This window comes from Dipodomys merriami, unplaced genomic scaffold, assembly GCF_024711535.1.
Source record: "Dipodomys merriami isolate MVZ:Mamm:240054 unplaced genomic scaffold, mDipMer1.0.p SCAF_234, whole genome shotgun sequence".
Taxonomy (NCBI): domain Eukaryota; kingdom Metazoa; phylum Chordata; class Mammalia; order Rodentia; family Heteromyidae; genus Dipodomys; species Dipodomys merriami.
Window position 1 is genome coordinate 1,527,917 of NW_027203760.1, and position 72,089 is coordinate 1,600,005.

General features: G+C 39.9%; 2 pseudogenes; one reads left to right on the top strand and one right to left on the bottom strand.

Annotated features, from left to right (window-relative positions):
* Positions 1 to 18,281: 18,281 nt before the first annotated feature.
* On the bottom strand, positions 18,282 to 24,046 carry LOC138835375 (zinc finger protein 180-like; annotated as a pseudogene).
* Positions 24,047 to 59,214: 35,168 nt separating this feature from the next.
* LOC138835376 (zinc finger protein ZFP2-like) lies at positions 59,215 to 59,882 on the top strand (annotated as a pseudogene).
* The last annotated feature ends 12,207 nt before the right edge of the window (positions 59,883 to 72,089 follow it).

Below are 72,089 nucleotides of genomic sequence, written 5' to 3' on the forward strand. Positions count from 1 at the left end.
GTTGGGTAGGGGAGAAGGTCGCACAGCACCAAAGCACTCACCTAACCGGCTATGGGGATCAGCACAGCTCCTGCCTGCCCCACTACCACCATCTCCCTGGCCACGAGGTGCCATCGTCCTGTTGCTGGCAGTCCAGAGCCCACAGCCCCAGGTTGGGCAGAAAGACCATCTGACTTGGCCGACCCCCCAGCAGCCCTGCTGGCCCCGCAGCCCTTCTCCACGCCCACCACAAGACCCCCAGTTGCAGAAGCAGCAACTCACCAAACACAATCAGCTGCCACAACTCCCTAGCATTTCCGCATCTCCCGGGTTGTAAGCCAGAAGATAACACTGACTCATTGCCGGGTGGGGGGGATGTTTACCACTGCCAATAACAATGTTGGACACTGTGGAGCCATCAGATCCACGATTCTCTATTCTACAATTGCTAGACAACGCCTATATTTGTTGACCTCCGTCTTCTTTTGGAGTGTTTCAGTCTGTCCGGATGCCATCTGAGGGTCCGACCTCAGAGATACCCCCTCCAACACTGCAATCGTGTATCCCACTCCTCCACTGATCCCCTTCCAACCCGACGGAGAGAAAGCAGATTTGAGTTGTCCGGCCCTAAATGGTGCCCGCTACACCCTGGTGAGAGGCCTCTGTTTGGGCGTGGTTGAGTGCACTTCAGAATCCGATCCTGGCCCTCTTCGCTGCTGCTTACAAAATATGGTTGGGGGAGTCCTTGGGCTTTGCAGGTAGTGATTGACCCCTGCCATTCCCAGCCCCTGGAGTCTTGGACTCCCCACTCATCTTGGCAGGGCCCTGAGGACAACCAGACCTGACTTGACCCAGGGATCTCAGTGTCTTTTGGCATTCTTCCCTCCTCAGATCCTCAGCTGCTCCCACTGCCTTTCCTGGGACAGCCCATAGCCCTCCAGCTCCACCCAGAGCTGAGCTCCTTCCAGCACTAGAGTTTCCATCCGAAGAGCTGGCCACTCCCACTCTCTGCACAGATCTACCTGCGCCTGCAGACAACCTCCTCTACCACTAGCCCCAGAGTTATGAACTATCACCTATGTAGGAGTAGATGCCATATTGCTCCCTAGCCTGTGGGCAACATGGCCCCACTAATCAATCTCTTTACAACAATCCTTGTCCTGTATGTGCCTGCCTCTGCGTGGTCCCCTGGCATGGCCAGAATGGATTCTTTCAGTGTCCTGTGGGGTGAAATGAGGTCCACGCTGTAATTCCTGTGCAATTCTGCCCACAGGTCCTAGGTTTCCTAGGTTTCTTCGTGTAGAAGATATTAGATGTTTGGTGTGTTCACTCCAATACATAATCCAGACTACAGTCAGCACCCACCAGCCTGTGACACCTGTCTGCCATGCCTAACAAAGTGGTGGGGAGATAAAACAAGCCTATCTACAGGCCCCTTCTCACGCAGGTCCAGTCCCACACATATCCACTGAACACTCAGCACAGGCTGAGCCCTTCCTGAAACCTCAGATTCAGGGTTTGTCTCCATTCAGTCCTATTTGGCAAGCCATCAGCCGGCACCCATGTGTGCCAGACTCTGCCAGGCTTCAGGAAGATGTGCAGGCAGTACAAAACCCTGGGAGCTGAAATGGGGGGTGAGGACTGAAACATTAAACAAACGTGCAGTTACCCAAGACAGTGAAATGTGTGCATTACTGTGGTAAGGTCTCTGAAGAAAGGCTGAACCACAGAGAATCTGGGCTTGCTCCAGTACTCATTCCTGAAATGTTTCTTCGACACCCTCCTCTCTGGCATACTCCACAGTGCCCTCTGGATTCTCTGCCTCTCCAGCCCAACCACTGTTTCTGGTGAGTTACCAACCCCAGCCCTAGACAAGCATCCTGATGACTCTCACATTCCATTTCTTCTAGCTCCAGGCCAAACAGTAAGGGGTCAGTTTTTCTGACATCACAGCTTGGTCTTAACACCGATAACAAAACTTTGAAGGCTTGGGTCACCTTGGCTGACTCCACATTTCTGGGGATGAAATGCAAGAGTTAATCAAACTGGGCAGTAGTGCCTTTAATCTTAGCTACTCAGGATGCTGAGCAGCTAGTCCATGTAACACCCTCACAACACCTCTTCTCAGAACTGACCCTACCCACAAATTCCCATAGTCTATGTAATGTGACCTGTGACTGCCCATGTGACCCATGAGACTGCCACTAAAATGTTTAAATTCAGTCTATACCTGTCCATGGCTGCTGCCTCCATTTTTCCTTGGAGCAGCCCGGCAGGTCTGCCCACCCCCAATAAAGCTTTGAACTCATATTGGCTGTTCTCATGCACCTCTCATTTATTGCAAATTGGAGTCTCAGGCACTAATCTGACCTCAAACCTCCATCCTTAGTTCTCAGCCTTCTGAGTAGCTAATATTATAAGTGTGAGCCATGGTTACCCCGCAAATTTAGCTATTTTTGATACCTCATGGATGTGGAAACACAAATTATAGTTTTTTAGATCTAGTTTATTTCACTTGCAATATTTTATAGATTCATTCATGTTATTGAGTGGGTCAGAATGTCATTCCTTTCTAATATTCAATAATATTCCCTTGGATGAATATACCACATTTTGTTTATCCATCAGTGGACATTTGGGTTGTTTCTACGTTTTCACTATAGTGAATAATGTCGTCAATAACATTATATGTCTTTTATATTGATCAGACTGATGTTAACAGAGTAGCCAGAGTCATCCTTTCATATGAAACTCAGATGAACTTTGGGGACCACCTGTGGCTTTCCTTTACATTAACTATCCATAAGAATCCTTACAGTCTGTGAGGTCTATATGGTATGACCAACTTGCATCTGCTTTTTTCCTAGTTATGCTGATCTTGCTTTTTGTTAAATAAATAAATGTCCAACAAGTAAACAAATCAGGGACAGCCTTTTCAATTTTTTTTGTTGTTGTTGTTGGTCGTGGGTCCTGAACTCTGGGACTGGGTGCTGTCCCTGAGCTCTTCAGCTCAAGGCTAGCGCTCTACCACTTGAGCCACAACTCTACTTCCAGCTTTTTCTGCTTATGTGGTGTTGAGGAATTGAACCCAGGGTCTCATGCATGCAAGGCAAGCACTCTACCACTGAGCAAGCTTCCCAGCCCCATGCAAATTTGCTCTTTTAGTCTTGTTTTTTTTTGGGGGGGTGTCCAGTCGTGGGGTCTGAACTCTGGGCCTGGGCACTGTCCCTCAGATCTTCAACTCAAGGTTAGCGCTCTACCACTTGAGCCACAGTGCCACTTCCGGCTTTTTCCTTTTTGCTTATGTGGTACTGAGGAATCGAACCCAGGGCCTCACGCATGCAAGGCAAGCGCTCTACCACTGAACCACCTTCCCAGCCCTTGGGGGTGATTTCTATTCCAAATGTTCACTGGATTTGAGTTGCAGATGATGTCCAGGAACTGCCAGGCTTGATTTTGAGTAAGTGACCAAGCCAGCTGGGCTTCCTTGGTTACTGAGCTGTAGCCTGTTGTTTGTCACTCAGGACTCTAGGTCAGCCCATGGGGAGGAAGAGCAGCGGTGGGCTTCCTGGCCCAATACATGACTCTACAGCATCCTCTCCTTGTCAGCCACAGAGCTATAGGCACTCTTGTCTGGTTCTGGTTTCATAGTTTGTTTCCAATCCTGGGGCTTTAACTCAGGTTCTGGCCTATCCTTGAGTGTTTCGTCCTCAAGCCTAGGGATCTACTACTTGAACTACAGCTCTACTTCCAGATTTTTAGTTGATCATTTGAAATAAAAAAATCTCAGACTTTCCTCTCAGAGCTGGCATTGAATGTTAATTCTCAGACCTCATCCTCCTGAGTAACCTAAGATTGCAGACATCAGTGACCACCACTGGCATCCAACTAATCCTAGCTTTGCTCCTCACTGGCAGAAAGACATTGGGAAAATTATTGAACTTCCTAGTCACTTGTTGGAATGTTGAAAATGATTTGTTTTTGTAATGCTGATCCTAGCTAGGGCTTGATGCTGTGCTTGTGTTTGTGTTTGTGTTTCTTTTGTCTTGTCAACTGTGGGTCTTTAACTCAGGGCCTAGGCACTATCCTTAAGCTTTTCTGTTCAAAGCTAGTTAGTGTTCTACCATTTAGAACCACAACTTCACTTCAGGGTTTGTGGTGGTTAACTGGAGATAAAACTCTCACTGACTATCCTACTCTGGTTGGCTTTGAATCCCAATCCTCAGATCTCAGCCTTCTTAGTAGCTAGAATTACAGGCATGAGCCACCACCACCATCAGCTCCTTGAGCTTTTTTAAAAATTAAAGTTAGTGCTCTACAATTTGAGCCACAGCTCCACTTCTTGGTGTTTGATAAGCCCCACGACTGACAAAACAGTCTCAGGGGCTTTCCTGCCTGGACCAGCTTCAAACCACAATCCTCTAACCTCCATTGCATGAGTAGCTGTGATTATAGGTATGAGCAACTGGCACCCAGTTTTTATGTTTCTTAAACCAAATTAAGTCACTTTCTAACCTCCAACCTTTAAGAACTTCTGTTTCAGAATAAAAGTTAAATTCCCCACCATAGCCTAATGGGCCTTACCTTAGCTAGTGGTTCTCAAACTCCTCTAGAGAGCTTGTTTGAAGCAGGAATATGTATGTGTATGTATACACATTCTCTAACCCCACTCACACTAAAGTGTTAAGCTTAAAAAATAAAGCTATTCTTTTTTTCTCATTGTTATATCTACAGTGTCTACAACTAATAAACACAATTGACATAAAAATAATGAACCCGGTACAAATATATGCATTATTTAAGTCCCTGAAGTCATAATGAATTTCCCAATTTTTTATTTAAAGCACGTAACTACATACACAAGAATTTAGCAACTCAACAAACTCCAATTAGAATAAACTCAGAAATCCACACTGTTGCATTGTAATTAAATTGTTGAAGACAGAGAACCTCCAGAGTCAAACACACAACTCATCATACACAAGAGATCCTCAATGAGATTATGACCAATTTTCCATCAGGAATGTAGGAGGACAGCAGACAGCAAGAGCAACAAAGTTAATGTGCTAAAAGTAAATATTGTCATCCAACCTTTCCAAAAGAAGAAAATTTGGACACCACTGGCTCATGTATGTAATTCTGGCTTCTCAGGAGGCTGATATCTGAGGATCACAGTTCAAGGCCAGACTGGACAGAAAAGTCCCCATGAGACACTTATCTTCAATTAACCACTCAAAAATCAAGTGGTAGAGCACTAGCTTTGACCACAAAGAGGCTCAGGGACAGTGTCCAGGCCCTGAGTTCAACTCCACACCTGAAAAAAATAAAAAAATAAAAAGAGAAAAACTTCCCTCAAAAATGAGAGCCTAGCTGAGTACCAATGGCTGGGTGCCTGTCATCCTAGCGACTCATTATTCTGAAATTTGAAGAGTATCTCCAATTAACCACCAAAACAAAACAAAATGAAAAGCCAGAGTAGAGCTATGGCTCAAGTGATAGAGGACAGGCCTTGAGGGAAAAATCTTAGAGATGTCATGTATGCCCTGAGTTCAAGTACCCGGAAAAGTCCCCTCTCTGGCCTGAATCTTTCCCAAAAGAAAAGCCAAATAAAAGCAAAAAGATAAAAAATTCAATATTAGTAGCTCTCTCAAACACACAAAAATTGAAATAATAGCAATGAAGTGGGCATGCTGGTAAATCTGAATAGGGCTTTACTCTTATAAAACAACAGCTATAAATGATAACTAGTTACATATTTTTGTTGTTGGTCATGAGGCTTGAAATCTGGGCTTGGGCACTGTCCCTGAGCTCTTCAGCTCAAGGCTAGTGCTCTACCACTTGAGCCACAGTGCCACTAAGACTTTTTTGGTGGTTTATTGAAGATATGAGTCTCATGGACTTTCTTTCATGGGCTGACTTTGAATCATGATCATCAGATTTCAGCCTCCTGAGTAGCTAGGATTATAGGCATGAGTCATTGTCCCCTGGCTAGTTACATATTGTTAAAAGAGAAGTTCTATGTTTCAAATGTAGTCTCTAGTTTTAAACTAGATCCCTCTCACTAGACAAAGGATCTACCACTTGAACCCACTCCCCTAGGCCTTGCCTTTCATTAATTTAGACTTACCAATCCACTGCCTCTTGCTTACAAATCAAGAACCATGTGATAAATTATTTTTCTCATAGATGGTATTAACTGCCAGTAACTCCTAGTGGAAGTGGATATTTCCACCACCAAGTGAAGTGGGAGAGAATAGAGAAAGGCCCAGTGACCCAGTGGTCCCAGTGCAGGGAATCCTGCATAAAAGGAGAGAAATGTACATGCAAATGATGGAAATCCACAGAAGGTAGAGAAAGGCAGCCTGCACCTGACTTCACCTCCTGACTTCCCTTCTCCCATCCATGGTTGAATCCTTCTTGGCCATATTTATCACTATGTATCCTTTCTTAGCAATACCTCCTGTACTTCAGTTATAGGTTTGAAGTTTCTCTTATTCTGAGAGTTTGTTTGTTTTGTGATTTCATCTTGTATATTCTTACAGCCTTTTATTTTTAATAAATCATTTCCTCAAGTGGTGTGCCAGAGATTTTGAGTTTTTTTTAATAAAATAGTATGACACCAAACATAAAGAATCAGGGTTTAATTTTTAATGTTGATATCACTCTGGAGTCTCTGGTAAGCTACAGTGTGCCTAAGACTTCATTGCGTTGCACCATGGGTTCACAGATTGTTGGACCAAGTACCAGGACCTACCCACAAGAAGACTGAGGTCTTTGCACTGGGATCCGGGTGCTAGTGTCTGTGCAGGAGCAGCTCCTAGGATCCCACAGCCCTGAAGAAGAAGAGAGGTGTTTGGCCACTGTCCTCATGGTTCCCAAAACACTGCCATGGTGGTGAACATAATCATCCCCCTTGACCCACCTGAAGTCAATAACAATAGTCCTCAAGGTCTAAGAGCTAGACCCTGGCTGTAATAGGCCCATTCTTCCTTGATGTCACTGAGTCCAGCTGGATTGGTCCATTTCCTCACTGATCTCACATGTCATTGTGAGGTCCCTGCAGTGGATCCAGAAGGAGGCAGTTTCTGTGCAGTGCTGAGAGACCTCCTTTGATGACTACTGGACTAAATTAGAGCTAGCTTGATACATTTTTAGCTTGGGAGGGAGGTTTTGTGTTTTGTGGGTTTGGAGATTTCTGTTATTTTGTGGTTTAGATTGTGCTACTTTCAGTTAAGACATGCCCCTACTGAATTGATTTAGCTGTTTTATTAAGATTTAAGACCCAACACATTGATTTTGCTAATTTTAATTATGATTTGCTACCTACTGTATTTATTTAGCTAAGTATAGTTAAGATTTACTATGCATCATATTTAATGAGCTAAGTTTACTTAAGGTTGATTCCCTGCCATCCCATCAAGAAAATGGAATCAAATGACAACAAATACACTACATTCTCCTCCAGGGAAGAGGAGATCCTTGCAAGCCAATACCATGTACAGCATGTACATTGTCTATGGCAGCTATGGGGAAGACAGAGTGGTAGCAGTGAAAATATTGGAGAGGGAAGACTACCCTATGCTGTGAAAAACGAGGTGGACATTGTTAAGGCTCTGAATCACCTCTACATGTACCTGATAATAGAAACAGCCACCAAGGGAAACCTGCTAATGTGGATCAGAGCATCATGCCACCTATTTAAGAATGAATCCAGGTTTCTGAAGCAGATGGCAACTCCTGTGCAGTACTTTCATCTGAATAGGATGGCATACATTGACCTAAACCCTGACAACATCCTACTGGATGAAAATGGCAATATTAAAGTCAGTGACTTTGGGTTAAGCCTGAGGCTTGCCAGAGGGCAGTTGCTCACAGAAATGTGTGGTGCCTACATATTCCATGCCCCTGAAATGTACCTGCAACAGGTTTCAAGGTGGATCTCTGGGGCCTAGTCACCAGCATGGTTTTTATGATTATAGTAAAATTCCCATTTAAAGGGATGACTTCCAACCAGCCATGTATACAAATTATACAGGGCGTATGATGTACCATATCACCTGACTGCAAAAGGACATAACATCCTTTCACAGCTGCTAATTGTAGACTCACAACAGAGGCCAGCTTCACACCAGGTAATGGTAGAGTTGTGGAATGCTGTCTGTGTCCAGGTGAGCCACTGTCCAACAAGTTAGATCCAACAATTGTCACCAGAATGTGATTCATGGGATCCAACAAACTTCAGACCTACACATTGCTACTACAGAGAACATTTGATGAAGTGATGGCCACTTACTTTCTGATAAAAGATATTTTAAAACAAGGTAGTGCCAGCCCTGTGAAAACTAAATCAATGCACCTGCAGTGTTTAACCATACCCAAATATCACAAACCTTCCCACTTACCTTGTAAAGAGGAGGTCAAGTTTAACATGACCATCTCAGTCTCTTCTGCCAATGAGCAGAGAGACATAGTGTCACCCTGCTTGCCTTTCCCCTCTGCTTCTTGCAGAGGAGCTCCATTCCCATCATCTCACACCATAATTTGGTGGCTGCCCTTTACTGCTTCTCCCTCCTGAAGAGCTATGAAGAGACAGCTGTAAAGCAAAAGCCCTGCCTTGTGCACAGCCCCAGGATGAGAACAGAGTCTGCAGTGTTAGCAAGAGGCAGGGCTGCAATGAGCCTGGAATAAAGCCTATGAGATATGTGGCCTGGTATGGAAGAGCTGCCAGAGAATGCTGCACAGAAAGTTCATACTACTGTGTTCCCAGCATGCCTAGCAAAGACTTATGGCTGCTCTTGCCTTAGGAAAAGAGATAAAACATCAGAGGAAAATGCCCTTCAATCTGAGCAGCCTAAGAATGATAGAAGAGACTCTAACTCAAAAAGAAAATGGGGCAAGAGGGAAGTGGTTAGCTTGATAGTCCCTGCTCTTCACAGATGGTGCTGCTGTCTGCAAACCAGGGAACAGAACAGTTGCAGGGAAGGCAGAGAAGAGCCCTGAAAGACATCAAAGCCATTCAGAGCCAGAAGCCCTTTCACTGAAGCATGAAGCTTCTCACACACCCATCTGGGTACAGCAAAATAATCCCAGCCCCAGGGGGGTTGTAAGAACTGGGGCATGCAAGAGAAATGAGCCTGAGCCTCTAAACACTTATAACCTATTAGAAGATGGCTCTAGTCACAAATTGTACTGCCTGAATACACTTAAAACTGACTTTTTCAGGAAAACAAAGTGAAAGTCTTTCAAAGATAAAACAGGAACAATCATTTTCATAAGGAAACAATTGAGGTCAAACTGTCTGTGGTTTCCTAGAAATGCTGTCCTCTAAAGACATGACATCCTGGGGCTGGGAAGGTGGCTCAGTGGTAGAGCGCTTGCCTTGCATGCTCGAGGCCCTGGTTTCGATTCCTCAGCACCACATAAGCAAAAAAGAAAAAAGCCGGAAGTGGCGCTGTGGCTCAAGTGGTAGAGTGCCAGCCTTGAGCTGAAGAGCTGAGGGACAGCACCCAGGCCCAGAGTTCAGGCCCCACGACCGGACCCCCCCCCCAAAAAAAAAAGAGATGATATCCTTAGCACACTTAGGATGAACAAGAATAGCTTAGAAGTGTTTATCTTCTCATTTTTGAACTAGCTAAATGACTTCAGCTTTTAAGCTTGAATTCTAATTTTCTTATTGTGTATAGACAAATCCCTATTCCCTTGGTTCAGAAATCTGTGGTATAAATCTGTGCATTTTATAAATCTATGAATCTATGAATACTATAACCTATAAGAACTTGTAAATTTATTCCCTTACTTATGCAACTGTAACCCTTCTGTATATCACTTTGACAATAAAATTAAAATAAAAAAATCTGAATTCTAGAAGCAATATTATAAGTATTATGTAACTCGGTTCTTAAAAAAACAAGTTTATTTGCAAGAGAGAGAGAGAGAGAGAGAGAGAGAGAAAGAGAGAGAAAGAAAGAAAGAAAGAAAGAAAGAAAGAAAGAAAGAAAGAAAGAAAGAAAGAAAGAAAGAAAGATAGAAAGAAAGAAAGAAAGAAAGAAAGAAAGAAAGAAAGAAAGAAAGAAAGAAAGAAAGAAAGAAAGAAAGAGAAAGAAAGAAGGAAAGAAAGAAAGAAAGAAAGGAAGGAAGGAAGGAAGGAAGGAAGGAAGGAAGGAAGGAAGGAAGGAAGGAAGGAAGGAAGAAAAAGAGAGAGAAAGAGAAACCAGATCAATTGCTGCTGGTGAAGATCTTGAATTTTGCACCTCCCCTCCTGTGAGAAAGAGACTCAAGACTGATTACCACTGCCTGAAGTCATGACCCCATCACCATGACTAGGACATAGCAAAAAGGAAATGACAAAAATCAAATAATGCACATTCTATCAGTTTCCTCAAGGTTGCACAGCCTAAGGGATCAGAGAATGAAGATGCATCTTAACATAGATTGTGAATTTTCAGTTCTAGACAAATGACCCCCCCCCCCGGCAGAAAGAAAAACTAAAGGTTTTTGTTGTTGATGGCAGTGGTGGTTTGGGTAAAATTTTGGTAATCCAGTTTGGTTTTACTTTGACCTTTTTTACTTTGTTCTTTTCTCCTTAAAAAAATTCTTAGTTTTTCCTTGAATCTTATGAAATAATTCTTTCAGTTCTTTTGTATTTTCCAAATATAGTTTTCATTTTAAAATATTTTTCCTCTCTCTATCCATGCCCACTCCATCTCTCTTGTCAATGAGCTTGAAATCAGGTCATGAACACTGTGGAGTGGACACTGTGTGATGGAGGGAAAGTAGCTTGGGTATTAGTATTAGCATTAGTTTGTGTGAGTTATGGACTGTGGCAGTGAATGTGTATCTACAAGGGAGATCAACTTCTGCTCTCTTGTCCTGAGGCAGCTAGTGAAGGTGAGACTTACTGAGCTCCAGGCTGGTGAGGAGGACCTGAGAAGGAAGATACCTGTCCTCAGCTGCCCTTGTCCCTTACTTGTTCTTTCACTCAGCTCAGTAATCAACAGAAATTTGTCACCATCCTCTAAGCCTCAGTTCAGTAGGACACAAGGCCTCTGTTAATTAGTTTTAACTGCTCATCAGGGATGATCAAAGAACAGTGAATTCTTGGAACAGACATAAAGTGGCAATTGGTTTGGGATGTTCTGAGTTCTGAGCCTTCTTGGGTGCCAAGTAGATCAATGGTCACAGGTGGGTCACCTACTGGTCAGGAAGGTTTCCTAGAGACCTTTGACTGAGAAGATGCTGAGAGAGGATTGTCACAAATAAGCACTCTCTCATGTTTTTCAGAGAAAGTCTATTTATAAGAAGTATCCTATTTTTGTTCAGGAATAGAAAGGTAGAGGCAGTAGGCACAGGTTCATGACTTGAACATTTCCCTGGCTCAGGCTGTCCCCTATATCTAGCATTATTATTCCCAGAGTCACCTTGTTGCAGAAAGATTTAAGACTAAGACTTGCTCTTGGTTCTGGATTCCATGACATCACGCAGAAGAATTAAGAGTTGGGGGAGCTCTGTATCCAGCACCCAATTAGATTCTTTTCTCATTACCATCACTCAGGAGTGTATTGAATCTGAGGAAGTGTTCAAAATCTCTTACTTTCAATTCTTTCTCTCATCTTTCCTCAGGGCTGTGTTGAAATCACAGGAAACAGTAGATGTTCTCTATGACTTGCAAATTATTTAATCACATAAAGAAAGTAGACTTAAGGCTCACCTGTCTTTCCCCATGGTTAACCAATTGGAACAACATAGACAACTCCAAACATGGATCTTTGCACAGAGTAATCTATACATTGTATAGATTCTATATTCGATTTGATTCCAGGACACCAAAACTCAATCCTTTGATTCCTGTCACTGTTGTTTCTGTCTGATGTGTTCTTTCTATGTGGACTCCTCTCAGTGAAGGTATTTGCCCACATAATCACTCTGTGCTGTTTAAGCACTTGCCACACTGGAAAATCTTCATGTTAGGTTAATTAGGTAGGTGATCAATGAGATCACCACATGTTATTCAGGCAAAGAGCAGTTTATTTCCGAACTTCTGGTTTCAGGACAGATTGGGGTTTCCAGGTGGCTAGAAATGGCCAAATCACCCCTGGGCCATGTCTTATCTAAGGTAGGGGTGAGGAGAAGGTGTGGCTAGGTGAGGGAAGTTGTGGTCAGGTGGGGGAAAGCTGTGGTGAGGTGGGAGAAGATGTGGCCACCTCAGATGTGGCTATGATCTCAGAGCCGAGGACCCTCCCACAGTCAGATGAGAGGAGTGATCAGGGGGCAGACCAATATGTGATCTCAGAGAAGGGGGAGACGACTGCTTCCAGGTATGCCAGTTATATAATTCACACAGGTACTGGTAGAAGATGTATAAGATGTCGGGGTGGGGGGTAGTCATCTGCATGGAGTCCTCCCTGGGTGTACCTTACACTGCTCAAGCCCACACTGACTCTCAGTCAATTTGACCAAAGGATTAAGACCACCAAAATCTTTTTTTGGGGGAGGGGTCCAGTTGTGGGGCCTGAGCTCTGGGCCTGGGTGCTGTCCCTCAGCTCTTCAGCTCAAGGCTAGCACTCTACCACTCGAGCCACAGCACCACTTCCTGCTTTTTTCTTTTTGCTTATGTGGTGCTGAGGAATTGAACCCAGGACTTCATGCATTCAAGGCAAGTGCTCTACCACTGAGCCACCTTTCCAGCCCAATAAGACCAAAATCTTGAACAGAGAGTCCTGACAAAATGGACCAATCTCTCATGCTTCTGCTAGTAGTTATTCTACTCTCAACTTCTGAGAGAAATTACTTCTGTTTTTGTTAGCTTCCATGTTTGTGTGAGATTGCTCAATTTGTTTCTGTACCAGGATATTTCACTTAATGTAATATCTTTCATTACCTTTCAACATCACACAAAGAAAAATGCGTTCCAGATGTTAGATATGCAAGCAATGCATAATGAAAACATGGAACATCATATTGTACTTCAAAATAACAGCAATATAATTTGTAATCAAATAAAATCTTTGAAAAAAATTATTACTAATTGTCACATTGTCACCTATTCTACACCCAATCTCTGTGAGAAGTTGGTTCTATTTTTCAAAGCTTCCATTTTTGTGTGAGATTGCTCAATAGTTTCTGCACATTGTAATTTAACAATATAGGATCTTCCATAGTCCTCCAAGAGATTGTAAATGACAGCCTTCTTCTCACCTCTGCTTTAATACTTCACACTTTAGTTTTCATTTGCACTTTGAAGGGAAAGCCAGGCACTGGTGGCTCATGTCTGTAACCCTAGCTTCTCAGAAGGATGAGAGCTGAGGATCGCAGTTCAAAGCCAGCCTGGACAGGAAAAGTCCATGAGACTCTAATCTCCAATTCACCACAAGAAAAGCAGAAGTGGCACTGTTGCTCAATTGGTAGAGCACTTTCCTTGAGCTGAAGAGTTGAGGGACAACACCCCTGGCCACTGTTCAAACCCCATGATGGACAAAAACAAACAAAAGAAATAAAATCTTGAGGGGCTAGGTAATACTCATTGCCTCTTGTCTTCTTGTTTTAAAAGATATATTTTATTTTTTATTCTGAATTACCTCTTAGAAAACTTTTGAACTCAAATGACAGTTTTCCTTAATGAAAGAATTACAATCACCAGCACTGTACCAAGCTTCTAGACTTAACATGTTTTTGTCTTTTTAAACACATATGCAATATTAGAATAGCATTGAAACCAAATCGCATCACACAGATAAACTTTTTAACCCTCTGTGTAAACCCTTTTTTTTATTTTTAATACATCCAAGGGGCAGTTCTAGTAATACCAGTCATATCACTCAATTTACCACCAGGTTTCCAGGGTCCATCTGCAAGGAAGAGAGGACAAAGGCCACTCACCCCTCCTATAGAATGGGCTAATTCCCATCTGCCTCTTTAGGGTTAGGTAAACTGCCTTTGTGCCAGCTTGCCCTCTTCTACCATGTGTGGACTTCCCCAGGCCTGGTTAAGCTTCACTTCTGCCTGTTCACCCCTCACCCTTAAAGATAAGTCTTCTATTGGCTCCTGCTGTTTTTCCCTCTCCTTTTTTTTTTTTTTTTTTGTTCTTGGCTGGAATACCCAAGCAGTTTTAGACAGACAGACAGGTAAAGTTCATAGTGGTGGTAAGCAAATCTTTACATTCAAATTATTAAGCAGCCAGGAAAGTGGCTCAGTGGTAGAGCGTTTGCCTTGCATGCATGAGGCTCTGGGTTCGATTCTTCAGCACCACATAAGCAAAAAGAAAAAAGCCGGAAGTGGCTCTGTGGCACAAGTGGTAGAGCGCTAACCTTGAGTTGAAGAGCTGAGGGACAGTGCCCAGGCCGAGAGTTCAGGCCCCATGACTGGACCCCCCCCAAAAAAAAAACCCAATAAATTATTAATACTTATCCCGGGATTTTAGCTATGAGAAATAAATCCCAAATTGCCAATGCCTTTTTTCTAAGACAGATAACTTGATTACAATGTAAACAGCCTTATGTTCAGGCCCCACGCCCGGACCCAAGAAAAATTAAAAAAAATACAAAAATAAATACTGAAATTGTTGAAGGCACAGCAAGAATGAGATGAAGCACTGAATGAAACCTCTTTTTCCCAGAGAGAAGATTTGTTCAGAACAGCCTACAGGGCCCACGCTTTTATTCTTACCTTTTATGGAGGCCAAGATGAGAGAATCACCTTTGAGGCCAGCTCTGGCACAAAAGGCCACCAAAAATCATGAAGTAGAGTTGTGGCACAAGTGGTATAGTGTTAGTGTTAGTTTAAAAAAAGATAAAATGTCAAGGATGTTATATCAGTTCCTGAATTGAAGACCTCATATTGGCACAAAAATATTTCTTCATGAAAGTGTGAAAGTAGAGCTCTTTATGGAAACAAACAGCTCTGGACTTCCCTAGAATGACTAGCTTATATAGGATCTGGAGTCTTGGTCTTGGTTTACTTATTAAGCACTTTCTGATGTAACAGACATTTTTTTTTCTAAATGCCTCCAGGATATGTTTAATTACATAACTATACAGTGGATATATCTAGGCTCTAGAAATTCTAATGTTAAGTCAACCCTTGTGTTTTTGTAAAAGAAGACAGTATATTTGTTGGAGGCCACAATTTGGAAGATGGAATACTGGAGTCTTTATTATACTGCTAGCAGTCTGCAAACAGCCTGTTGTAACAAAGACTTGCAGTCCACAAATACACTTAGCATGGAAACAGGACAGCAAGGGAAACAAGAATAAAAACAACACCAAGAAACCATTCAGCACCAAGAGAGTGCTGAATTGGGACACTATGATAACCAGAGACAAGCCAGGAGATAGGACTCAGGACATAATCACAGAGACATGTGGCATGGCATCTGGTGCCACTGATGGTCCAACCTAAATAGGGCCAGAACAGGGGCAGGTACACAGGATATTTCGAGTCCCAGGCATTGGACTAACAGAATGAGCAACATAATGCCCACCCTTGCTTCCAGGGATCCAGGTATATCCATCAGCTGTTAGGCAGATGAGAGATGGGGGTACTGACTTCCCCCAGCATGAAGACAAGTTGGCAGACCTTACCATCCACCATGTGGCCAATATAGCACCAGCCAGACCTGACCTCCTTACTTAATATTAACGATTTTATAAAATCACTTTATAAAATGTTAGAGCCTCTGTATCATTTTCTATACAGTTCAAGAACTTGCTTTATGTAAAAGCCATTTTTCTTGAGCTCCGCCCCTCAAAGAAAAATTCTCACATTCACCAAAAATTAAACATCTTTCTTTTGAACAGTTTATTACTTCCTTCTTCCTAATTGCCTCCTTTATTCTCTCCCTCTCTCACTTCCCCCCTTCCTCCCTCCCTTCCTCCCTTCCTTCTTCCTTCCCTCCCTCCTTTCCTTCCTTCCTTCTTTCCTTCCTTTCTTCCTTCCTTCCTTCCTTCCTTCCTTCCTTCCTTCCTTCCTTCCTTCCTTCCTTCCTTCCTTCCTTCCTTCTTTCCTTCCTTCCTTCCTTCCTTCCTCTCAGGGACTAGAAGTGATGCTGTAGCTCAAGTGGCAGATGGCTTTATTTTTTTTCTTAATTTCAATTTTTGTGAGAGATTGCTCAATATGTTTGTGTGCTTGGTTATTTCCACTAATGTCATATCTACTTTGTCCTTCTATGAGATAGCAAATGAAAGCCTTCTTCTCATCACAAAGAAATATATGTGTTCTGGGTATTGGATATATATTCATTGCACAAAAAAATATGGAACAGCACATTATATTTCAAAGAAAGTGCAATATAACTTGTAATCAGCCTCTAGAACATTGAGTAAATGCAGGCGCATCACATTGTACACACTGGTGTTTTATTATAGCTCACTCAGCAAACAACTAAATGGAACAAGAGTGAATCAATCACAAGTTGCTCATTACCAGTGATTAATTAAATAAAAAATCAAGCACTGAAGTCACTTTGGGGTTCTCCCTCAAGGCAAAATGCAGAGACTCTTGTCTTTATTTATCCACCATATTTTTGAAAACATGTATTTTATTATAAAGATACTGTACAGATTGGTTATACAGTTATATGAGGAAGGTCATGAATATATTTCCTATCAAGCATTGTTACCTCCTCAGAGGTATGTATGTATGTACTGCAATAAGGACTAATATCTTCCAACAGATCTTCCATTCAAAAAATGAACTGGAATAAGAAATTTGTAATATAATGCATGAATCACACATACAGAGGGAGAGTTAAGGGAGCAGTAGAAAAATGGTTGTTCTCATGTTTTTGCCTCCTACCATATCAGCCTTTTTTTTAGGGGGGATGGGGATTCAGTCGTGGGGCCTGGGCACTGTCCCTCAGCTCTTCAGCTCAAGGCTAGCGCTCTACCACTTGAGCCATAGTGCCACTTCCGGCTTTTTTTGTTTTGCTTATGCGGTGCTGGGAAATTTAACCCAGGGCCTCAGGCATACAAGGCAAGCGCTCTACCACTGAGCTACCTTCCCAGCCCCTCATAACAGTCTTTACTCAACTATTTTCCCCTAACCATGTTGGAGATGATCTGAATCCAGTCCCAAAGGGCCAGAGCTCATGTTTCTTAGAAGTTTATCAAATTACTCTGACAAGCATTCCTTAGTACAAAAGACAGAAGTTAATAATTTCAATCTCTGAATTATTTGTCGAGACTGGAAATAATTAATGCCCATCACTTGTTTCTACATGCTTTGAATAATATAGAAGGACACCATCCCCACTCAATACATTAAGAGGATGAGAAATGTTGGCTCAAAGAGAGCTGAAGAGTGAAGAATGGTTTCCCAGCACACCTAGCTTACCCCTGCCATGAAGGATTTCTCTGTATAATTTACAGAGGTTTTCTCACAAAGATTTTCCTACATTGGGCTTCTTTCCTGAGTGAATGTGTTAATAATTGCTGAAGGTTTGCTTCTGGTTGAAAGACTTCCTCTCATGTTTATATTTACAGAGATTCTGTCATGTGTCCATGTCTCTGATACCTGTAAAGATGTGACTTCTGGCAAATATGTTTTCTATACTCATAATTTCTCTCCTGTGTATGCTCTCACATATGACGAGGACTCACTTCTGATTGAAAATCATTTCACATATGTTCTATTCACTACTTTCTTTTCTCCTATGTGAGTCAGTTCTCTGATAAACACTGAGTTATTCCTTTCAGATCAAAGGATTTCCGTGTTAGTAATATTTTTAAGATTTCTCCCCTTGGATCCATGAATACTTAGTAAAGGACTTTTCACATTTGTTACCTTTGTATTTATTCACCTGTGTCTGTTCTCTGATTCTAACCAAGTTATGTCTTTTTCTGGAAACCCTTTCCACACATTTTTCCTACATATGATTTCTCTCCTCTTTGTGTGTCTGTGTGTTGTGTGTGTGTCTGTGTGTTTTCTGTGTCCTGTGATGAACACTGAGCTATGTCTTCTACTTGAAGGACTCCACATCTGCTATATCATAAAGATTCTATCCTGTATGGTTCCTGTGTTGCAATCTCAATTTTCTTACAGAAGAAAGACTTTCCTCATTTGGTACAATCCAGTTATTTCATTTGTGTGAGTCAACTTATGTGTGTTAAGCTGTGACCTACAGGTCTTTCCACACTGGTTGCATTCATAAGGTTTCTCTCCTTGTGTTCTGTGATGGATGTTAAGGTGTGACTTCCAGGTGAAACAATTTCCATGCCTGCTACATACATAATATTTCTCTCTGGTGGGTTTTTTCTAATGGACAGAAAGGTGTATGTTCTGGGTGAAAAACTTTCCAAAAAATTACATTCTTAAAATTTCTCCCTTGTGTGTGCTCTCTGGTGGACAGTAAGGTATAGCTTCTGGGTGAAAGACTTTCCACACATATGACATTCATAAGGTTTCTTTCTTGTGTGTGTTCTCTGATGGACAGTGAGGGTTGATCTTGACTGAAAGACTTTCCACACCTATTATATTCATAAGGTCTCTCTCCTGTGTGTGTTCTCTGGTGAAGTGTAAGGTTTCTGTTACAGGTGAAAGACTTTCCACACCTGCTACATTCATAAATTTCCCTCCTGTGTGTGTTCTCTGGTAGACAGTAAGCTAATGAAAGACTTCCCACATACGCTACATTCATAAGGTTTCTCTCCTGTGTGTGTTCTCTGGTGGACAGTAAGGTGTGACTTCTGGGTGAAAGACTTTCCACATATGTTACATTCATAAAGTTTCTTTCCTGTGTGTGTTCTCTGGTGTACAGTGAGGTTTGACTTCTAAGTAAAACATGTTCCACACATGTTACATTGATAAGGTTTATCCCCTATGTGTGTTCTCTGGTGGCCAGTAATCTGTGACTTCTGGGTGAATGACTTTTCACACATGTTACATTCAAAAGTTTTCTCTCTTGTGTGTGTTCTCTGGTGGACATTAAGGTATGCATTATGGGTGAAAGACTTTCCACATAGCTTACATTCATATACTTTCTCTCGTGTGTGTGTTCTCTGGTGGAGAGTAAGGTGGAGCTATTGGGTGAAAGACTTTCCACACATGTTACAGTCATAAGGTTTCTCTCCAGTGTGTGTTCTCTGGTGGATAGTAAGGTGTATCTTCAGGGTGAAAGACTTTACACACACATTACATTCATATGGTTTGTTTCCTGTGTAATTTCTCTGGTGGACAGTAAGGTGTTTCTTCCAGGTAAAAGACTTTCCACAAATGTTACATTCATAAAGTTTCTCTCCTGTGGGTGTTCTCTGAGCGACAGTAAGGTGTGTCATCTGGGCAAAAGACATTTCACATTGTGTATATTCTTCAACTACAGAAGACACACGAGGACCATATGCAGCACACATCTTACCAGGTTCACTGAAAACACTCATGTTCTGATATACCGTGACCTTTTCTGTCCTCATCCCTAAGGAGTTCCCATTATTCTTAATCAGTTTTGACTTCTGTTTTGAGCTCAAATTAAAATTTCTTATAAGTCTCACTTTTTCCTCCCCTTTGTTACTATTCATGCCTGCTACTTCAGATAAATATTTATTGTGACTTTCCTGACAGGTGCTAAACATATCCTTCATTTCTTGGACATCTAAAATGAATTATAGAAAAATAGACCAAAACAAAAATGAGATCCATAAGTTCCTTAATGTAATGATGTTTTCTCTCATTCTAACACTTACAAGATTTCTAAACATCAAAGCATTGTTTTATGCAGAATATATACTTTTCTTCTCAATATAGTAATTAAGAAATTAGTACTGACATTTTACAAAGGAAAATGAAGTTTTTCTGTTTTTCAGATTTTTCTCAAGGAAATATTTATTCAAATTATTCATATATGTTCTCTTAATACTTTGATCCTGAATCTCACTCTATGACCAGAACCACTGATAAGAAATTGTCTTGATCAGAGGATAGCAGCCCTAGCATACTCCAATTTTCCTCCTAAGTGTATACTACTAGTTAAAAGAAAATGAGATCTCCTTTTCTACATTTCTCATTGTTGTTTTCTCTTTAAGAATGACTTCTCTAAGGGAATCTTACTGCATTGTTGGTGGGAGTGTAAACTTGTTCAACCACTTTGGAAAGCAATATTGAGTTTCCACAAAAGACTCCACATAGAGCTCCCCTATGACCCAGCAATCCCACTTTTGGGCATTTACCCAAATGTTTACAAACAAGACCACACTAAAGCTACCAGCACAACTATGTTTATTGCGGCATTATTTTCCATAGCTAAGATCTGGAACCAACCCAGATGCCCCTCAGTAGATGAATGGATCAAAAAAATGTGGTATATATGCACAATGGAATTCTATGCCTCCATCAGAAAGAATGACATTTCCCCATTTGTTAGAAAATGGAAAAACTTGGAAAAAATTATATTAAGTGAAGTAAGCCAAGCCCAAAGAAACATAGGTCTCATGGTTTCTCTTATTTGCAATATCTAGTATATGTATGAGTCAAGCAGAAAAGTTCAGATGTGATGTGAGGAAAATGAACCCTTAGATATGTATTTAAATGTTTTTTTTTCTTTCATGCATTTGTTTCTAACTCATTTATAAGATTATTTCTTTGTTGCTTTGTATGTCCTTCCCCCACAGTATAACCCCTGATTTCACTATATTTGATGTTGGTATAATTTGTGGAGGAGATGGGGAAAAATAAGCCATTTAAGGATACAGGTGTTCCCATTGCAACTATGAGAAGTACAAGTTGCCATGTCGAAAATGAACTTTACAACGTTGCTGTGGGCCGGGGGGGGGGGATTGGGTGTGGGGGCGGGGGGGAGGCTGGGAATGGATGTGAAGGGTAAACAAAAGAGGAGGCTGCAATGCTTGATAAGAAATGTACTCATTATCTTGCCCATGTAATTGTAACCTCTCTGTACAGTATGTTCACAAAAAATTAAAATTAAAATTAAAAAAAAAATTTGGGGTCTAGTTGTGGGGCCTGAACTCTGGACCTAGGCGCTGTCCCTGAACTCTTCAGCTCAAGGCGAGCATTCTACCACTTGAGCCACAGTTACACTTCTGGCTTTTTTCATTTTGCTTATGTGGTGCTGAGGAATTGAACACAGGGCCTCTGGCATGCAAGGCAAGCGCTCTACCACTGAGCCATCTTCCAGCCCAGCCTTATGTATTTTAAAATACCAGATTTTCTAATTTTCAAATTAAAGAATCCTTAAAAAAAGCCTTTTCCAAAAATGTGATAATTCTTTGTGTGTGTGTGTGTGGGGGGGGGGTTTGGGTCCAGTCGTGGGGCCTGAACTCTGGGCCTCGGCGCTGTCCCTCAGCTCTTCAGCTCAAGGCTAGTGTTCTACCACTTGAGCCACTGCACCACTTCCAGCTTTTTTCTTTTTGCTTATGTGGTGCTGAGGAATAGAACTCAGGGCCTCAAGCATGCAAGGCAAGCACTCTACCACTGAGCCACCTTCCAAGCCCCACTATGTGATAATTCTTTAAAATTTTTGGTAATGTCCAAACCTCATAACCTTTTGAATTTCAAACTTAAACTCACACAATTTTTTTTACCACATGTTGACAGTTTTTAATCTTGAACATGTTCACACACATACAAAACACACACAGACCTTTTTTTTTTTTTTTGGTCTGGTTGTGGGGCCTGAACTCTGGGCCTGGTTGCTTTCCCTCATCTCTTCAGTTCTAGGCTAGCGCTCTACCACTTGAGACACAGCGCCACTTCCAGCTTTTTCTTTTTGCTTATGTGGTATTGAGGAATCGAACCCAGGGCTTCAGGCATGCAAGGCAAGTGTTCTAACACTGAGCCACCTTCCCAGCCCCCACACACAGATCTTAATGCATGCAAAAATGAAAATCAGTTGTATGTACATTTTCTGAAATTCAGTGGCAAGAGATTTTTTTTCACCAATCTTACACTTACAGATGACAAAAATTTAAGATAAGACTTTAACAAAGCACTCTTTTCTTTTTTTGGGGTGGAGGGTCTGGCCGTGGGGCCTGAACTCTGGGCCTGGGTGCTGTCCCTTAGCTCTTCAGTTCAAGGCGAGCACTCTACCACTTGTGCCACAGCACCACTTCTGGCTTTTTTTTTCTTTGTGCTTATGTCATGCTGAGGAAGAGAACCCAGGGCCTCATGCATGCATGGCAAGCACTCTACCACTGACCCACCTTCCCAGCCCTAACAAAGCACTTTTTCTTGGCTATGCTTTTTCAGGGCTTGCTTGTTGAGCCAGGTATTTTACCAATTGGCCTTTTAAGTACCTTCGGTTGGAGGAAGGCTGTGGGATGGGGCTGGGGGGGTCACCTGAAACTAAACTGGCCTGATTCTATTACCCAGTTTTAGACAAGAGCACTTTATAAATGGTTACACTATCAGGACCAGTTCAAAGTCCAAACCAGGCACAAAGTCTTCTACACTGGACAGCCACCACAGGGAGAAAATGCAGCCTAAAGCTTTTCCATGCCCCACCTCTTGACTGCTGTAAATCAAGGAGGGAAACTTAGCAGGCTCAGCCCGAGACTGGAACTTTTATTCCCCTCAGAGATGTACAAGTAAATAAGAAAACACAAATAAACACAAACACCAAGGATCCAAATTTAAAACTGGTATCCATTCTAAAACAAGACAAAACAACACAAAAACCGAAGGCAGAGTTGGGGACTAATGAGCCCCCAACTCATCTCTACCAAAACTCTATGCTCTCCCACTGAGCAAGCTGAATCCAGAGTCTGCTGCATGAGCCTGCCACTCTCACCCAGAACTTCTCTACCTCAAAAAAACATATAACAGAAAACACTCCAAAGTAAACAAGACAGACTAGTGGCTACAAAGACAAAATCAGGTCTCAGTGAATGGGGAATCATCTCACCACCATTCACAAGTGGGACTCAAATCCATTTACCAGGAGACTCGAACCCCCTCTACTCACCTCCAGAGGATTTTTCTTTTAGATTCCTGCAAACATTGGCCCAGGGGCCTTCCAAGGCAGAGGAAAAATCCCAATCATCTTGGGGCAAGGGAAAGAAGTCCCTATCATCCATTCCCTCAGATTGACAGGTTCTCCCCCATGTTCAGACCCTCTGAACCAAGGTCTGAGGCTAAGATCTTGCTGGGGCCACTTGCAGGTGGTCAGTGGCAGTTTAATAATTGACAAAGAAGCAAGTTACCAAAGCAGAACCAGCAGGGTTAGCCAAGGGGGTGGGTTTTCTAGCAAGTCTTGCCACACCAATATATATGGGATCTGGTCCGAATGGCCATGTGGTCCTGGAACAAAAATCAACCCCTTGACTCTGAATATGGTTGGTAAGTCGAAGGTCCCTTCAGCTGGCCACCCCATGTCAAAGGTGGCCCATTCCGACTGGCAGCAAGTAATTAGTTTTTCCTTTTTTAATTTCCACACTCAAATTGTATGCTCTTTCTTTTACACCCTTGAAATGGTCAGTCAGGAGGGAAAGGGGGCGGTCAGAGTCTGTCCCATGTCGTCCCTTAAACAAAGAACAGAAAATAGTAAGCAACAGGTAGACCCAAAAGTAACAGACACACAGCCACAAATTTCTCCCATCAACTGGATACACACACTGAAAACAACAAAAGGGGACATCAGCCCCACATCAATCTGTGGGAGTGACCCACCTTGCCTCATTAGAGTTTTCAGGAGAATAAGGGGACTGCACATCCCCTTCCCTTCAGATGAGGGGTTTCCACATCCATCCAGGTTTTAAGGGAATGAGGGAACTCGTCCCTTTCCCTCTAGGAACTCAGATGAGGGTGTGCACATGAAGCAAGTCGTCCCTTGCCCTCGAGGGGGTCTGGAACATCTTCCAAGATCCTCGGTCAGTGATGTTACCAGAGTGTCCACCTGAGTCTTATGCCAACCCGTGCAGATTCAAATTTTGGGCCCCCCAAAAAAACAATCAAGAGACCAGATGAGACAAAGAAGACAATAAAACTCACCGATTGGGGTCTGACTATCTGGATCGGGGTTCTGGGGTCTGGGGGATCCTGGATGAGCCCCCAGCAATATGTTGGGCCAGGCCACAGAATCCCAAAGACCACCAAGGAGTTGAATCCGATGCAAGTACATGAGAGCCATTTATTGCAAGCTCGAGCTTGGACTCACAATCGTCAAATTTTTAAGAGGAATAGCTCAGTTCCACAAAAGGGGTATGCAGAAGCTATACACTACTTTACTGATTATCAGGCATGAAAGTTTCCTATTCAATCCTTCCCAGTCATGTTGTATGTAACAGATCAAATATAATAATAAACCTTTAAGAGGCAAGCATATTTTCTTAGATATGAGGGAGGGAGAAAAATGATTTATTCCACAATCAAATGGATAAAGTCAGGAAAGAAACGTCTGAGGTCCCCTGGATATGTAGTCTAGAGTTACTGACCAGAACTTTTAGGATCTGAGAACTCATAGGAATTCAAAACAAAATAGGGCATGTGTCCTTATCTCACAATCACTCATCAGCCCACCTAGAATTGGGTGAATGAAAAATTAGACCTGTGGCTGTGGACCAGAAGGTGCCTTTCCTTGGTACTAGGATGCATACAAGAGCTGCCTGTGACAGAAAGATGCTGTCAATTTCTTTTTGGTGGCTTTTCTCCTTTGGGGAAGGAGTAGAGCACTCAGAACTTCATGTTCTGAGTGCTCTATCTTGCGTTTGCATCCTGAGCTCTCAAAAAATCCTCAGCTCTTTCAGAATTGGGTGGAAAAATTCCACCTTTGGCTGTGGACAACAAGAGGGGTTTTCTTCTGTGCTAGGATGCACCAAGGATCCGTTTGTGTCAAACGATGTTGTCTATGTCTCTTTGGTGACTTCTCCCTCTCCCTACCTCTTTCTTGTTTATTTCTCCTCTTCCCTTATTCCTTTTATCTTTACCTCTCCCTTTTCTTCCCACTCATTTTCTCCCTCCTTTCATCTCTCCTTCACTTTCTTTCTCTCAAACAAATATTTCTATTACATTATTTGTTGCCTTAGATGAAGAGTATTCATTGTAGAGAATGTGTATTAGTTTGAAGTTCATTTGTTTTTACCTCATGATATTTTGTAGTTTCCTTTGCATATTTCTGAGATATGGGCTTTTCTTTTTTTATTTAAATTTAATTTTTTGTGAACATACTGTACAGAGGGGTTACAATTACATGGGCAGGACAATGCGTACATTACTTATCGAGCATTGCAGCCTCCTCATTTGTTTACCCTCCACATCCCTTCCCAGCATCCTCCCCACCCCCCACGTAATCCTCCCCCCCACACACACCAATGATGTAAAGCTCATTTTCAACATGACAAATTGTAATTCTCATGGTTGCAACAGGTCCACCTGTATCCTTAAACGACTTGTTTTTCCCCATCTCCTCCACAGGTTATACTGACATCAAATATAGTGAAAGCGGGGGTTATACTGTGGGGGAGAGACATACAAAGCAACAAAGAGATAATCTTATAAATGCATTAGAAACAAACGCATGAAAGAAAAAAACATTAAAATACATATCTAAGGGTTCATTTTCCTAACAACACATTATCTGACTTATTCTGCTTGACTCATACATATATTAGATATAAGGGAAACCATGGGACCTATGTTTATTTGGGCCTGGTTTACTTCACTTAATGTAATTTTTCCAAGTCTTTCCATTTCCTAACAAATGGGGCAATGTCATTCTTTCTGATGGAGGCATAGAATTCCATTTTGTATGTATACCACATTTTCTTGATCCATTCATCTACTGAGGGGCATCTGGGTTGGTTACAGATCTTAGCTATGGAAAGTAATGCTGCAATAAACATAGTTGTGCTGGTAGCTTTAGTGTGGTCTTGTTTGTAAACATTTGGGTAAATGCCCAAAAGCGGAATTACTGCGTCATAGGGGAGCTCTATGTGACGTCTTTTGAGGAACCTCAATATTGCTTACCAAAGTGGTTGAACAAGTTTACATTCCCACCAACAATGAAGTAAGGTTCCCTTCTGTCCACATTCCCTCCAGCATCTGTTGTTGTTAGAGTTCTTGATTTTTGCCATTCTAACTGCAGTGAGGTGGTATCTCAATGTTGTTTTGATTTGCATTTCTTTTATGGCTATGGATGTTGAGCATTTCTTGATGTGTCTATTGGCCATCCTTCTTTCTTCTTCAGAGAAGTGTCTCTTCAAGTCTTTAGCCCACTTTTTTATTGGTCAGTTGTTTCTTTGAGGATTTGTTGTTGGGGGATTTAATTTTTTAAGTTCCAAGTATATTTTAGATATGAGACCCTTGTCCGTTTTATGGCGAGGGAAGATCTTCTCCCAATCCGTGGGCTTTCTATTGATCTTGCTAGCTATGTCCTTTGCCATGCAGAAGCTTTACAACTTCATGCAATCCCATTTGTCCACCCTTTCTTTGATTTGTTGTGTTTCCGGGTCTCTATTCAGAAAATTTCGGCCTGAGCCAAGGAGACCTAGGCTTTCTTCTATTCCATCCTGTAATGTTTTCAGAATTTCTGCTTTGACTTCGAGGTCTTTGATCCATTCGGAGTTGACTCTGTTGCAAGGTGATATATAAGGATCTAGCTTTAGTTTTCTACAACTAGTTAACCAATTTTGCCAGCACCATTTACTGAAGAGGCTGTCTTTCTTCCATTCTATTGTTTTAGCTTCCTTATCGAAGATTAGATGGCTATAGGTCTGTAGGTTCATTTCTGGGTTTCAATTCTATTCCATTGGTCCGGAGGTCTGTTCTTATGCCAATACCAAGCTGTTTTGATTACTATGGCTTTATAGTAGACTTTGAAATTTGGCATTGCTGTTCCTCCAGCAGTGATCTTTCCGTTGAGGATCGTTTTTGCTATTCAGGGTCTTTTATTGTTCCATATAAATTTTTGGATTGCCTCTTCTATTTCCTTGAAGAATGAGGTTGGAATTTTGATAGGTATTGCATTGAATTTGTAGATAGCCTTGGGAAGTATTGCCATTTTCACGATGTTAATCTTTCCAATCCAGGAGCATGGGAGGTTTTGCCATTTTCTAAATTCTGTTTTGATTTCCTTTTTCAAGATTTTAAAGTTTTCATCATAGAGGTCCTTCACTTCTTTGGTTAAGTTAATTCCTAGGTATTTTATTTTTTGTGGGGCTATTACAAATGGAATTGCTTTCCTAATTTTAGCCACACTTTTCTCATTGTTGGCATACAGAAAAGCCATTGATTTTGGGGGGTTAATTTTATAAGCTGCATTGAGATATGGCCTTTTCTATATTGCCCAAGAAGGTCTCAAATTCAAGGGATTATTCTCACTCTCTTAAAAAATCTGGGCATATCTGGATCTATGGTAATACACTGTGACACCCAGCTTCTTTTGAAGTCTGCAATCAGGAAGTGTCATGTTATTTCTCCTTAGCTATCTCCCAAATTAGAAGGATGCCTGGAATATTTCTAAATCAGCTTCAAGTTTGTTAGAATGTACTTACATTCATTGGGTTGAAACTATGCATCAGAAGTGACACATTCTTAAGCCTAAGAGCTAAGCATCATCATGTCCACTGTTAAGGATGTGCATTCTGCTTTGATAAATTCAAAATCTCTGTACTGTATAGACTTCCCTCTCCTTTAGAAAACAGGATCCAATCAAATAAAATTTCACTGTGGACAGGGAACAGAATCAGATCAATTATTTCTGGGTTGGGAGATAATGAAAGAGAAAGCAAGCCACAAAACTTTCCAGAACCTAGAAGGCACCAATTCACAGTTAACATGCTTTATTTCCTTGAATTTCTTATTTATAAGCTGTTGTTGTCACTGGGCTATGATTAAACACAGTCATCACAACTCCTCCCTTTTCATCAGACTGAAGTTTGATTGCCCCATTATGAAATCTTCCAGATGGCACTGTGCCAATTCTTAGGTCCTGTCCCGTCCTGTGGACAGCTTCTGTTGTTCAATTCCAAATCTTCACCAAGAGTGAAAAATGCATCTTTTGTCTTGTAGTCATCCCAATCCTGAGTGTATATTTCTCTTTTAACAAGAGATTGTCAGACATTTGCAGGCTCTTTTTGGAGTCCAGTCATGGCGCCTGAACTCTGGGCCTGGGCACTGTCCCTCAGTTCTTCAGCTCAAGGCTAGCGTTCTACCACTTGAGCCACAGCACCACTTCCAGCTTTTTTTTTCTTATGTGGAGCTGAGGAATTGAACCCAGGGCCTCATGCAGGCAAAGCAAGCGCTCTACCACTGAGCCACCTTCCCAGCCCCATTTGCAGGCATTTTTATGTTTCATGTGGGTTCATCTTTCTCTGGGCCTTCATTCACTCACTGAGCCTTCATTCTCTTTATTCTTCCTTCACTGAGACTTCATCCAGCTGCCAAACCACCTCTTTGATGAAGCACAGAAGTCAAGAACAAAAATATTATTTCTGCCAGAACTCAAGACAGCCTCAAACGTGGCATCTTTTCTTCCTTTGACTGAAAGCTTTGATAAATCCTGATTACTGTTTTTTAAGTATCATCATCACTATTAGTGTGTCAATGAAGAGAGAAAACAAGAAACATTAACATGACTGTCAAAAGTATCCTTGGCAGGGCTTGCATTTATAGAAGAGGAAAGAAGGGAACTGTTGTTCAAGTTTTGGTGAAAGTAAGTCTTATCATGACTGATGGTTTCACTGGGGAATAAGAAAAAATCCTAACAGAAACTAGTGCCACATTTGGATGGAATCATAGAGTTAACTGTCAGACTTCAGGGTTCTGCACTTAGTCACTCCCCAGAGACTTGGACCCAAGGAGATGCTATTCCACTCTAGTGATGAGAGCTTCATGAAGTAGAATCACTTTCCCCATCAACCTCTCTAAATCTTCTCTTTCAACTCTTTTGGGAAAAAAAGGCTCCATTTGCATGGTGCTTCTCAGTCAAGGTTTCCATAAACTGTTTAGGAAGTCCTCAGATATCTTTCTGGAATCCAGTCTATGATGCCCATAACAGGAAATGATGCATGAACTGACTACAATATTCAGCCTGCCATCTATTTCCATATAGTCAAGAAGTCCCTGTTGATTTGTGCCTCTAGGTTTCCTGACACCTCTCAATGATATCTGATGTAAAAGAATCAATGTCTTGACACCTGGTCATATTCTTCACCAATGCAACCCAAGGAGAAGTATGGGTTAGCCCTGGTATAATTATTAACTTACCATATTAACACTGAGAGAATGATGCCTTCTCTCTCCATAATACCTATAATTTTAGCTACGCAAGTGGTTAAAATCTAAGGAAAACTGTTAAGATGGCCCAGGCAGATAAATCTGAGAGACTCTTATTTCTAATTATACAGCAAAATGGTGGAAGTGGAGGTATGCACGAAATGACAGGGAAACAGCCTTGCAATAAACCTCATGAAAAATCCTAAGCTCAGACCCCAGTACTGGCACCCTCACTGCATGCACACATACACATGCATGTGCACAAGTGCACGTGCACGCATGCACACACACACACACACACACACACACACACACACACACACACACACACACACACACACAATGCCCTTTATATAAAATGACAAGTCTGAACAAAATGAGATGGAAGATTTCCAGAATTCTAATTCCCAGCTCTATCATTTCAGATCTCTAACCCTCACTTTCCTCCTTTATGCAAATAATAAAATGAGTCTGCTCAGCTTTACAATTGAAAGGGAAAACACACACACACACACTCAGAGCAGAGAATGTCACTCCCACTCAAACCACATGCTTAGACCCACATTTACATAAAGATATCCATTCAGGCACACACACACACACACACACACACACACACACACACACACACACACACACACACACACACACACACACACACACACACTGAGGAAGGTACACAGAAGTTCCTGTGGCACAGGGCCTGAGATCTGGGTGGATAGGGCGTGTCTTAGCAGCTGAGAAGCTTGTACTGTCAGGTTGACTGGGCTGTGGTATCTCCCGCTGCACTTTCTTTAGGTCTCTTCTCCCTGTCAATGGACTGACAGGAACCTGCCTAACAATCAGCTCTTGGAGGGAAGTGGAAGACAGCAGCCGGACTTGGCCAGGAGATCAATTTAGGGCCAGTCCCCCAGCTCAGGCATTTCCTGAAGCAGAGAGTGCAGGACAGGCAAGCTCCAAATACTGCACCTTGGAGGGAGGCCCGCATTGGAGAACACTTGGGTTTTCTCCTTCCTTCTCATAGCCCTGGTAGGCCCTTGCTGCTGCATGCAACCTCCACTTCTGGGCCACCTCTCCTGTCTCCCAAACAGTGCTTGGAGGCCCCCCTCTCCCCCACTCAAATACATCTTTCTTCACTTCTTCATTCCTGGCTGATGTGTTGTGGCCCTCCCTCTCTGTGGCAATCTGTCGGCTTGTCTCCTGAGCTCTAGCCTTCCTGCCTTGTGTGTCCCTTCAATGCATCCACATTCCCTCCTGCCTTCACATTCTGTCCTGCCTGGGGTTCTCAGTTCACCTCCTCCTCCTTCGGTGAATGGGTTTCCCCATCTGCTGGGCACTCCCCTCATTACTACTCACTTACTCTCCGCAAACATACACCTCCCTTATCATCGCCCATGGCTTCTTTCTTCTCCAAATCGAAATCGCCTTTCCCACTCTACACTCTAGACCTGTCACCTCACTCAGGCACCCCGATTGACTTTCCTCTAAGCTGTCCTCTTCTTTGTGCATCCTCAACTCCCCCGACCATAGGGCTCTTCTTTCCTTCCCTGTGGTCAGCATTCCCCTGTCTGTTTTAGGGCTGATGCCTCTCTTTCCAGTCTTCTGCCCTCTGGTTCTGCTTGTGGCATCTGTCCATCTTTCAACAGCCTTTCCTCACTCAATGAGCAGAATCTTGGAGAGTCCCCTCCCTTGCAGCTGGGTGCCTGGGAGTCTGGCCATACTGCACATGGGCTTCTCCTGCAGAGCCACACCCCCTCGCAGCGCTGGTTTCCTTGGTACTTCATTGAGGCAAGGTGCGTCATTGGGACCTGTGGGTGCAGGTGAGCCAGCCTTCCAACCCATGACCACAGACTGTGATGCAGCCCAAAGCCGGCCCCAGGTCACCTTTCCCCGGGCAGAATGGCACCTTCTGGAGCGCCTGGTGTGGTCCTGGGGCACCCAAGCTGCCCATTCAGGGCAGGCCTAGGTAGGCTGCAAACAGCCTCTGCACGTCCTTCCTCTGTCTGGGCCTGAGTCTGGGCCTGCATTGAGCTTTTCTCACTCCCTCCCCTTGGCGTTGCAGAAAGCTTCTGGTCCCTAAGTGCCACCTCTCCTTTCCATCCAGGCTTCAACTCTCACTGTCCAAAACAGCTGTCTTGATGGCCAGCCACCGCATAGAACCCAGCAGGTCAGAGCATCCGAGAAGCACAGCAGCACAGCAGAGCCCACACCTCCTTCTCTCCTCACTTGCCTTATCCTCTAAGGATGAGGGGAGGCAAGCCCACCACCATCACCCCTGCTCCTTCTTGCTGCCAATGTTCTGTGGAGAGATCTATCTCAAACTCCAGCTGAGACTCTGGGTGCCAGCGCCTCACAGCCTCATCCTAAACACTTGGGTAGCATGCTCTGGGCTGGGTGACCGGCTAGGATGATCCCTGAAATCTGCCTCAGCTGAAGTACAGTAGCTTCCAACAGTCACAATAACAATGCTCATCAACGTTGTCAGTGACATCACCATCATCAAAGGCTGCTTGTCAGCCTGGGTCTCACATTGCAAGTGCTGGCTTTCAGTGGCAATTGCTCATGAATTGCACACACGATCTGACGGGAACCCCAAGCTCTCCAGGCAGGAAAGTACACAGGCTCGCTTACACTCAGCACACAAGCTGTCAAACCTCACACCCTCACATATACATATGGCCACACATGCACAAGGGGTCCCTCACAGGTAAAGACACCCACACATCATACATATTCAGCACAAAGAATATCATTCCCATTCAATCCACATGCTTAGATCCACACTTACATACAGATTTCCATTCAGGCACACACAGTCTCTCTCTCTCTCTCTCTCTCTCTCTCTCTCTCTCTCTCTCTCTCTCTCTCTCTCTCTCTCTCTCTCTCTCTCTCTCTCTCTCTCTCTCTCTCTCTCTCTCTCTCTCTCTCTCTCTCTTTCTCTCTCTCTCTCTCTCTCTCACACACACACACACACACACACACACACAAACAGACACAAGGAACCAAGACTCCCTGGTGAGGAAGGTGCACACAAGTTCCTGTGGCATAGGGCCTGGTTGCTGTGTGTGGAACCTGAATTCCTGGTGTGGATAGTGTGTGACTTAGAGGCCTAGAACCTTGTACTTTAAGGTGACTGGACTGCGGTAGGTATCTCCAGCTGCACTCTCTTTTGGTCTCTTCTCCCCTGCAATGATCTGCAAGGCACCTGGCTAGTAATCAGCTCTTGGAGGGAATTGGGAGACAGCAGCAGGGCCGGACCAGAAGGTCAGTTTAGGGCCAGTCCTCCAGCCCAGGCATTCCCGGAAGCCAAGAGTGCAGGGCAAACAAGCTCCAAATACTGCACCTTGGAGGGAGGCCTGCATCAGAGAATACTTGGGCTTTCCTTCCTGCTTGCAGCTTTGGTAGGCCCCTGCTGCTGCATGCACCTCCACTTCCAGGCTACCTCTCCTGTCTCCCAACCAGTGCTTGGAGGTTTCCTCAGCAATGAAATATATCTTTCTTGACTTCTTCATTCTTGGCTGATTTGTTGTAGCCCTCCCTCTCTCTGGCAATCTGTTGGCTTCTCTCCTGAGCTCTAGCCTTCCTGCCTCATGTGTCCCTTCATTGCATCTATGCTCTGTCCTGCCCTCCCATTTTGTCCCTGCCTCGGGTTCTCAGTTCACCTCCTCCTCCTCGTTTGGTGAAGATGCATCCCCTATGTGCTCCATACTCCCCTCATGACTTCTTACTTACTCCACGAAAACACAATTCTCACTTATCACCACCTATGGCTTCTTTCTTCTCCAAATGAAATCAGCTTTCCCACTCTACACTCTTGATGCCTGTCACCTCACTCAGGCACCCGATTCACTTTCCTTTAAGCTGTCCTCTCCTTTGTGCATCCTCAACTCCCCCAACCATAGGGCTCTTCTTTCCTTCTCTGTGGTTAGCATTCCTCTGTCTGCTTTATGTGTTAGAGCCATGGCCTTGAGCAGTAATATGCTCACAAACAGAAGCCAGAACCTGAATTGAAGCCCATGATGATTGGGCACTTACCACACCCCCTACACACACACAAACACACAAAAAGTAGAAGAGATGTTATCAAGAATTTTATCAGAGGGCTGGGAAGGTAGCTCAGTGGTAGAGCACTTGCCTTGCATGCATGAGGCCCTGGGTTTGATTATTCAGCACCACATAAGCAAAAAAGAAAAAAGAAAAAAGCCAGAAGTGGTGCTGTGGCTCAAGTGGTAGAGTGCTTGCCTTGAGCTGAAGATCTGTGGGACAGTGCCCAGGCCCATAGTTCAGGCCCCATGATCGGACCCCAAAAAAAAATTTATCAGAGAATGGGAAAAGATAATTGATCCAACATTATTGGCTTTGAAAAATAAAATCAGGGAGAGAATAAACAAGAAATAATACACATTATTTGTCCTTACTCCTTATGATTCTAATAATGTAGTGTGTTCAAATTTAAACAACAATTAAATGAGTGCTTACAACTAATGGAAAAGTGACAATAACAGCTACCTTTCAAGGGATAGGTGGTAGGAAATTAGACGTTCCTCATAAAACCTGTTCAGGTGTGAAGGCCCAGTATGGAGTCTGCCCCAACTCTCTTCCTGGCTATGACCTCTGATGCTCTTGGTTATGATCCTGGAGCTGGGGATACGGCTGCCATATCCAATCTGTGCTTCACCTGCAACAGGAAGGTGCCCTGATTCCATTTGTCAGTACTTACCCTGCTGGAGCCTAAGATTATTGTGATTACCACAAATAAATAAAGCTTGAGAAACCTCAAACCACATAGTACCTGAAGCAGAAAGTGGCATGTGGAGAGCACTGGTGAGTAGTGGAAAGGGAAGTGTGTATGTGAAGGGCTTTTACAGCCCTGTATCAGAACACCAGGGCAGAGTGAAGGGATGAATATGGTCAGAATACTTTCTGTACACATCTGAAAATGGAACCATGAAGCTGATGGAAATTGCTTTGGGAAGTGGGAGGGATGAGTGATTAAGGGAAGGAAGTCTGGCCCAGGTCCTGTATGCCTATCTGGACATGTCAAATGCAACTCTGGTACAATTAGTTCATGTTAATAAACAATGTAAATGGATTGAGAGCCCGTGGCTTCTATCATCCTAGCTACTCAAGAGGCTAAGAGGATCATGCTTCAAAAGTATCTTGGGTAGTAAATTCCTTGAGACTTTTTTTCGTTGGTCATGGAGCTTGAACTCTGATCATGGGCACTGTCCCCACACACTTCAGCTCAAGGCAAGCATTCTACCACTTGAGCCACAGCACTACTTCTGGTTTTCTAGTGGCTTATTGGAGATAAGAGTCTCATGGACTTTCCTGCCTGGGCTAGCTTTGAACTGTTATCCTCAGATCTCAGCTACCTGAGTAGCTAGGATACAGGCGTGAGCCACCGGTGTCCAGCTTCAGACTTTTACCATAATAAACTGCCCAATAAAATCTTACAGTAGCATTGTGAATCAAATGATAGAGTGCTACTTTTGAGGAAGAAAAATCCATAGTGACAAACCCAAGCCCTGAATTCAAGCCTCAAGACTGGCAATAAAAATACAATAATAATAGTAAGAAGGAGGAGGGACATGAGGAGGAGGAGGAGGTGGAGGAGGAGAAGGGAGGAGAAGGAGGAGGAGTGATGAGGAGGAGGGACAAGAACAACAACAAGAAGAAGCCTACACCGAAGATGAAGAACAAGATGACGACATGATGGAGAGGGCTGAGGATGTAGCTCAAGTGATAGCATGCTTACCTGGCATGAATAGGGCCCTGGGATCCAAGACACTGAGGACTGTTGGGATAGGTTTTTGTTTTTCTCCCTTAAGTGACTATAGGGTTCAATAAAAAATAAGTAGATAAGTAGGTGGTTGTTCATGCCCATAATCACAATACTTAATAGGCTGACAGGAAGATTGTGAGCTTGAGGCCAGCCTGGGCTGCTTTCCTCAACAAAGGAAAAAAATTAGGAAGTAGTAAGTAGTTATATACTTGAAGTTATTAAACAAATGACAGTCCTCAAGGCTTCTTATCCCTTTCTTCTTACTTCAAAATTTCCCAGTGTAATAAAAAGCATCACAATGATGATACTGCATATTAAATGTGGAATATACTACATATTATATATGCAACTTTTCATCATGATTTTGAGTCAGTGCTGTTTATAACTTTTGGTCTTCTATATACATTTGGCATATGGATACAGTTTGTATCCATAGCCAAATCCATATATATATATATATATATACACAACCCTTTTTCTGGTCAATCATGTGTTAATCTATTTGTCATCATCTTGACTGAAATACTAATGTATTGAATACATACCTTGTAAATATCTTCAGCCTCAGGAGAGCACGTTTTCTACTTTGCCTTGATTGAATTAAAAATGTTGTTGTAATATAGACAAATGTAATGATATTTTCATATATATATTTCCTATTTGCATTTCCTTTGGGAAGTACATCTACATACTTAAAACACACTGTCATTTCCTTTTCAAAGATTACAAATGTTGTATTCTAATTGTGCCATTTTACTTGATTCTAGGAATTGTTTGCAAAGACTTTAAGAAAAGATTTACCTTTCTCACATAGAGAGATAATTCTTCAAGTGGCTTTTTATCTGGTAGTCTAGTGTCAGATCTCTGGTTCCCACACAGGTTCATTTCCCGTATCTTAACCCAAATTTCTTATTGCGCTTCTTCAGGTTTAATATCAGACTGTCTTTATCACAATGCTTTATTATAACAAATCTCCATTTCAAGTGTGTTGTATCGCCAGATTTGTTCTTCCACATTCTTTGAGTCTTTGATCTTTGAAAATCCCTCCCAACATTCTTTGCTGGAGATGAAATCCAGGCTTTCCTGCATGTGAGGCCAGTGCTCTATGACTGAGCTACACTCGCACCCAGCTCTTAACTTTGAGAAGCAACTGTCACTGGCTCTAGGTGAGAGTTTGTGAAGTTTCCCTCTAGGAGTAGCGAGTCTTGACCCAGGGTCCTTGACTTTGGTCACAGAATATGAATTTCCAGAAAAGTTACCATAGTAAGAAATCTTGAAAGAGCATTACTGGGTAAGCAGATAAACAGACAAGTAGACATGCAGATAGAAAGAGATATGCAATGTGGATGCTCTCAAAGGGATTGACACAGAACCCTTTGACAATTTTTATGATAAAAGCAAGATGAGTCATAAACTCATGCAGAGAGGTGTTTATCTTTGCTCTTGATCATTCTTGGTGTTATGCTTTTTGAGTTCTTGTATATTTTGTGACTTACTCTTTAGTGCATTTAGTGGATTTTTCCATAAACATTTGCTTATCCTTATGATGAGAAATGAATCCTGTGGTTTCTCAGAAAGACTGTATTTAGAAGAAAAGAAGATAATGCTTGTATGTGTCTAATTATATTGTTTCTTTCTGTGTTCCTGGATGCCATTCCCTAGGTATTATTTTCCCTAACCTATCCTGCCTTGGAACTATGAAAAGTTCTGATAAGACTTCAGAAAATTGCATTCAAGGTATAGATTTCTTTGACAGAAAATAATATCTTCTTCATACTCAGTATTCCTGTTTATGATTGTGTCATTGTTCTCATTTAGCTATATTTCAATTATTTGGAATGTTTAATGTTCTTTATGTAGTATTATATGTTTTTTTAGATATAGATCTTGGGGTGCTTTTTTGTTAGGTTTGCTTTGAACACCTCTTGGGATTGAACTCAGATCCTGGTGTATAGAAGAAAGAATACATTCTGCTACTTAATACGCAATACAAACATGGAAGTTATTCTTGAAACTATGTTGGATACTACGTTTTATCCATCTTCTGATGTAATTTATTATTTTATCTTTTTTTCATCCTGGGGATCACACAGTATCTCTTAGCTTTTTCCACCCAAGACTGGCACTGTACCACATAAGCTACACCTTAATCTGGCTATTTTACTGGCTAATTGATGGTAATTATCAGAGATTCTTTTCAGCCTGTAGAGACTGAGATCTGAAAATCATAGGTAGAAGCTACCCTGGGCATCAGAAAAACTGGCCATGGTACTGTGTGACTCAAATGGTAAAGCACTATCCTTCAGGAAAGAAGCCCAGGGACAGTGCTCAGGTCCAGACTTCCTGCCCTAGCACAAGTAGATTAACAGAAAACAAAACTCTGATTCATCTGACCGGTCTTGCTTTAAACCATGAGCCATAGAACTCAATCTCTTAATTAGCTAGGATTACAGGTTCATATAGCGACAGTAATAGTTGTCTATTATTATTGTTGGAAGATTCTTTTACAAAAACAGAATGTAGATGCTGGTGGCTCATGGCTGTAATCCCAGCTACAATGGAGGCTGAGATGTAAGAATATTGCTTCAAAGTGGGCCCTAAGCAGGAAAAATTTGAGGCTTATCTCCCAAAAACAACAAAAATGTGGAAGTAGAGCTGTGGCTCAAGTGAGAGGGTACTAGTCTAAAGCAAAAAGTTTAGGGATAATGTCCAGGCCCTAAATTCAAGCACCAGAATCAGCCTAAAATTTTTAACTGCTTGGAAGACGAAATAACCCCCGGATATGGCAAGTAATAATTAACTTAGGTTACCTGAGAATCTGGGTTTGATAGCCACCACCTAGATAAACAGACAAAAGATATTTCCACCACCAGAAGAAAATTTCTGCTAATTAATCTGTGCTAATTATCACACTCTGTTTCATTCCTTACACTATATCATTTAGAAAGTGAGACAAAAATAACTCTGATAGAAGGGAGATTGTTATGTGATGACTACTTTAGTAACAATGCATTCCTCAGTTTGTTAAAATGAGGTGTCACCTTTCATATCATCTTAGAAATATGTGTAAGATTATTAAATTTCAACTAAGTGTTAACTTCACTGTCCTCTGTGACTTGTATAAATATTAGAGAGGTAAATGAGGTAATGAAAAGGGAATATAAAAGAATGTTCCTTTGAGGATGAAGTGGTTTGAAGCTGGTCAACCAGGTAGGTATTCAGGAGGCCAGGGCTGTTTCTCTTTCCTAAGTTCCCTCTCCTTGACTGGACCCCTCCCCTTGAGTCTAATCAAAAGATGAGCTTACAAGTTTGGGAACAGTAGTAGTTTGACTTGAAGGCTCTTTCTAAACCCTCTTGCTTGTGTTCCAGGAACTAGTGCAATCCTTGGCTCACTGGGATCTGAATTTGAAAGAAATTGAAACTGAAAACCAACTTGAGCAGCACATTTTGGAGAAATTGTGTCAAAGGAACAGATAGCACATTTGAACAGATCATGGGAGGGCCTCTCCTGTGAAGAAGTCAGTCATCTGCTCATAGGAGGTTGCAATGTACCAAATGTCAATGTTAGAAAGGAGCTTTAATTTTGTTAAACTCGAAGCCCCGTTCAGTGGGATTACTGCTCCTCCATTGTTCATTTACATTCTGAAGTTTAGAAAGCAGCAACATGCTTCACAGAAGCAACCCCTGTTTTCCATAGCACTGGCTGCTGCAAGTTTGCACACTGTTAAGGAACTTATTGAAAATGATTTTAAGCAGGCAGAATAATAAAGGGTTGGGTTGTAGTGGAGCTCAAATTTCGCTGGATAGATGGTGATAAGTGTTATGTGTCTGCTGTAGGAAGCCTCTGCTGGCCTCTTGCTTGGCCAGCAGCTAATGTGACTCTACCAGTAGGAGTCTTAATAGGCTCCTCTAAGCATGGGGGCTCTTACATTGGTAAATATGTTCACATACAATGAAAATTTTACTTAGAAGAGCTGGAGATTTTAAACTTTTTGGAATGACCAAATCAGCTCCTTGAACTCAGATGGTAGGAATATTCAGTTGCTAACTGCTACCAATAGAATCCTGCTTAGAGTGGTAGAAAGTTTATGTCAGTGGTGAGATGAAGACAAATTAAAGGCTTCAAATAGTCTTAAAGATTTTTAAAGAACACACCATTCAATGCAAGTTGCCCTGTGGCTGAAAGTGGTAGAGCTCTAGCCTTGAGAAAAAAAAGTTCATGCCACAATAAAAAAAAAAAAAAAGTAAAAAATGTTCATGGACATCTCCCAGGTACTGAGTCCAAGTTCTACAACCAACTTAAAATTAAAACAAAACAAAACAAACAAAATGAAAATACATACAATTCAAATGACAATGTACTTCATCATCTCATTTTGAAATGTCCTCTGAAGTTCTTTATTCAAGTTTTACACACAGGAAAGTGTTTGGAATACTGGGAAAGTTCTCTAAAAGCTTAGGTAAAGGAGACTTTAAAGCCATTGTGAGATTATTTAGGAATCTGGGTTCTGAAAGGCCATAGATGTAAAAGCTAAAATGTGTGTTAGAAGAATGGAAACAAAAAGCTTGATTTTCTATGGATAGAATTTCAATCAAGCCTTTAAACAGGTTTGTCTGTGTACCTGGTGCTACATTTTGGGAATTTTGCATCTCTCTGAAAAACCTGGGGAGGTTTTGTACATAACAAGAAAATCTCTTTTACTTCACTCTATGAAGTGAGTGTTAATAGTTTACCAAAGGACCTTCTGTAGCCCTTTTAACTGAATGTATTTCAAGACTTTTAAGACCTCAGAATTCTTTGTACCTTCATCTAGGCTTAATTACATTATTTACTGTCAAGTTTATTAGAGTAAACCACTTAACCTTGTAAGGAGGATGATTCTGTGTTGAAGCCTGCTTGCTAAAGTTGCTTGTAAACAATGAAGCATTGGATATTTTGCATCACCCTGTGTAGAACAGACTGGATTGGGTTAACATTTCTATGATTTCTATGCAAAACCTATGCAATACCATTTGAAGTGTAGGATCAAATGAGTGGTGGACATTGGTTTAGGTTTTATTTTTCTTTATTTCAATTCTCCCTCAAGTATATGGCTTTATTATTCCTGGTGCATTGTATTATAAATGGTTGATATACAGCATGATGGGATTAGAAATTAAATCAAAACGGGACATTGGTCTTAACATGGTAAGTTTTTGATTAGTTTTAAAAAGGGGAAAGGTTTGAGTGAGAATTAAATTAGCAGGTTGTTAACATTCATAACTGAATAGTTAAAAGACCTAAAACAGAAGAAATTTATGGGGTCCTTAATATATCCAGCCTTTCTTGTTTCTGATGTTTGTTATCACCTAGTTGTAATAGATCTGCAATGAGTAAAAGTCAGTTTTGTTGGGGTGCTACAGGTGTTACTTCAGCAAGCCTTGAGAATGTCTGTTGATACTGAACCTGAGGGTTGTAAGAGGAAAACATACATTTAAATCCTTAATGATGCTGACTAAAAAGAATGAAATTTACAGTCTTTTCTTAGCAGGGAATGGTATACCTGTTTTGTTCGCTATCTTCAGCAGCCAAATGCATTTTTATAGGAAGGTGACTATCAGGAAAGAAGAGACTGTAGACAGACTCAATTCATGGATTCAGTTAAATGATGAAATCAAAGAGCTGTGTGGATACCTGGTGCCAGATGGAAACAAGTTCTAGATACAACAGACCTCCCATTGAAGAAGAGGTTGTGACATTTCAGAAAGTGAGCCAGCAGGCATTCTCAGGTGGATGTAGTTAGAACCCTCTAGTCACTGCTGAGAATCTAATGTTACATAGGTGTTTTCTGTAATTGTTGAGTATTTAGACCTACTTTTCATCTTTCTGAAGGAAATGAAAAGATTATAAAGAGGTGAGAAGTGTGAACCCTTTGTAGGTGGGCATGTATTGAGAGCAGTTGCTTCCTCTGGGTTGGCAAGTCTGGTAGGATGAGGGGCTTGTGTCTCCTGAAGCATTTTGATGTCTCAAACCTATTAAGGATTCTAGTTACTAACAAAGGGCAGATGTCAACCACAATGAACATGATGATTTTAGGTGGTCACTAGGCCCCAGATGTAATATAAATAATAAGACCAATGTTCTTATAGTTAATCAAACTGAGTTCCATCCATTTGTAGGTTCTCGAGTAAGATAGAATGGAGAGAAATTAGAGAGGCTGTTGCATTAAGAAAGTAACAACTATCACACCTCATGAATATGCATAGAGGGTCTTTCTTGACCTTTTAGCCTGTAAATTTGTGTTAAGTCATAATATGATGAGAATTTTTCAATTACAAAAATCATTAAGAGGCATGCATATATTTGTTGGTAAAGAAGAAATGCATTTGGGGGGTTAGAATTGAAAAAAAGAATAAGGAATTGGGGTAATAGTGAAGCTTCCTGTTTTAAATTACTCTTGTAGGACTACATGAAGGAAAGAATCTTCCTCAGTTCAATCAAGTCCCAATTGAAGCAAATGCGGTAGCAGTTTCTATGGCCAGCAGCAAGATGACAACTGTCATGATGCATGCCAACCTTAGCCAAATCAATGAGCACTGGCAACATGTCTTTGATGTCATTGGAACGAGGTAAGAAATGCCTTACAATTGTTTTCTACTCTCATGGTTCTTCACAGAGCTAAGAAACTAAGCATGTCCTTTCTCTACAGTCATCTAGCAATTCTATAAAACTGCAGATTCATGTTTGGTGTTTAGAAAGAAAAATTGGAAATTTTGCACTCAGCATTAAAAGAGATGTATTATTAGTTTAAAATGTTATGCATTAGGTTAATGTTTTTCTAGTACTGAGGATCAAACCCAGAGCCTCTGGTAAGGAAATGCTGCACTTGTGTTGCTTTGATACTCAATCTTCATATGTTACCCAGAATGGCCTTCATCTCTTGAGCTTGAATGATCCTCCCTGCTCAGCCTTACAAGTTGCTGGACTATAGGTGTCCTGTTATGCCTGTATAGATTCAGCTTACACATTTATTTTGAGAAGATTTCCGAGGGAGATTTTCATGAGGATTTAGTAATTCTCTGTTGAAGCTGCATTATCAGCAAAGGATCTCTCTTGTTCCAAATGATGCCTATCTATTACTGACTGTGTGGCAATTGTGATAGGTCAGGCCAAAAGCCTGGCTTCTAAAAGTGGGTCCTGACTGCTCCCACACTAAGAACCTAAGATAACAAAGATTTATTCCACAGACTAATGGACAATTTCAGGGAAGAGAAATATGAGATAGCTTAGACTTCCCTAGAGGAACTTTTAGGATCAGAAAAGAGTTAGGAATCCAAACCAAAGTAGGGCATGCAGAACAGAAAAACAAAAACAGACTGGTTTGGGGCAAGCCATCAAGCTTCACTCTTGCACATTATCCACATTCTCCCTGATCTGCCCAAACCACCTTCTCTTTGAACAGCAAGGTGGTGATTTACCATGTTCTAACGCCACTCTACTCATGCACAGGATGCTTTTCACTAGTTAGCTGGAGAAATTATTAAAGAAAAGATAGTGTCCTCGAATTCAAGCCACAGGAACAACAACAAAAAGAAAAGAAAAGAGGAGAAAAAAAAACCTAAAAGGAAAGGAAAAATTTGGAAACAGCCAAAAACTCCTTAAAATTTCATAGATGGAATTTGGGTGTTTCTGGGAAATTGTTAGATTTTTGAAAAATCTAAATTGGTGTAAGGATTATGCTGCATATCTACCTAGCAATTCTGCTACTTTATTGCTGTGTATACATGAGAGCATGGAAAATGACCCAAGAATCAGTTTAGTGTCTGGGAATACCTTTTTTATAGTGAGCAGGGAGCTATTATAAAAAATAAAGAAGGACATGATTTACATTCAACCGAAATTATCTGTTAAATAAAAACAAAACCAAAATAGTCTCATAACCCCAATTATAATAATATAAGTAAGAATTAAAAAGCCATCTAATCTCATGATCCCAATACAATTTCCATTTTTCGGTTGGCCTAACAATGATTCAGGAGGAAAACCGTACTTTTTCATGAAAAAAACCTTACCTATGCTTCCACAGGTGGGAGAGAAAAGTCCATAGACAACCATACAGTCTTGGGACCTAGGGTCTAGCACTGGTGGAACCCCACTTCCTCAAGGGTGGTACAGTGCATTGTGGGAATTGTAGTTTCCCTTGAAGCACAGATGCTCTGAAAGTGCTTGGTTTCTATTTTTTTTAAGGGGCAAATATTGTTCTGCGCATGAGCCTCCCCACTCCCTGTGGGTATTTTCAGCCTGCAAATTCCAGTTCCTTTCCCTTTGCCTTGCTGCTGGAAGTTTTCGCTTCAGTGGAGCTTGGGACTTGTAACTTGAAAGTATCTCTCCACTGTCAGGCAGGAACTGCGAGCTGGATGCAGAACCCAAGAAGGAGTCTATCCTCCACATGTTACTCCAGTAAGGGGCTGATGATTTGTTCAGGGTTCAAGAGTTTGTGTTGCCAAAGCCCTTGTGCGTCCAGGTGCCAGAAACTAGCTCTCAAAGCTCTGACAGCAAGTTGGGTAGTTCTCCCGAATAGGAACAACAGGGAATTGTGCATTTATATTTCCATGACTATGAATCATTGCTGTTAAGCCATGTGACTTTATTAAACTTTGCCCAGGTGTAAGATGAGCATGGTAACCTTTGTAGTGAAATTGTGAAGTGTGTGTCTGCTTTGACTCCATTTATATTGCAGTTGTATTTTGGGTTTCTGTGTTGTTTCACCTAGAGGTGTCTCTGTTCTCCTCCCTTGTTAGATTTCTTAGCACTCCTCGCTGTAGTTAACACGTGTTTGTACAAGACCTTCTTTCTAGGAACATGTACACATGAGATATTACAGTAGTGTTTGATGGTCCTGTTTTTCTTCTTTCTTTTAAGCAATGAAGCCTAGCAATGTTTGAAGGAAGATATGTTGTTAACTCTGACAAGCCCTACAGAGCAGAGGCACAAAGGCAAGTAAGGGCAAAATGTTTCCAGCTTCCTTGCCTTAAGCAAAAATTGGTTCTATTTCCTAGAGCACAAGACTCAGGTGGTACTCTTTCCTCTAACACTCCCAATCACTTGGTGCTGTTGGAAGATTAACAGTAACTACTAGTAGAGGAAATAAACTTGCCTGAGAAATCAGACAGAGCCTAGTTCTCAGAAGGGATATGGGGCTGTGGTTTTTGGTGGAGGAATAATTATCACAACTGAAATTATCTGTATCAGTTCTTACTAATTTATTCAGCGTCTCCACAGTATCGTTTCTAGTGCATGTTCTCTGAAATGTCCCACCTATGGATATACTGATAGTAGCCTTAACTCGTTGGTTTTTACCTGCATTTCAGAAATTGTTGGTCAAAGATTGTTACAGAAGGAAATTTGAGGTACTGTGTCCTGCTCAAGTTTGTATGTTTTGTAGATGTAAAATATAACAAAATATTAGCTAGTGTTATCCATTTTGTCTCAAAATGCTGAAAGAAGTATTATTTCACTTAAGAAATTCTTTGTGGGAATTGAAGTCAATGAAGCTTGAACATTCCTTTAAAATATCTTAGTGAAACATGTTGATCCCTTTTATCCTTTGCACTTCCTATGGATTTTCCTAGCTTAAAATGTTACTAGTATGGATATTCTCCAGTTTATTTGTTCTTGACTAGATACAACTTCTCCACTACAATAATGAGCCTATTTTACATTACTTAAAATGAGAGACTGCTAAAATATGTATTCCAAAACAATTGTTCAATAGAATTTAAATACACTACAGTGCCCGTTTTTCTGTGCTACTCCTGGTTCCTGGGCTCAAGCACTGGACACTGACCCTGAGCTTCTTTTGTTCCAGCCTAATGTTCTTCTATTTAATCCATATCTCCACTTCCAGGTATTTTTAGTAGTTTATTGGAGATCAGAGTCACTTAGATTTTCCTGCCCCGGCTGGTTTCAATCTGTGGTGCTCAGATCTCTAACTTCTGAGTAGCTAACATTAAAATCATAAACAAGTCAGCCCAATTACAATACACTCTTTTAGATACAGATTATATTTCTAATAAAATAATATGAAATAAGACTTTCAATTTTAAAGATAGCACAAATCCTAAAACAAAAACAAAAAAAAAATCCCACCCTGAAATCTACAACACGCCTGGTCTTGAGTATTTGAATATCGATTAGTGTATAAAATTTTTTTGCAAGTTTTTAAAGTAAGAAAACATTCTTGTAAAGTGGAAAACCCAATATGAATGTGCAGATGTTGCTTTTAAATGATTCATATTGTGTTTCTTAGCAGAAAGGACCTAAATGAAATTTATAGATTTTCATTTTTCATGCATATCACTATGAAGTTCATGTTATTTTATATTAAGAGTTTCCATTCCATGCAGTTGTTAAAAAAAAAAAAACCCGGTCTGGATAGTAGGATTTCCTGCCAACAAATACAAGAAAAAGCATATAGTATGCAATTTGTTTATTTTTACTGGTCTGCATTTTGGGGTGTCATCAGCTTGGAATTTTGTGTTAGTATTATTTGTGTAACTTAAGATTTTAATCTTCTGGTTCATTGGCTGTGGTTGTTGGTTGGGATTGTAAATCCTATGACTAGTATTTCATGTTACAACTTTATTAGGCCCTTTATCTACATCAGGATGGCCATAATTCTCTTTCTCTTTATGTGGTGCTGAGGAATCGAACCCAGGGCTACAAGCATGCTAGGCAAGCACTTTATCACTGAGCCACATTCCTAGCCCTAAGGATGGCCATAATTCTTCATATGATTGTTTAGGAAAGTGAGAATTAGGGACTTCTCAAACCTCTATTTACATAATCTTTACTGATTATGTGAAGCAGGTTAAATGGCAAATTTCAAGTCATTGCACAAGGGTGCTCTGAGTATTTGGATACAAGGAAATGTGCCATTTGAAAATCACTACTGAAATATTATGAAGGTAATATGTATTGTATAAATTTTCCTGTATAATTATGGGTGAAAAAGTACTGAGTTATAACCTATATGCTCTCTATGGAGTTTAAATATGTAACTGAGTAAGATAGAGTACAAAAGCACAATGGAGTCCTAGAATCCATTTTAACGAATAGAAAATAATTCATATAACCCTAAGTATCAATAACTAGGGTTCCTGAAGGTGTGGATTTTTGTTTCAATTATTCAATTATTTTTAGGAACCTTAGTTTTATGAATTCTGTATATATATTAAACTAGAAATGAATTGCTTTTATACTGTCTGTCTACTAACTAATGGACTGTGGAGTCATCTTCAGGAGAGTATTTAGTACTCTACTTGAGATATAAAAGATTATTTTCCCATAAGAAGGCTTTTGTGCTTTTTCACTCCATGTGGAATTTTTGAACAGGAGAATCTGGAGCATAATCACACAGGTTCTTTCCTGACTATGTCTATTGCCTTGTCTCTAAGCCATGCTTCCAGAATCTTCTGTTCATTGTCAACAGCAAGAAAGAATGAGAGGATCTCTGGTAAGTTGATTTTTATTTCTCATTTTCCACATTCCATTTTAGAAAGCTTAGGGTGTCTACTATTTGAAAACAGAACAAATGATTCTGCTTTAGGAACATGTTTCTAAATCAGATAAAGATGGTTTTTAGAGTTCCTTTTTCAACATAAAGACTTGTACATCTCATTGTTGCAATAGGTCCACCTGTACCCCTAGTTAAATTATTTTTTTTGCCCTTCCCCTCCACAAATTCTACCAACATCAAATACAGTGAAAATAGGGGCTATACCATGGGGGAGGGACATACAAAGCAACATAGAAATCATCTTATAAATACGTTAGCAACAATTGCATGAAGGAAAAAAAAAAAACATTTGAATACTTAGCTTGGGTTCATAATGTACTCGTTATCTTGCCCATGTAATTGTAACTCCTCTGTATGGTATTTTCACAAAAAAAGATGGTTTTTAGAATGAGTAGATTATAATAAGTTACAGTCTGTCTAAATTGAGGGCAGACTTGCTTCCAGTTTTTCTGATGTGAGAAAAAGTAGTTACACTTGCTATGTGATTCAGAGACATTGAGGAGGTCACTTGTCATGTAAAGTGAACATTTGCTGGCAACTTGTCAGAGATCACCTCTTTATGAGTAATGTTGGATTATGTTAAAGAGGTTTTACCGGTGTTTCTGAAATAGTGTTGTCTCACATACAGTTTCAAATGTTATAGAAGACTGAGTAAACTATATGTAATTAAACTACTCTCCATACATACTTCTTGAACTTCTTCCTGATCTCTGACTACATAAAACTTGATCATAGTTGATGACATAGGGTGTGGTGTTCATGGAAAGTCCTCTCTATTTTCCCTAGGTGTCCTCTCATGATTTTTTTCTCTATTTTCTCTCTTCATTCTGTTTCCTACTCATTAACTTTCATTATTCCTCTCTTTCTCCTGCTTTTTATATATTTTTCGCCGTCTCTTCTTCTCTTTCAGTCCCCATTCTCCCCATGTGTCTCTCACTGTTTTTTGACATGCTGTATTTGGGAACTATTTTGTCTTACTGATCAATTTACCTTTGCTGACATGGCTCTTAGAATTGACATTTTTCTTTCTTTCTTTTTATGCTGGGGCTTAATCTCTGGGCTTGGGTGCTGTCCCTCAGCTCTTCAGCGCAAGGCTAGCATTGACATTTTTCTTACCCACTTTATAAGAAATTGTGGCTACCTGTAACTCAAGGCAGGCTTATGGGATTCCAGAGCCAAAGAAAATCAGAAAAACACAGACATGAACAGATAGAGAGATGAAGAGGAAACAAGTGGCCCCAAGGCTCACTGGCACTTGGTCCCCAAGTCCCCATAAGCAAGCATATTTGCTTGAGTTTACACAGGGAAGGTTACCACTCATACATGGAAAAAAAGATCTATAGTAATGTTACAACCATCCAACTATCCATCTATTACATTTTTAATCTTCCATATATGAAGCTGTATAATCATTAAATATGCAGCTCCTGTTCCTCTTTACCCCAGACTCAGGAAATTTCATAATTTTTGGCTCTATGAGTTTGTTCATCCTTGGAAGCTCAGTGAAATCATACCATGCTGTTCCTTTAGGTACTTTATTTATCTCATTTTACTCAAGTTTCATCCATGCCATAAAAGGTAGTAAATTTTTCTTGCTTTCAAATAATTTATCTATCATTTACAAGCTTCTATATTGTGGTTATTGTGAGTGGATGTACAGTAATTCTCAAAATATTTCTTCTAGTTCTGGTTTCTCTTCTGTTAGGTACAAATCCAGAAATAGGTGTCCTGGATCCTATTTCTGTGTAATGCTTGACTTAGTTCTTTTAGGAATCTCAAAAATACCTATGATTTTTTATATTACTGCCAGAAATGTGTCAGGGTTCATATTATTTTCACATCCTTCCCCAAACTTGTTAAATATTGGATAATTTTTGTCACTGTTTTTTAAACTATGTCCATACAACATGTATAAAGTAGTTTTTCAATATAATTTTGATTGAATTTTGTCATGATAATTGATATTGGACTTCTTTATATGTTTTAATCACCTATTTATACATATTCTTTGTAGAAAATCTCTTCAATCTTTTTTCACATTGTCAAATTAGATTTTGTGTGTTAGGCTTACTTGTAGGATTTTCTTTTATATTTTCTAATTCATTCCAGGTACTAGTCAATTTAGAGAAATACACAAATATTTACTCTCATACCATGCTTTTCCTTCTTTGTAGATCATGTCTTGTGATGTACAAGGTTTTACTTGGAGGCACTTAATCTTGTTTGATTTTTTTTATTGGGTAGTGTTGGTGTCCCATTCAAGAAGTAACAGTCAAATCTAATGTTATGAAGCTTCCTCCCTTCCTCTCTTCTTTATTCCTATCCCTTTCTCTCTCTCCCCCTCCTCTACACTCCACACTGGACCATTCTCCCTCCTTATTGTTTTGGTCCCTTTGCTCTTCTCCTCTCCCCCTCCCCCAATCAGTTTTTTTCTCTTTATGTCTGAGATGAGGATTTGTTGTGTTGCATGTTTGGTGTCTAACATTGAAACTCATGGTATATACCTACCTATGCCTCCACTGTGTCTTTCTTGTGGTAGAATTGGAACATGAACTCACAGTCCTCACAGTATTCAGCTTCCTCCTTCACTGCTGGCATTATCTCTTGAGCCATGCCTCCAACCTTTTGATTAGCTCCTTAATTTGAGCTGTCTACCCAGTATGGCTTCCAGACTGTAGCCTCCTTAGTACCTATGGTAGGATGAGATTCTTGTGCCAGAAGTATTCGTTTGTTTTTTTTTACCTGAATATTTATTATTAACAGTTAATTGGATACAACAATAGAATGAGATTATTATTAATCGCTTATATAAAATCAATATTCAACCTAAGCTCCAGTATTTCATGTTTCAAATTAAGTGCTGTATATTATTTCTAATAATTTTAGCTGCTCTTCTAAATGTGTTACATATTTTTCACTCTATGCTCACACAATTCCATGGAGAAATTGTTTCAAAATTAATTTATTCTATGGTTGATATAGTGGTGATCTATGGGGAAACTACTAGTCCTTAGGTCAAGTAATGAGTACATTTTCTGTGTCTTCCATACCCTCACTCTCTCACAATCTTTCCATTGTGAATCATGACTTGTATAACTTACTTTCATCAATGCCTAATGACCTCCTCAGATGCACTTTTTCACTCCATTTCCTTCAAGTTCTCTGGCTTTCCCCCAACCTCCCGAAGATATCCATGTGAAGACACTATGCATATTTCAACTTTTTTTTTTGCCATTACTGGGGCTTGAACTTGGGACCAATCCTGGTCACCATTCCTGATCTTGATTTGATCAAGGCTACCACACTATCACTTGAGCCAAAATGTCAATTCCTATTTTTTCTGTTTATGTAGTGCTTAGAAATTGAATCTAGGGCTTCATGCATGGTAGACAAGTACTCTACCACTTAGCCTTAATCCCAACCCAAATGAATTTGTTTTTATTTAAAAGGTGAAGTAAGAAAGTGGCTACATTTAATATTCTATAAATCACAATGGTAAAATACATTTCTTTGAGATCCATTGTAATTTCCCCTGTGTTTATTACACTCATAGAATACTATAAATATATTTTTTAATTTTCATGTATTTATCACGTATTTTTATTTCTCATATTTATTTCTACAAAATTTGTAGATTAAAGATATTATAACTGCATGGCCTTTTAAAGATGGATTTGCACACTTTGCTTTTCAGCATAAAACTTTTATTATCAAAGTGTATGATATGTCAGTTATTATAAGTGGTCTGTATCTGTGGTCATTTGTATGTCCCTCCCCCAGAGTATAACCCCCACTTTCACTATATTTGATGTCAGTATAACTTGTGGGGAAAAACAAGTCTTTTACCGATTCAGATGGACCTGTTGCAACAATGAGAAGTACAAATTGTCATGTCAAAAACGAGCTTTACAATGTCGGTGGGGGGGAGGGGGGAAGGACTTGGTGGGGGGGGAGGGGGTAGGCTGGGAAGGGAGGTGAAGGGTAAAAAAAGGAGGAGACTGCAATACTTGGTAAGAAATGTATGCATTATCCTGCCAATGGAATGGTAACCCCACTGTACATTATGTTCACAAATAAAATTAAAAAAAAAACCAAATAGAAAGATCTGGAATGTACTAGCACTTTCTTCTCTAGCAGTCTTAACCAGATACCCCCACACAGCATAACCCTAGCTATCAGGTGGCCAGATGAGATCTGAAGGTTTTAGAACACTAAATTTGCCTCTCAAAAGAACCAAATGTTAAGCTGCACCACACATGTCGTTACTCTCTCGCACTATTCAATTTTCTCTTCAACTTATTATTTTTAGGTGGGACTCAAAACACCCACCAGGGATTTTTTTTTTCCTTTATAAGTGAGAACGTTTTTGTTTTGGTAGAAAATGTGTTCAACTTCTAATCATTTGTCAAAGTTTTTTTTTTTTTTTTTCATAAGAGATGTAGCTTTACATCTGCTTAAAGAACAGTAAATTACTCATATTCCTGATATCAAAAACTATCCTCTCTTTACTTGGGAAAAGAATAAAACAAGTCTACAAAAAATATATTTTTGTCTGATGTTTATATCCTTCATATTATCACTCCTTGTATTTTTCATTATTAGTTTTTGCTTATGCGTTCTATTTATATTTTTTATTTGTACTTCTCTCTAGTTCATGTCTTAAGTTTTCTGTCATTAAGTTTTCTTTCTTCTGTTCGTGTTTGACAGTGCCTTATATATTTCCTATATTATACAGTATTAATAAGGTTTTATTTTGATTGCCATTTTGCTATTTATTATCTGCTTCTCTCGTCTGATATTTATTTCTTATTTTGCTGCTATGTAACTTGCAGACACCTTAAATTCACTGTAAATCACTTCTCATATAACCTGCAGGCATTCTCCTATACACTGTGAACCACCTCTGATACCTATTACAAATTAAATCTGATGTACATAGTTGTTATACTGGATTGTTCATAGGATACAAATAAGACTTCATGCTCAATACAGGTGCCATACTTTTTCAAAAATTTGTTTTTATGTTCCACTGAATTTGTGCAAATCAAAATATGCAAAGCCTGCAAGATTTTTTGGAAAGGATATTATAAAGTCGCTATAATCTAGTCTGGTAATTTGACTGAAAATTTCGTTATAAAGAAATAACCAGAGATTTTTTTTTAATGTAAAGAATAAAGGCCATTCTCAAGCTGAAGCATAGAGCTTCAGAAGAAGTACCATGAGCAGGAAAATTGTTATACTATAGAACTGCAAGTAAACAAATTTCCTACACTGTCAGATTCTTTGTTAGGAACACATAGGAAGTTAACTTGCTGGATGTACTTCAATGTACGTTTACTAGGAACATTTAAATTTTACAATATTTTCACAGTAGAATTATCTGGCATAATATAGTTACTTTTCAATGGAATAATTATATTTATAACCTAAATCTATTCCCTTTTTACATGTTTTTGTAGAATTAATTCTTTGAACTCAGGCCTTCATATTTGCCAGGCAAGTTCAATATTAAGTGATCCATATGCCCAGTTAATGTACTTTGTTTTTAATACACTTATATATTTACATATTGAATTTTCATGCACTATGAATCATGAATTTAATGCTATAAGTTTTCCTTCCACAAGAGGAACTAAATACAATATGTATTCTATACATTCCTTTTTTATTTCAATAATTTAAATTTAAATTTAATTATCTTTTAATAGTTCTATAATGGATTTACCAATCAACAAATCAGTTCATGAATACAATGCATCTTGATCAATGTGACACATTTTATTCAACCCATCCTTCTTAACTACACCCCTCCCCTCAGTTTTCTTAATTTTGTAAGATATGCATTGAATTGTATGACTGCAGGCCTTGCTTCTTCTCTTCATTCAACTATCCCTTCCCTTTGACCCCACTCCACTAACTCTGTTACCAGGTTCCTGGTATTTATTTCCTTAAACTGTGAATTTGAATTCTCTCCTGAAAATACCATATTTTGTTTAATACATTTGTTTTAATACATAAGTTTTTAAATACAACCCCATTGTATTTATTTATACACTTATAAATTAGTTCTAGGTTTTTTTTTTACCATTTTTTACTCTTTATTATTCATTCATATTATTATTATTTTTTATTGTGAAAATACCGTACAGAGGAGTAACAATTACATGGGCAAGATAACGAGTACATTTCTTATCAAGCATTGTTTTCTCCTCGTTGTTTCCCCTTCCCATCCCTTCCCATAGCCTTCTCCTCCCCCCACCCCCACCAAAGTTGTTAAGTTCGTTTTTTGACATAACAACTTGTACATCTCATTGTTGCAATGGGTCCACCTGTATCTCTAGTTAAACGATTTTTTTCCCCTTCCCCTCCACAAATAATACCAACATCAAAAACAGTGCAAGTATGGGTTATACTGTGGGGGAGGAACATACAAAGCAACATAGAAATCATCTTATACATATGATAGAAAAAAATTCATGAAAGGAAAACAAACAAAACAAAAAAAACCATTTGAATACTTATCTTGGGGTTCATTCCCCTACACATCAACTTTCTATATACTCCTTTACCTACACATTTACTATTTTAATAATCTTCTCATCTATGTAGATAGATGTTGGCATTTTTTCACTTGAAGCAGGATACTTTATTGTAACACTTAAAATGATGTGTTAATGAAGCATTCTCTTTCCCTAGAAATACCTTCAATGTATTTTGTTAGAAGAGGCCCTTTCCCCACTGGATTGTGTATTGAAGTCTGTTTTCTTTCAACACTTTACAGATATATTTTTCCTTTTTGTGTGTTACTCATCATTCACCTCTGATATTTTCAAGCATGACTGTATTGGAGGGATTGTTGGCCATTGTTCAATTGTAATGGATTTCAATTTGGGAATAAAAAATGTTTCCTTTTAAGCACTTAACAAGAAATTAGTACCGTATTTTATTGCAATTTGTAAAACTTTTCTTCTATATTTTTTAGATCATGTCCCTCTTCTTATTTTTTTACCCTATCCTTCTTGTGGTGGTCATGTTTCACATTTTTGGGGGGTCTTCTTGAACGTTCCTCAAGCCTCTATCCATTTACATGCATCCTAACCTTTAGGCCTATTAAAATGCAAAGTTGGTTAAGAATCATTTTATGGTAATAAATATATATTTGGTATTATAGGAAGTAGGCAATGTTCATAAAAGTGCATACTAGCAGTTCTTTTTTACTTATGAAGGAAGCATCTGGCTATCTATGAACAAACTTTTATATCTAGAAATTTAAAAACAAAAATGATTAATATAAGATGTTTTATTTTGAGTATTAGGTCAAATCTTATGAGAGCCAACTCATTCATTTACTATTTTTGAGTACTTTTACACCCTTTAACATTTACCTGGACACTGCATTTCATAGATCTACTAATATGTTATTTATTCCATATGGTGTAATGACCATGTTGTGATTGCTTATGAGAGCACTATTTAATAGAAAATCTGAATAGGATTTCAGGAAAAATATTTGTTTACTTCACTGTTCCACAGGTATGTTGTAAATATTACCAAAATAAGCTAAACACACACTTTCAGACTACCAATTATACTTAAAGTTGTCATGCGAGATGATTAGCTTTTTAGAACTGTTTATCTTGTCTTTATTGCTGGAATCAGAAGTGTGTTTTGATGTATTAGAAAAACTATTTGTATTTTCACAATAAAAAATATATACATAACTATATTAAAAAATAAAGAAAAAATTAGTATTTGTAATTACCAAGTTACTATGGGGGAAAATATTTTTTTTTTGGGTCCGGTCGTGGGGCCTGAACTCTGGGCCTCGGCGCTGTCTCTCAGCTCTTCAGCTCAAGGCTAGTGCTCTACCACTTGAGCCACAGCGCCACTTCCAGTTCTTTTCTTTTTGTTTATGTGGTGCTGAGGAATCGAACCCAGGGCCTCATGCATGCAAGGCAAGCGCTCTACCACTGAGCCACCTTCCCAGCCCCTATGGGGGAAAATATTTTTACGTTGATTTTTTTTCTCTCTCACTGTATACATAACAGAGCAAGCTCCAAACACATTATGTGAGACAAAAGCACACATATAGAACAAAGAAATTCCAGCCTCGGTGTTTTCATGACTCAGTGATAATAAATTGATGGAATATGCCCTTACAGAAGCTGGTGTCATTTGGTGATGTGGCTGTGGAGTTCAGTTTGGAAGAGTGGCAGGAATTATATATTTCTCAGAAGACCCTTTATAGAGTTGTGATGCTAGAAACATATAGCATCCTGGTGTCCTTGGGTGAGCTGAAAATATCACATTAAGTTGAAAGGTCAAATGATTTTTTTGTTGGTGGTTTGTCTTGAATTCTGGCCCGAGGTGCCTGCTATGTATGCCTCAGCTCTTCAGCTCAGCGTGAGCACTCTATCATTGGGCCACATCACCTCTTCCAGCTTTCTGGTGGTTAATGGGAGATAAGTGTCTCACATCTTTCCTGCCAGGGCTGACTTTGTACTGAGATCCTCAGGTCTAAGATTACTGAGTAGCTAGAATTACAGGCGTTAACCACTGATGCCCAGAAATGATTTGTTTTTAGTAGAAATGTGAATATTTATCGAATTTTCAATGCTATTTTAATGTAAGTTTATAGTCTGTGAGAAGTGTTATTTGTTTCTAAGGAAATCGTCAGGTGGATTATATACATTACAAGGCAATGTAATTCTCATTCTTCAAGAATCCAAATCAGCAGTTTGACAAAAAATTACAAACTATGTTCCCTAAGCAGGAGACAGCCTCCACAAAATTGAGGTGATTATTGTGGGTGGATATATAATCTAGAAAATGCATGAACAAACATATATATGTACATATATATGTATATATATTCATATACCTATATACATATATATGCATATATATATGTGTGTATATCTACATAGATACATATATGTACCTATATATGGATATATATGCCTATATACATATACATACACACACATATATATATGCATATATATGTATATAGGTATATATACACACATATATATATGCATATAGGTATATAGGTATTTATATGCTTATATATGTATATTTGTGTGTATATATACATATATATGCACAAATATATGTATATATGTATATATATATATGTACATATATGTAATGTATATATACACATATATACACATATGTATATGTGTATATGTATGTGTGTGTGTGTGTGTATGTGTGTGTGTGTGTGTGTGCGTGCAGTGGTTCACGTCTGTTATCCATGCTGCTTAGTTGTTTGAAATTTGAGGCTTTCATTTTGAAGCCAGTAATGCCAGTAAATGTTCCTTGAGACACTTATCTCAAATTAAGCACTCATTAACTGGAAATGGAGCCAAGCTCAAACTGATAGAATGTTAGCCTGGAGAAAAGAACTGAGTTCAAGTCACACAACCTGCAAAGTTTCAACCAATGCTGGGGGAAAGTCAACCATGGAGCCAGTGAGAAATGAGAAAGAAGATTTAGAGCAACCTGGTAAAAAGGATATCTGAGATCTTACAGCTAATTTGAAACAGCATGAGCAATAGTTCTCCACTGTTTCTTATTAACAGGGCACTGTGTTCCTAAACCTCAATTGATTGTCAAGCTGGAGCAAGATGAAGAGCTATATATGGGAGAAGCCTCAGACTAGAATTTCACAGGTCTAATAACAACAAATGCTGGAGGGGATGTGGATAGAAGGGAACCTTACTGCATTGTTGGTGGGAGTGTAAACTTATTCAACCACTTTGGGAAGCAGTATGGAGGTTCCACAAAAGATTCCACATAGCGCTCTCCTATGACCAAGCAAACCCATTTTTGGGCATTTACCCAAATGATCACAAACAAGACCACACTAAAGCTACCCGCACATCTATATTTATTGCAGCTTTATTTACCATAGCTAATATATGGAACCAATACAGATGCCCCTCAGTAAATGATTGGATCAATAAAATGTGGCATATATACACAATGGAATTCTATGCCTTTATCAGAAAGAATGATATTGCCCCATTTGTTAGGAAATGGAAAGACTTGGAAAAAATTATATTAAGTGAAGTAAGGCAGGCCCAAAGAAACATAGGCCCCATGGTTTCCCTCATTTGCAATAACTAGTATATGTCTGAGTTAAGTAGAAAAGGTCAGATAAGTTGATGTTAGGGAAATGAGCCACAAGATAAGTATTCAAATTTTTTTCTTTAATGCGATTGTTTCTAACATATTAATAAGATTATTTTTTGTTGCTTTGTATGTCCCTCCCCCATGGTATAACCCCTGCCCACACTTTATTTGATGTTGGTGTAATTTGTGGAAGGGAAGGGAAAAAAAAAAAAACAAATCGTTTAAATAGGGATACAAGTGGACCCATTGCAACAATGAGATGCACAAGTCGTTATGTCTAAAAATGAACTTTACAACTTTTGTTCGGGGGGGGGGAGGTTGGGAGGGAAGTGGGAAGGGAGGCGGTGGGAGGATGAGAAGGGATGGGAACCAGAAACAAAGGATGAGGCAACAATTCTTGGTAAGAAATGTATTCATTATCTTGCCCATGTAATTGTAACCCCTCTGTACACTATTTTCACAATAAAAATAAGAATTTAACAGGTGAGTTACAGCATCTTGCATAGTAATCTTGGATCCAGAACTGAGTTGGTAAGTTCACTTGCTCTGTATTGACCAATAATATTCCTAATTCCCCTGAGTCCCATGTGTGGCAGAGAACTAGGTGATTCTCTCTGTTAGATTTGTGAATAAAAAGTGCATGTAGATACACACTGAACTGTGTATGCCAATAAAGTTAAAGTTAGCAATTCTTTCTCTGTGTGGAAACTGTTCTGACAAAAAAGAAAATTAGAAATTTCGAAAATGAGCTTTCATTTTCTTTGAAGCTAGGACAAGGCAGGTATAGGATATGATTATGCCCAGACTGCTATCTTCTGATAAGGATAAGGTGGGGAGAGGCTGGGATACAGAATCAAAGTTTTAGTCTAGAGAGAATGATTAATTAGGTGGTGAGCTGGAGAATCTTTGGGCTTACATAGGTTTGAGGGACAGGAATAAATTTTGATGAAACTTTGTCTAAAAAGAAGAGAGACAAATTTTTAAATTACTAAGATACTTAAAATAATTCACTGTGGGAAGTTAGAAACGAAGAGATGTGTATATAAAACCTTACCCTCAGGTGACAAGCAAAAGGCTTGTATAAAAAAAAGGTATGATCTCCAAAATTAGAAAATACTCTTCTCCTAATGTTTGAGACATAGAGTAGCATAATATATATGTATATAATATATATGTATATAATATATACATATATGTATATAATACATGTATATAATATATACATATATGTATATAATATATGTATATAATATATATGTATGTATATATGTGTATATATGTATATGTATATAATATATATGTATATAATATAATATATTTAAAGAATAAAACAACCCAAAGCAGCTATACCCTTAAGATCAAGCAAAACAATATTTCAAAAAATAATCAAGAATACTAATTACAACAGTACACAGCCTAAAATGCTAGCCATAAATAGTTTAGTAATTTGTGTAAATAATTCCTCTGATATGAAAAAGACAAGAGAACTGAAACAGAAAAATCCATTTTCCATCGTAAAATATTAGTATTATTTTTTAACACATTATAGAGAAAGAAATATATTCTCTCATAAATCATTACCTATTTTAGTTTTGTTTTTTTTGGGGGGGGGGTCTGGTCGTGGGTCTGAACTCTGGGCCTGGGTGCTGTCCCTCAGCTCTTCAGCTGAAGGCTAGCCGTCTACCACTTGAGCCACAGCGCCACTTCCGGCTTTTTTCTTTTTGGTTATGTGGTGCTGAGGAATCGAACCCAGGGCCTCAGGCATGCAAGGCAAGCGCTCTACCACTGAGCCACCTTCCCAGCCCCCCTATTTAATATTTTAAGATCTCTAATAGTATGGGAAAAATATCTTTACCTTTACATTAAGGATCTCATTTATGTTTTTGTCTTTTTTTCATGAATCATTTTAGGTGTTCAAGAAATGGAAAATGTGATTACAACGTACCAGGAAGGTTCAGATAAATGTCTGTGTGAAGTGCTGCCATGAATAAAAGAGCAAAACAGAAGCTAGTGCTGAATAGGAATGACGAGAACTCTTAAGAGTGAGGACTGTAGAGTTCATTCAACATCAGAACAGGTTCCCCTATTATGCCTGGTGAGATGCCTGCTGCATATATGCCTGGTCTGTCTCCTATAGATAAACAATCCCTTAGATATTTGGAGCCTTTTAGTCAAAATTATGAGGGTCCAAATGAGCTTCAGTTGTTTGTATATGGAGGAGGGAAGATCTTAAACTCAGAGACCAAATTCTTTCCACATAATTGGGATTGTATCAGAGATCCTGCTTATAACCATAATGGATACAGAGAAGAATATGATAAGTCTGATCTCCTTGCCCAAGAAACCACCTGAAAGCACTATATGCGGAAAAACATTCCACTTAAAGTGTATAGACACTATGAATCAGAAAGGACATACAGGAGAGAATCCTTATACAGGTAATGAATTGAGATTCAATCAGTAAAGATTTATACCTTACAAAACCTGAGAGGAAATATTCAGAGAAGCCTGCTGACTATAAGCAATGTGCAATATCTATCTCTAAGAAGTCAGAAGTGACTTGCCAAACTAAAATACCATGAGAAGAGAAACTCTATGAATATGAAATATGTAGAAAATATTCCACTCTTGAAGTTAGGTCCCAGAAAGCATCAGAGAACTCACACAGAACAGAAACCTTATGAATGTAATAAATGTGGAAAGTATTTCAGATGTAAGTCAAAGCTTACTGTCCATCAGAGAACACACACCAGAGAGAAACCTAATGAATGTAATGTGTGTTCAAAGTCTTTCACCCAAAAATCAGACCTTACTCTTCATCAGAGAACAAACACAGGAGAGAAACTATATGAATGTAAAAAATGTGGAAAGTACTACAGATACAAGTCACAACTTACTGCCCAGCAGAGAACACACACAGGAGAGAAACCTTATGAATGTAACAAATGTGGAAAGTATTTCAGATGTAAGTTACACCTTACTGTCCATAAGAGAATACACACATGAGAAACACCTTATGAATGTAACAAATGTGGAAAGTGTTTTACTCAGAGGACACACCTTTGTCATCATCAGAGAACACACACAGGAGAGAAACCTTAAAAATGTAATGTGTGTGCAAAGACTTTGACCCAGAAATCAGACCTTACTGTTCATCAGAGTACACACACAGGAGAGAACCATATGAATGTAACAAGTGTGGCAAGTCCTTCACACGGAGTTCACAGATCAGCAGGCATAAAAGAATCCACACAGATGAGAAACCTTAGGAATTTTATAAATATGGAAAATCACCTGGAAGAAAAATCAGCTTGGATCAGAGAACCCAAACAGGATATAAGACTTGTGATTATAGCAAATGTGCAGTCTTTCACACACAAGGCATACCTCAGTGTTCAACACTGAATGCACACATAGAAAAAACTTATGAATAAAATATGTGGAATTTTTTCGAAAAGAAATTATACTTAAATTTTCATCAGCAAACACACAGGAGAGAAACTTTATGAATGTAAAAAGTTTCAAAAATGTCCTTCACTAGGAGCCGGGCACTGGTGGCTCACACCTGTAATCCTAGCTACTCAGGAGGCTGAGATCTGAGGATCGCGGTTCAAAGCCAGCCCGGGCAAGAGAGACCATGAGACTCCTATCTCCAATAAACCACCAGAAAACCAGAAGTGGCACCGTAGCTCAAGTGGTAGAGTGCTCGCCTTGAGCTGAAGAGCTGAGGGACAGTGCCCAGGCCCAGAGTTCAAGCCCCACGACTGACCAAAAAAAAAAAAATGTCCTTCACTAAGAAGTCATGCATGGATGAGTGTTTATAGACTCATTGCATCCAAGTTTATAGTCCTCATTGCATCCAAGAATATAAACAGGAGATAAAAAGTGAATATAATAAATGTAGACAAATATTTAGACAGAAGTTATGTCTCTACAGGTTTCAGAGCCCTGGCAAAATGACAAAATGTCTAATGAACATTAGACGATGTCTTTCAAGCAGAAATCACCTTTCAGTCAGCATTGAAGCACTCACACATAATGAAACCCAACATGGGTAAACCTTTGGCAGAAACCTCTGTGATTTATAGAGCAACCCTTTATGGCAGAATTAAACTAGGTGTAATGGAAAACCACCCACTGAGCCAACGTTTCCCATCCTCTCATTTTATTGCGTAGGGATGATGTGCCTTCATATTCAAAGACTGGACAAAAGTGATAGGTATCAATTACTTCCAGGCTTGACAAATAATTAAGAGAGTGAAGCTGTTGACTTGTGTCTTTTATATTATGGAATGGCTGTTGGAGGAAATTTAATGAACTCTTCTCAGAAATAAGAACTCTAGACCTTTGAGATTTGACTGAGATCATGCAAAGTGTTTTGATAGTGATAGATAAGGAAAGACTATCATGCTTGAAGCCAAGGACATGAGAGCAATGGCTACTCTACTGCTCCCCAAAAGTCTTCTACTATATGTGTGGTCCATGCATTACAACATTATTACTATTCCATTTCAGTTTTTGAATGGCATATCTGTTGGAAGATAACATTCCTTGTTTATTACAAAATGTGTACAGGAGTAAAATCTGTCTCATCATCTTTCATCCCCAAGTTCATGAAATATTCAGATATAAAAGAACACATATTTGGGAATACATTTTCGTTGTGTGTGGGTAGAAGTCTGTAGGTTGATCTCAAAGCCTAGCCACTCTCCTTAAGTACTTTTGCTCAAGGCTAAATTCTACCACTTGAATCACAGCTACATTTCTATTTTCTCTGGTGGGGAAATGAAAACATGATTCATAAGCATTTGGCTTTGTATGAGTAACCCCAAAATGACTTTAGTACTTTCTTTTTGTATTTAATTAATTACTGCTGATGCAGCAATTGTGACTGATTCACTTTTAGTCCATTATGATGTTGCTCTGAGTGAGTTATAATAAAACACTAGTGTGGATAATGTGGAGAGCCTGTGTTTTCTCACTGTTATGGAGGCTTAAAGTGAATTTCTCAGGAGGATGAATATCTCTCTTCCCTCAATAATATTGCTTTTTCCAGTTTCATGAAAATGACTGTAAAAAATCACAATTACATTACGGTTTTGCTAAATTTAATTCTGCAGCAATTACAAAAGCTAGACTTTCAAAAAAATGAGGAACAAGAGCTTGCAGAATACTTACAGATATGTATGGGATTTTAGAGATAAGCAAAAACAGGACTCTGCTAGATATTTTGAAGGGTAAAATACAGGTAAAAATGATCCTTGTGACTGTCTAATGCATACGTAGGTACATAGACTATGTTTAAACTTTCAGCCAAGAGGTAAGGGATGTTTCAATGAAGCATTTAAATGCAAATTAAACTGACTTTTAAAAACGGATTAAAAATGGCCTACCTTTTGTGAAAAATTTGGTAAGTTGTGGGTAGTGGCGGGCTTCCCAGACAACGAAAAGTTTAAAAGGGAAAATTATCCTAAAGTTTATTTGAAAGTAAAAGAGATCAATTAGGATCACCAAAATGATTGTTTAACCTACTTTGCCATTATAGGTTTTTTATAGCAGTTTCCAAAAGGAACACAATAAAGGACAGAGGACAAGTTTGTCACATGTAGTGTTGGCCCTTAATAAGTTCAAGGTAAGACCATGCTTATAAATCCACTTCCAATGACCATCTTTTTGCTTTTAGTTGGAGTAAATATGCCCACAAGTAAAGATTTATTGATCTGAAAACTGGTGTCAAGCCAGGCTGAGCAGAGAAAGGTCCCTGTGAGATTGTCATCTCTAATCTGCCAGGAGAGTGTTCAAAAGTGGAGTTGGTTTAGAGTTCAAAGTGGCAAAGTACTAGCCTTGATCTGGAGATCTGAGGGACAATGCTCAACCCTGAGTTTAAGTCCACCAACTGAACAAGGAAACTGCCAAAGATTCATTTATCCCAGCATAGAGAAAGGCATTCCTGGAACCCTGAAAATGTTGGAACATGCAGAGGCAGTAAGACACTGTTTGTTGGATGGCAGACATGGTATCAGATCCTGGAGTCACTTATGCTTGTTTCTTCAAAGCTTGATCAGAGTCTGGAGGCCATGGGAAGATAGGCAGGTAGGAAGATAGGAAGGTAGGCATGCTTAATGTCCATGTCTGTCTAACTCAGCATGGACGGAGTTAGTAAAAGTACTGTGTAGTAAAAGTTAAAGTTGTAAAATATGAGAGATAATGTAATTCCCAACTCCACTGTATCAGCTCAAAGTACCAAACTGGCAGTGAGTTCTGACCTGGCTCAGCCACATTAATTCATCTGTTAAGGAAAGAAAGTTTTGGATCTGAGATTAGGTCCCCATTGAGATCTAACTGACTACAGAGCAGACATTGCTGCAACTACTACAGATCAGGCTCCTCATCCAGCCAGAAAAAAGTTTCTACAAACCAAAATGTTAAACAAGGGTCTGTACATCTGTTAAAGTTTAAATGTTCTATATAAGTGACTTTAAACTGGCTGCCCGGATGCAAGGAGTGGTACTTAGAATGCCAATTAGATACAGTTTAAAAACATCTACTGGAATTTACTACAAAACTTTGGCAAGTAATTGTTAGTCAGTTGCTTACAAGTTATAGGTAACCTCAATCTCATTGATTTCCTCGTTGCTTTTATTGGAAATAAAAATGGCTTTTGTGACAAAGACTGCTTTTGCCACAGTTCAAAGCCATCCTGAGCACAAAGAATCTCTCCAAAACTCAATTTCCCAGGTAATCAGCCAGGCACCAGTGTGGAGGCATGGCTCAAGGAATCTCACCTCCAAGGAACACTCTTAGAGTAGAGTACTAGCCTTTCAGAAGTGCTCAGGGAAAGTGCCCAGACCTTGAGTTCAAACCCAGTCAATGCCAACTAGGACAAGTTCTCCCAGCAACAGACACTGAGACACACTCTCCACTCCCCCTCCACACCATCTTGGACAAAATTAGTTCTGACAATGGAAGACCATGGAGAGAAGTAAGAGGAGATGACTTCCTAAATGGAGTCACTTTAGGCTTGCCCTTTCAAAATTAATCAGAGCTGGGAGAACAAGAGAAATAGTTGCTTGCCCACCTAATGTCCATACCTGGACAGAAAGTTCCAGTCTTGTTTTTGTTACTTGCTATTTGTATTTATAGTAGCCTCTGAATGGTATTCCCAACTAGTCAATTATCTTCTCCCCTACCTAGTTGTACAAAAGACACTAGACACCCCCTTTCTCCCTACTTCCCTGAATAGGGGCTTATGCTTCAAATATAACTTTTCTGGCCCATGGCTAATGTGTGTTCTTCTATGCCATTCATATAAACTGACCTTGGTACCTTGTCATCTTTTTGCCTGATCTATCCAAAAGTCTCCTTTAACAGGATAACAGCCCCCACTCAGGACACCACCTGGGCGCAAGTCATGGCTATCCTGTTACTACATGCAACTGAAGACATCATTTACATTGCCCTACTGGACCCTAATAATCCTAGCTCCAGTGACTCCTTCACCTCCCCAGCAGGAAGTAGCCAAAAGAGCCCATGACACCTTTTGACTGTGGCATCTTTAAATATCTCTGCTACTTCTTCAGGCTACTCTAATCCTAACGTTATAAAAGTCTGATCTCCCCCCTCCAGGATGCCAGGAGCCAGGTACCATGCTATGTCTCTTCTGGTAATCAAACCTTCCTGGCTTATTTTTCTCTTGGGCTCCTAAGAGCAATTTTTGCGTGAACAGCAACTTTTTTTTTTTGGTCTGGTCGTGGGGCCTGAACTCTGGGCCTGGGTGCTGTCCCTCAGCTCTTCAGCTCAAGGCTTGCACTCTACCACTTAAGTCATAGAGCCACTTCCGGGTTTTTTCTTATGTGGTGCTGAGGAATCGAACCCAGGGCCTTGAGCATGCAAGCCAAGTGCTCTAACTATTTTCATGGAAAAAAGATGACCTTTACGAACCAATCAAGCAGATGGTTCTTGGATGGTAACCGGCCGGGCAATAAAGCAGGGATCCCTGACTACTTTGCCCCTTTACAGCAGGAAGGAGCTCCAGAAGACACGAGCTCCATATCACCTGGCTGGTTCCCCTATGTATTTGAATAAGCAAATTGGGGAATGTAAGCATTAGGCCTACTGTTGGTCTTCAGCTCCATACAGACCTGGGCTCCTTCCAGCTGTGAGGTTCCAGCATACAGCTGCCCCCTCCCTCTCTCTGCCCAGACCCACCTGAGCATGCACCTATCTCACTTCCTGCCCCCAGATCCTCCTGCTATTCTGGATAGGGAAAAACGCCATGTGCTCCCTCTCCCAGGACATTATGGCTTCTTTAATAAAACTTATAATAATCTTTCTCCTGTGCCTGCCTTCCTCTGTGTGGTACCCTGGAATGAATGTGAAGGATCCTTTCACCTTGTAGATACCCAGTCTCTGCCACAGTCCCTAACTCACTGAGAACCACACAAGTTATTTTCCCTTCATCATCCACTATCCACATTACTCTCCTGATGACACTTCTTGTGATCACAACTCCAGGATCCTCCAAATCACAGGGACAAAATTATCAGTACTCTCTTTCTCTCTCATTGTACTCTGAAAACCCATCTAAAATTTCTGGATTTCCATGTCTATCATTCCCTATGTGGACCTCAACACAAATATAAATATGATGCATTATTTCTGTTTCATGAAATTCTATTCCAATATTTACCTTTGTTTTTGTTTATGTTGTAGTTAGCTTTAAACACTTGGTGTTTTAAACTTTTGGCTTTTATGTTCAAGCTCTACTCCTCATGCCACACATCCGATTCTGACATTGTTCTATTTTGTATCACGAGTCCCCTAATCTGATAAAGACAATAAAGGTGTGCCCCCTGTTATATTTTCTCTTCCAAGATGTTTATAAAAAGTACATTGGAAAAACTATGATATTTTAAATTAAAAATATGTATATATATTTTTCTAGATTGTGGGGCATGAACTCTGGGCCTGAGTGCTGTCCTTCAGCTGTTCAGCTCAAGGCTAGTGCTCTATTATTTGATCCACAGTACTGTTTATGGCTTTTTCTGTTCATGTGATGCTGAGGAATCAAACCCATGGCCTCATGCAATTGAGACAAGCACTCTACCAAAGAACCACATTCTAAGCCATAGAAAAATGTTTTAAAAAGTGATTTCATTGCAGAAATTAAAATAAAAACAGTAATTTAATGGAATTTTCTTGCACATTTAAACAAAAGTAAAATATAGCATAATTTTTTAAAGATGAGGAATATTGATTAAGTAACATTGAGCAGTCTCATGTGTAAATGTAGCATGCAGAAACTCTGTATGAAGGTAGCTCCATACCAGTAGCTCAGATTTCCCATTTCTCAGGACTTTAGACACGAACTTGACCATGTCCCAAATGTTCATAATTGTGAACCTCTTTGCTCTGAGTGACAGTTGGAGTAGAAGGCAAGATTTCCTTCATCATATCATCATTGTGCGAGGTCATCATAGAATGTGCACATTGAACACCTGGCACCATACACACTGCCATAGGCCATATTTTTTCCAAAAATAAAACCCACAATCACACGTCACTACAATGTCTGGATATGAAGTCATTTTAACATGACAAAAAATGAGTAGTGAGCAAAATGTACTTTAACTGATTGTGAAATTTTCAGGGCGAATTAAGGATATTGGTCACATGGAAAAACAATAAAATTGGATTTGAAGAAGACCCATGTCTACAAAGGTGCTGGAGCCTGTGAGCTGTGAGATCCAGGGACAGACTCTCAGTCTCACCGCTGCTTCTGCCACCATCCAGAGACCAATTACCTCCTGTCTTTCCTCCACCACCAATTCAGGACACAGAGCATCCAGTCATGGATAGAAATGAGATGGTGCAGAAGGCTGAAGTGGCCAAGCAGGCTGAGCGATATGGTGACATGGCAGCCTGCATCAAGTCTGTAACTGAGCAAGAAGCTGAATTACCTAATGAAGAAAGGAATATTCATTCAGCTGCTTACTTGAACCCATAGGTCATCTTGGAGAGTAATTTCAAGTGTTGAGCAAAAGACAGAAGGTGCTGAGAAAAATCAGCAGATCGTGTGAGAACACAGGAAGAATTGAGAACAAGATAAGAGATATCTGCAATGATATAATGTCTGTTTTGGAAAAGTTCTTGATCCCTAATGCTCCACAAGCAGAGAGCAAAGTCCTCTATTTGAAAATGAAGAAAGACTGCTACCACATCATGGCTGAGGTTGCTGCTGGTGATGACAAGAAAGGGATTGTGAGTTAGTCATTCCAAGCATACCAAGAAGATTTTGAGGTTAGCAAAAAGGAAATTCATCCCATGCACCCTAACAGAATGTGTCTGGCCCTTAACTTCTCATTGTTCTATATGAGATTCTGAACTCCCCAGAGGAAGATTCCTTTCTTGAAAAGACAGCTTTTGATGAAGTAATTGCTGAGAACTTTATACTTTATGTGGGTTATGTTACTTCTATTTTAATTTCTGTATTTCCCATGTGTTTTTTGTTTCTTTGTTTCATATTAGGAGAATAGAGCATGTTAACATTTAGTGAGTTATCTGTTTTCATCATGAGATGGCCAGTATGACGATGTGGAATTTTTAAACAAGTTATAAATGTTTGGCATGTGCTTTGGTTCATGGTGACTTCACAAGGGCCAGTGTTAAAACTGATTCCACGTCTAAGCGAAGAAATCTTCCTACATATTAGTTTGTACTCGTGTAGAATAAGAGGGAAAATTGGTTCCAGTCACAGGTGTAGTGATCGTTGTGTATTATAAAGTTTTGGAGCATTCTAGGGCTGTGACTCAAATAGATATTCCATGGCTATTCCAATTTGGAATCATGTATTTCTGTGGAAGAGTCTATTTCAGTGAGCACACCTTTGACTACAGCACCAGAAGTTTTCTTTCAGACAAAGTTGTGACGCAATTAACTCTGGATAGAGGCAGAAACGGTTCATATTCCATAATTTGTGAAGTTACCTGCTGTTTGCTCAAATTATTTTTGCTACACATTTTATTTGTATTTCAATGTTATAGACAACCTAAGAAGTGGTATAAAAGTAAAGGTGTAGTAAAAATGAACTGCTTGGTATTCACTATTCATGTGTATTAAGCACAGCCATACACAAAAAAACCCTATGTATTTAACTTGTTTTTAGATTCTTTTTCCTTCTGTGATTTTTTTTTCTATTTTGCTACGTGCCTCAAACACATATGCTGTAAAAAAAACTAGTTACCAGAGAAATAAGATGATGGCCTGCTTTATTTAATGTCTTTTGAAATTTTCATGAACCATCTAAGCATAATTGTTAAGAACACATGTATTAAGTTCATGAAAGTGGAATAAAACATTTTTGAATGGACTTTTCAACTACTTTCTCTACTATATTTCATGTAAATCATTCTTTTGAGTTTAAATCTCCTCTAAGGAAATTGTACATTATTAGAAAATTGTTCCTTAGTCCCTTTTCGCAGGCAATTTACTGAGTTAAATTGCAAAGTTTATCATAACAACAAAAATCCTAATCTAACTACCAACCACTTCCAATACTCCCCATTCTACCCTCACCTCAAAAACAAAAGTGTTTTTTTTTCTCCTTTGGGGTGGAAAATTGATTGGAAAACTAATATGTTAATTTTGGCAGATGGCAATTTCTGAATTAAAAGCCACGTAGTTCTTGGCCCATATGACATTGGATAGCATTAATTGTAAATTCTATGCTTCCTAATCAGTTTTGGTTTTTCAGAATTTCTTGGTACAGTTTGCCTTCGATTTTGGTCATTCTGTTTGTCAGGTAAATAGGATTTCCTTATTTTTTTTGTCTTCTGCCTTGTCATTTGTCTTGGTGGCTGTGTACTTTGGAAATGGCCACATGATCTTTCTGGCTCTACATACTCTCTATGATCCTTTGTTACTTTGCTTGCATTCCACAAATTGTTTCCAACATCCTCCACTGCAGTACATCTTACCTTAGTTGATGAGATTGTGTATCTCTTATAAACTCTATCCCAAATGGCCTGTCTGTCATTTTTGCCATTAAATCTTTCTTCTAGCAATAATGATGAGGCTGTTATACCTAAATCTCATCCTACAGAATATTTCCTTGGTACTTTACAGAAAACAGCAAACAAAAATGCCATTTGAAAAGGTGCATATGTTTTTTCTCATAAAATGTAAGATCCTCTAGAGCAGGGGCAATACTTTCTGTATGTTCTATTGCGCCAGTACAATGTAAATGCTCAATAAATACTGATGATCTGAGGCAAAAAAAATCTGCCTTCTTTATTTAAAATACCAGCTATACAAATTACTATTCTTGAGTTTGATATAGTTTTAAAATGAAAAGTTTGCAGTTATATCAAAGACAGTCAGGCATAGAGACACACATTTATGTATACAAACACACACACATATATTGCTTTGGTTTAAGTAGTAAGATAACATTTACCTAATTTAAAATATAAAATCAATGCTATATATAAATCAGTACAAACCCACCCAGTCAATTGAATCCACCCAGATTCCTTTGTAAAACCGGTAAACTTATTAGATCTTTTGCACAAGTGTTAGCGCTTCTGACTAAGCTCATCTCAGAAGAAGCTATGATGGAAAAGAACCCAAGACTTATATCAGGGCCTTAAAACAAGAACACACAAGAGGTGAGATCCATTTTCAAAGAAGGGATATCAGTAAAATTATTAAATTATTTGGGATTGAAAACCAAGGAAATGAAAATCTCTACAAAGAAGGGGACTAAAAAGAAAGGAATTTAGTTCAGTCATAAACTAAAAACACAGTTCACCTTGTTGTGAATAGTTTCTCTGACATATCAGCACTGTCAGCAATTATTCTTGGTTCTACATTTGGTATTTTTGCTTCTCTCTGAAAAACTTGGGGATGTTATTTATGTAACAAAAAATCTTTTTTGCTTCACTATCTATGCAGTGAATGTTAATAGTTTAACAAAGTACCTTTTGCTGTCAATAGGCCCCAGATGTAATATAAATAACAAGACAGATGTTCTTATCTCAGTTCCATCCATTTGTAGGGTCTCAACTAAGTTAGGATGGAGAGAAATTAGAGAGGCTGTTGCATTAAGAAAGTAACAACTAACACACATTGCAAATATGCTTATAGGGTCTTTCTTCAATTTTTAGCCTTTCCCTATAAAATTGTGTTAAATCATAGGATGTTGAGAATTTTTCAATTACAAAAATCATTAAGAGGCATGGACCTATTTGTTGGTAAAGAAAAAGTGCATTTGCGGGACTGGAATTGAAAAAAAAAATAGAAGGAATTGGGGTAAATAAAGGAGCTTCCTGTTTTTAATTCCTCTTCCAGGACTGCATGACTGAAACAATCCTGCTCAGTGCAATCAAGTTCCAGTTGAAGAAAATGGGGTAGCAGTTGCTAAGGCCAACAGCAATACGACCAATGTCAAGATGGATGACCAGCTTAGCAAATCAATGAGCACTAGCAACATGTCTTTGATGTCATTGGAATGAGGTAAGAAATGCCCTAAAATTGCTTTCTACTCTCACAGATCTTCACAGAGCTAGGAACCTAAGCATGTTCTTCCTCTGCAGTCATTTAGCAGTTTTATAAATTTTCAGTTTCATGCTTAGTGATTAGAAAGAAAAATGGGAAATTGTGCACTCAGTATTAAAAGAGATGTATTATTAGTTTAAAAATGTGTGCATTAGGCTAGTTTTATTTTCCTAGTATTGGGGATCAAACCCAGAACCTCTGGTAAAGAACTGCTACACTTGTGTTTCTTTGAAAATCAATCTTTCTATGTTACCTAGAATGGTCTTCATCTCCTGAGCTTGAATGATCCTCCCTGCTCAGGCTTAGAAGTTGCTGGACTATAGTTGTATCACTGGGCCTGGAAAGATTAGGCCTACACATTTATTTTGAGAAGAGCTCCTGGGGAGCTAAGGAAGTTAGGAATTCTCTGGTTGTAGGGAGCCGGGGCGAGACTCCGCCCACTCCCTTGCAGCTTTGAGGTAACCACCCCATATTAGACGGTGCTTGGCGGGACGCCTGGGCTGTGCGCGTGCGCGAGCCAGGTAGAGTCCCCAGCCAATCCCATGACACCTGGTGACGGTGAAAGGCAGGCGACCAACAATAGACCGACCCGCATTCCTATTTCCCTATATAAGTGGCTATGTTTCGGGTGCACGCACTCTCGCGCCCAAGCTCTCCTACAACTAAAAGGCTATCCAATAAAGCGTGATCTGAGAAGACTCCTGGTGTGGTGGTCGTTCTTTCTCGCTGGTCGAGTAGACGGTCGCTACATCTGGTGATGCGGCATTATCAGTAAAGGAACTGTGTTGTCCCAAATGATGCCTGATTATTCCTGACTGTGGCAAATGCCAGAGGTCAGGACACAAGCCTAATTTCTAGAAGTGACCATGACTCTTTCTGTTAGGTTTTTTAAAAAAGAGGTAGCAGATTAAGAACTGCACCACGCACGTGGTATTCAGGTAAGGGGTTGACCTGCTGGGACCAGGCAAGGTTGGCACTCCACGTGGCTGGGAAAGAGAGAGAGCAAGAGAGCAAGAAAAGAGCAGCAAGAGCTAGAAACGAACAGAGAGAAAAAAAAGGGAGAGTCTGGGCCTGGGCTAGCCCTTATGTAGGGTATGGGTGGGGAAAGGTGTGGCCACATCAAATTCAGATGTGACCTCAGCGGATGCAGATGTGACCTCTTCCAGGTGTCCCAGTTGCCTAGGTAACACAGGTACTGGGTGGAGACTTCGCTGTGAGGAGGGTGGAGTCTGCTCGCCATCCAGGAGTGGACCTTACATTCCAGCCTTTTAATAATCATGAAATAGGGTGAGGATTCTCTCTGGCTACTTCCTGCTGACAAGGGGAGTCGACAATAGGGGTAAAAGACTGGAATTTGGTCTCCTCCCAGAGAAGGCAGTGAACAGCAGCTGTCCCTTGGTTGCGTGAGTCCTTAGATGAAATCTGGAGAAGTCTCATGAGCATTGAGGGGCTGGAAAAAAAAATACTAGAGAGCAAATAAATGGCAAGAGGAAGGACTTGGGGCTGAAAATGTTGGTAGAAATGTCCCTAGTTACTTCTGACATCTGGCGACTAGGTAGAGAATTCAGGTGACAAAGGCAAGAATATAAATTCCTGTTCAGTTAATAGGTAGACAGGTATAGACATTGGATGGGCAGGCTTCTTACTTCTACTGACCTCCCGGCTCAGGTTAATTTTGAAAGGGCAGGCACAAAGTAGCTGATGTGACATCATCTCCTCTTACTCCTTTCCACGTTCCCTTGTTCCCTAGACTGGCTGAGTCTAGGTGCTCGTTGCTGGGATGGCTTGTCCCAGTTGGTATTCAAGATTTGAACTCAAGGCCTGGGCACTGTCCCTGAGCGCTAAGAGAGCAAGAAAAGAGCAGCAAGAGCTAGAAATGAACAGAGAGAAAAAAAAGGGAGAGTCTGGGCCTGGGCTAGCCC